Source organism: Mauremys mutica, chromosome 13 (assembly GCF_020497125.1).
Source record: "Mauremys mutica isolate MM-2020 ecotype Southern chromosome 13, ASM2049712v1, whole genome shotgun sequence".
Taxonomy (NCBI): domain Eukaryota; kingdom Metazoa; phylum Chordata; order Testudines; family Geoemydidae; genus Mauremys; species Mauremys mutica.
The window spans coordinates 37,734,872-37,805,597 of record NC_059084.1 but is presented as its reverse complement, the minus strand read 5'-3'; the positions used below and the strand labels follow the sequence as shown (position 1 = coordinate 37,805,597).

Below are 70,726 nucleotides of genomic sequence, written 5' to 3'. Positions count from 1 at the left end.
GTGGTACCCAGGTCCCTAGCGGGCTGGCACTGGGGCAGTTAGCCCATGGTGAAGTCTCTGCTGCCTGCTGTTTTCACCCACACTAACTAGGCTAAAGCTGGCACGGCTCTGCCCCCCTGCACTACAATCCCACCTTGACTTGCTGGGTAGACACACCCTGAGATGTTTCCGTGCAGCCCAGATCTGTGTTGTTTGTTCCCCAACCATGCCTGGGGGCCTGCTGGGACACTGCTTCTAATTGCCAGATATCAGGAAGCCCTGCTGACCCAATTGCATTCTAGATTTATCCCTCCCACTCCTCCACCTCCCTCTCTGGCTGGGCTCTATATAAACCTCTCCAAGACGGGCAGGAGGATCAGGGTGAGGTTCAGCTCAGCAGAAGCTGGGATCCATCGCTCCGACGACAGCAAAGGAACAAGGACTTGGGTAAGTTGCAGGAGATTCTAGCAGCCAGGAGAGAGGAGAGAACAGTGCCACATGGGGCTGTAACTGCAGGGTTTGTTTCTGGAAGGCAGTGTGAGCTAGTGGTTAGAACAGACTAAGCTTGATACGTTTATGGAGGGGATGGTATGATGGGATAGCCTAATTTTGGCAATTAATTTGGCAATTGATCTTTGATTATCAGCAGGTAAGTATGCCCAGTGGTCTGTGATGGGATGGGATCTGAGTTACTACAGAGAATTCTTTCCTGGGTGCTGGCTGGTGAGTCTTGCCCACATGCTCAGGGTTTAGCTGATCGCCATATTTGGGGTTGGGAAGGAATTTTCCTCCAGGGCAGATTGGCAGAGGCCCTGGAGGTTTTCCGCCTTCCTCTGCAGCATGGGGCACGGGTCACTTGCTGGAGGATTCTCTGCACCTTGAGGTCTTCAAACCACAATTTGAGGACTTCAATAACTCAGACATAGGTTAGGGGTTTGTTACAGGAGTGGGTGGGTGAGGTTCTGTGGCCTGCATTGTGCAGGAGGTCAGACTAGATGATCGTAATGGTCCCTTCTGACCTTAAAGTCTATGAGAAGGGGTCAGGACTCAGGGTTCTGTCTACACCTCTGGGAGGGGAGTGGGGAATAATGGCTTAGAGGTAGGAGGCCCTGATCTCAACTGGGGTCTATGCAGCACATGGCACAATGGGGACCTAGATCTTCAGCAGGGTATTTAGGAGCCGTGTGATAAAAATAAATAACTCCCCTATTTTTAGACCATTGGAGGCAGAGTGGGGTGGGAGGGGATAATGGGAAGCATTTGTATTCCAGGAGTTTCCAGGGAGGAGGCAGATCCCCACCCCACGCTGTCTCTATCCATCTCCCCCCTCTCTTCGCACTGCAGGTCGATCCAGTGACAGACGCGGCCATGGCCCTGAGGGGACCTTGCCCCTTGCTCTTCCTGACCCTCATCCTGCTGGCTGCTGGCCAGGACGACGTCATCATCAGACCAACTGACAGTTACCCAAAGTTTGTGAGCGAACACATTGATTTCCCCAAGACCAGACCCCCCACTGGCCTGACCTACTGCAACTACATGATGAGGCGCCTGAACCAGAAACTCGGTATGTGCAAACTCATCCACACCTTCATCCACGCCCCCACCAGACGGATCCAGACCATCTGCACCACTGGAGGGAGATGCAACCAAAACAATGAATGCGACAGCAACGCACCCTACCACCTCACCACCTGCCGCGTGCGCAGCCCCCCCCGCCCACCGAACTGTATCTACACGGGAAAATCCAAGACCCGCAGGATCCGCGTGGCCTGTAACCAGGGGCTGCCCGTGCGCTTCATCAGAGTCCTGTAGAGCCCAGGCGCTGGCCATGGGCTGGGAGCAGGGGGTCCCCTGTCCTCCCCGTTCGCTCCAGTGCAGACCCCTGTCGCTGGGGGCTCTCCTGCCTCATCCCTGCCTCCTGGGCAGCGCCCACCATGAGTCTCCACAGGGACTTTCAGCATTTCCCCTTATCCCACAGGCCGGCAGCTTGGGGCGGGCGGGGGAATTTCCCACACTAGGTGCCCAGTTCCCATCTCCACGAGTGAAAATCCGGGTGCCCAGCCCCTCTCCTCCAGCTGGCACCGAGACCCTCATCCTGAGCACCCGCCTCGCTGGGCAGGATCCAAACACAACTGGCCTGGACTTGGGCTGGGCTGCCCTGAACCCAGCAAGGGAAGGGGCCAAGCGACTCTGAAACCCCAGACTGATTTGGTTCGGGTGCCCAATTTTAGTCTCCCAGGATAGATCAAAATTCCCATGAACCCCTTGATGGCCGCCCCTTTGCCATCCCCCACCCCCTGCTCCCCTAATGCCCATTATACAGTATAGCCGCCCCTTCCCCACACCCACCCTCTGCTGCTCCTAGTGCCCATTATACAGTATAGCCACCCCTTCCCCACCCCCACCCTCTGCTGCCCCCTAGTGACCATTATACAGTATAGCCGCCCCTTCCCCACCCCCACCCTCTGCTGCTCCTAGTGCCCATTATACAGTATAGCCACCCCTTCCCCACCCCCACCCTCTGCTGCCCCCTAGTGACCACTATACAGTATAGCCGCCCCTTCCCCACCCCCACCCTCTGCTGCCCCTAGTGCCCGTTATACTGTACAGCCCTTCCCCATCCCTGATCCACTGGATGCTGTGTGGATGTTGTCTCAGGCTGAGCCCTGGGGAAGCTGTCACTAGTTCAATTTTCTCGCTGCTTCTTGCAATAAAATACTTTCCTGCAAACGCAGAATGAGGGGGAGAGTTTTTGTGGGGGTTGGGTGCAGAGTCACTGGTTTTCCAGCGTTATTTAACCCTAGCAGCATGTCAGAAATCCAGCTAGATTGCTCAGAGGGATCAGGGAATGGGATAAGGTGCAGAGGCTCCGATCCAGCCCTAGGGGACCAGCTGGCTCAGGGGGCTGGGGAGTGCAATCTGGGGCCTTTCCTCTTTAGGGGGCCCTGGCTCTGACCTGGCCCCAGAACTGGCTGGCTCAAGGGGGTGGGGACTGGATATGAGGCCTTTCCCTTTCAGAGGCCCTGCCCCCAGTCCCTGTGTGGCCAGAGGCTGGGCGACTCGGTGGCACATGGGGAACGGGGTACAGGAGGGCGCCACCTGCAATGCTGACCCAGCCCGGCAGGGTCTGACTGGCTCCAGGTGCGTGTCAGGGACGGGGATCCGGAAATAAAGAGGTTTCCTCTGAGGTTTGCCAGTGAATGGCTCATCTGCTTGCAGCCAAAGTCTCTATGGGGCTGGAAGGGTCCCCGTGCCCCACAGACACCTATGGGGCTGTGCCCCAGGCAGGTTTGCAGTAGGGAGGCAGAGCTGGCCTCTCCTGTCCCTGCTCTGCAGCTCCCAGGGCTGCCACCGCTACCTCAGGGGCTCCAGCAGTGGGGCACGGGTGGCTATTTAAAGGGCCCGGGGCAGTAGCGGTGGCTGGGCTCTGGCAGTGATTTAAAGGGCCGGGGGATTTTAATGGCCCCACCTCTTCCGGATGAGGCCCTGTCCCCTGCTCAGGACTGCAGCGTGCCAGTAAGTCCTTTAAATTACTTTCACCCCTGGCCTGGCGGCTCGGGCCAGCACCACCAACCGGGCCGTTAAAAGTCAGGCTAGACCCTACGTTTCCTGGCTCTGTGCTGCACCCTGGAAGTGGCCAGAAAGTCTGGCTCCTAGGCGGGGAGAAGGGGGGAGCACGGGACTCTGCGCACTACCCCTGCCCCAAGCACTGGCTCTGCACTCCCACTGCCTGGGAACCGTGGGCTATGGGAGCTGAGAGGGGTGGTGCCTGTGCATGAGAGCAACGCACGGAGCTACTGCCCTCACTCCATCACCTAGGAGCCAGACCAGGGTGCAGCGCGGAGGCAGGACAGGCAGGGAGCAGACCTCAGCCCTGCTGTGTCGCTGACTGGGAGCTGCCCGAGGTAAGCCCGTGCCCCAACCCTGAGCCCCAGCCCTGAGCCCCCCCCCCAACCTAGAGTCTCCTCCTGCACCACGAACCCCTCATCCCTGGGCCCACCCCAGAGCCTGCACCCCCAGCCAGAGCCCTCACACCCCCCTTCACCCCACCCCCCTGCCTCAACCCACAGCCCCCTCCCACACTCTGAATGCCTCAGCCCCACCCCCCAGCCTGGAGCCCCCTCCTGTACACCAAACCCTTCATCCCCAGCCCCACCCCAGAGCCCAAAACCCCAGGTGGAGCCCTCACCTCCTCCCACAACCCAGCACTCTGCCCCCGCCTGCAGGCCCCTCCGGCACCCTAAACCACCCTGAAGCCAGCACCCCCAGTTAGAGTCCTCTCCCCCTCCTGCACCCCAACCCCCAGCCCCAGCCCATTGAAAGTGAGTGAGGGTGGGGGAGAGCGAGCCACCAAGAGACGGGAAATTTAGTGAGTGGGGGCAGGGCCTCTGGGAAGAGGTGGGGTGGGTGGTGGGGCCTCGGGGAAGGAGTGGGGCTAGGGTGTTCGGTTTTGTACAATTAGAAAGTTGGCAACCCTGACACTCAGTGGTCCTGTGTTACGGGGTCGTGGGGAGCCCTGTCAGGGCCAGAGCTGGGCCTGCCGTGGGACTGCGGGGGTGTCAAAGCCCCAAGCCCATGATCACATGAGGACCCTGCAGGGTGAATAGGACAGCAGCCGGCCTGTCCCAGATCCCCCTGAACCCAGCCAGCCTGGCCTGGCCCAGATCCCCCTCCAACAGGATAAATCCAGGGATCAGAGGGTTACCAGTTGAGCTGGTGAGAAAGCCCCAGGTCAGACAGACACAGAGACAAATGCACCCTCGGGCACACAGAGTGACACAAACACAAGCAGTTTGACAAAGCACCCCACCCACCCCCAGAGCACTGTACACACACACACACATACACTCATAAACACGCACACACACGCATATTCTTACACACTCATTCACTGACACATCCCTACAAACATATCCAGATGCACCCTGCGCGTGCACGCACGCACGCACACACACACGCACTCCCAGCCATGTACTCTGTACACACATGTCCTTACACAAGCATTCAAGCAGTCCCCCCCCCCACTCTGAATACATATGCCCTCCACACAGACAGGGGCGGCTCTAGACATTTCGCCGCCCCAAGCAGAACGGCACGCTGCGGGGGGCGCTCTGCCGGTCGCCGGTCCCGCGGCTCTGGTGGACCCTCCGCAGGCGTGCTGCCTGCCACCCTCTCGGCGACCGGCAGAGTGCCCCCGCCGCATGCCGCCCCAAACACGCGCTTGGCCTGCTGGGGCCTGGAGCCGCCCCTGCACACAGATGCATACACACTACATGCACAGACCCCATACATGTACGTGCATTCAGTCTAGCCAGGCAGGGCTAGCTGACACTAGAAAGGCTGGGCCAGCAGAGCTGTACTGGCAGAGCCCCCTAGTGGAGCCGTGGTAAATAGCGACATTCTGGCAAACGGTCTCTTCTATTAGCATCTGCACAGGGGCTTTTGCCAGCACAGGTCTGTGAGTCAGGGGTGTGATTTTCCACACCCCTCTGAGCAACACAGTTATGCCGGCAAACCTTTGCAATGTAGACCTGGCCTCTCTGACACGCACACTTTATGCACACACACCATTTACATCCCAATGTACATTTCCTCATGCAGACGTGCACGCACCTTAGACACACACGCATGCATTCTACACAGACAGACTCACTGTGCAGACACATTGTCTCTCTGTCACACACACAGATAAACACAACTCTCTTTATCAGTACTTGACTGGCATGACAATCTACAGATACAAATGTAAAAGCAGCAAAGAGTCCTGTGGCACCTTATAGACTAACAGACGTATTGGAGCATGAGCTTTCGTGGGTGAATACCCACTTCGTCGGATGCATGCGACGAAGTGGGTATTCACCCACGAAAGCTCATGCTCCAATATGTCTGTTAATCTATAAGGTGCGACAGGACTCTTTGCTGCTTTTACAGATCCAGACTAACACGCCTACCCCTCTGATACAGATACAAATAGTTATTCAACAATGACACCAAGGGCAGGTTGCCTGATGACCACACACACTCATACAGGAACACATGCACAACCATACTCAGTGTGCTGGGGTGTTCATGCCACTCCTCACCTGAAAGGGATAAGGTCTAATTAACCTGCCAGGCTGCTCCTGGGGGAGAGCCAGGCTGGCTAAGCAAGCACAGCAGAGCAGGTGCAGGCCAGGCTGGTACAAAGCCAGTAAGCTGAAAACAGAAAGGGGCTGCAGGGGAAGTAGTCTGCAGTCACTCCCTGGGAGGAGGGAGTTTGGGCTGGAAAACCCAGGGAGGAGGGAGCCAGAAGATAGAGCACAGAGATGGGAAGGTGCCCAGGGAAACAGAAACAGAGTCTGAGCTGGAGCAGACCGTAGTTGGTGGACAGAGGGGTCCCTGGGCTGGAACCGGGAGCAGTGGGTGGATTCGGGTTCCCCTACCAGCCGCTGGGAAAGTGGCACCAGATCTGATCAGGGATTGGAAGCCTGTCTGGAGCAGCATTAGGACAGCTGATCCATTGGCACTGTGATACCCCTGGGAGGGGGTGGAGGACACAGATTGTGGCCAGGCTGGAGGGCTAAGTCCCGAAGAGGGAGCACACTGAGAGAGAGAGGGGCTGTGGGGACAGCACATGATGGAAGGGGGATCAGACTTGTATGAAGTTAATCCCGTGTGCAGCCAGGGGGAGGTACCCTTGCGGGGTGCATATATACACATACGGACACGTGGAGAACCAGACACAAACCCGTATGCTTACACATGCCAATTCACTGCCCTCCCAGCCACCTACACCTCAACAGGACTCATCCTCTCCCATTGGGGACAGCAGGGACATGTGGACACACACGCACACACACACATACACACATACACACACGGCTGGTACCATTTCTGCCCACACTCCCCAGAAGGAGCAGCCCCATTCTATCCTAACATCCCAGGGCACAGCATCTTGCTCTGACCTCGCAGTCCTTGAGATACGCTGCCGCACCCCCACAAGCTATTTGCACTTCCCAGGATTGGGGGCAGGGCTGGGGGCCGGGGGGTGGGGGGTGGGAGGAAGGATAGTGGAGCCGAGAGGCAGAATTCAAACTGGGCTCATGCAAAGAACATAACGAAAGAGACTGACTGTGGGTGGGGGCTGGGAATCCTGGGGGTAAATTCTCAGATGTTCCCTGGTACAAAACTCCCCCTGCCCATCTGAAAGAGCAGGCAACACCCTGGTGAGATGTAAGCATCACAACGGTTGGTTTCTAAGGTCAGGGAGTTACCTGCTGAGCGATGGAGCCAGCTGCCAGAGAGAGAGAGGCAGAGGGAGAGAGAGACACAGACTCGGTGATATGTTGCAGCGATTTCCCCTGGCAAAAGCCCCAGTCTGGGCTGGGCTGCAAGGCCGACTAATTTGCCCACAGGCTTATGGCTGGGTGACAAGGGGCAGGACCTGCTAGATACACACACACACACACACACACAGTCACTCTCACGCACTCTACAGAAGGCAGCCGCCCTCAGCCACACGGAGACTCACCATCGTCCTCCCCATGGGACGGCCTCCGGGAGCAAGGTGCTGCACTTTAGCTCTGTGTAGCTAGGTGAAGCGAACCCCAGGTGAAGGCATTGGGCTGACCTTGGACAGCTACATGGAGGCAGGGCCGGTGCAAGGATACTTTGCTCCCTAGGCGAAACTTCCACCTTGTGCCCTCCATCCCCACCTCTTCCCCTCAGAGCATCGATTATAAACTTTCAAAAATGAATACTGCATAATATGGCATTGTTCATTAGAATTAACACAAGTTCGGCTTGAAAATTTATGAATTTCATTATTAGTCTACATATTTAATGAAAATAAATGAATAACCTCACAGGGTGTGGGGCTGGCTGGCTTCGGGCAGGGGTGTGTGGCAGGGGTTGGCTGGAGACAAGGGGGTGCTGGGCTGGCTGGAGGCAGAGGAGGGGATGTGGCAGGGGTTGGCTGGAGACAGGGGGTGTGGGGCTGGCTGCGGGCAGGGCAGCGGGTGCAGCAGGGGCTGGCTGTGGGCAGGGCAGAGGGTGCAGCAGGGGCTGGCTGGGGGCAGGGCAGGGGGTGCAGCAGGGGCTGGCTGAGGGCAGGGCAGGAGAGGAGGAAGGGGCTGGCTGGAGGCAGGGCGGGGGTGCAGCAGGGGCTGGCTGGAGACAGGGGGTGCGGAGCTGGAGGCAGGGCAGGGGGTGCAGCAGGGGCTGGCTGGGGGCAGGGCAGGGGGTGCAGCAGGAGCTGGCTGGGGGCAGGGCAGGGGGTGCAGCAGGGCTGGCTGGAGGCAGGGCAGGGGTGCAGCAGGGGCTAGCTGGAGACAGGGGGTGCGGAGCTGGTGGCAGGGCAGGGGGTGCAGCAGGTGCTGGCTGGGGGCATGTTATATCCTTGGGGGCAGCCGGTTTAGGAAGAAATCACTTGAGGCCAGACAGCAGACAGCTAACAAAACTACCATTTTATTTACAGACACAGAGCTCACCCAACCGTCCGAAGCTGGCTGGGCTATCCCCTAATATCTAACTCAGTTGCCATAGGAACAAAAACCATGACAACCAAATACACAACAGGGCAGGGCAAGGGGTGCAGCAGGGGCTGGCTGGGGGCATGGGGTGCAGCAGGGGCTGGCTGCGGGCAAGGCAGGGGGTGCAGCAGGGGCTGGCTGGGGGCAGGGCAGGGGGTGCAGCAGGGGCTGGCTGGGGGCAGGGCTGGGGGTGCAGCAGGGGCTGGCTGCGGGAAGGGCAGGGGGTGCAGCAGGGGCTGGCTGGGGGCAGGGCAGGTGGTGCAGCAGGGGCTGGCTGGGGGCAGGGGGTGCAGCAGGGGCTGGCTGGGGGCAGGGCAGGGGGTGCAGCAGGGGCTGGCTGCGGGTGGGGCAGGGGGTGCAGCAGGGGCTGGCTGGGGGCAGGGCAGGGGGTGCAGCAGGGGCTGGCTGCAGGCACGGTGGTGGGTACCGGGGCCATCCCTAGATATTCTGGGGCCCTACACCCCTCTCCCCGGAGGCCTGGAGCACCACACCCCTCCCCCACGGGGAGAGGCTCCTCGGGGGGCGGGGGCACCCCAGGCTTCCATGGGGGGGCAGGACTCGGAGGGGCGGGTATGGCTTGGGGGGCAGGGGGTACCACCCCCCAGCACTCCCCTGCGGCGCGCCTCGGGCCGGGTCTCTGCACTTCCCCCCCCCCCCGGTGAGTGCAGGCCCGGCCCTGCTGCAGAGCTCAGGGAGTGGGGTAGGGTTGAGCAGGGGCGGGGGCCCTGGGGCAGAGCCAGAGCAGTAGGGAGCAGCGCAGCTCCCCCGGCAGACGGAGGAGGAATGACATCACTTCCCGGCCCGCCGGAGCTGATTAAAGCCACAGCACTGGGTGAGCATCCCAGGCATTTTGGGCAGCACTTTTTGGCACCCTCAAATCTTGGCGCCCTAGGCGGCCGCCTAGTTTGCCTAATGGTTGCACCGGCCCTGCATGGAGGTGAAATGTACCTGGGCTTCGTCGCCAGGAGGACACACCTGGTATGTTTTGTTTCCCCTGGTGAAGAGTCATAGGCTGTGTGTTGCTTGTCTCTGCCTAGGGATCACTCCGTTGTGCATGTGGTGACGTGTCCACCTGAACCCCAACTCCAGCTCCCACTATGGTGGGGTAGGGATGGAAGGATTGTGTGAAATGCAGCCCAGCAACTGCCTGGGGGGGGGCTGGGAGCAGCTTGGCAGAAGCTCCTTCATAGCCAGCTCGGAAGAAGCTGTGAGGACAGGATGGGAACAGAGGGTCAGGGACCAGGGGAAGACCCTGACGGGCAGGGACAGGAAAGTGGCAGGAGCTTGGAGGAAGGGTCTGGGTCCCCCTAGCTCTCCCCAGACTTGGGGGAGAAGAGAAGGCTGCCAGGGACACCAAAGACAAGCTCCAGATGGGGGCCTCCTTGGCATTGAGGCCACCAGACATGGGGTTTCCCTGTGGTTGGGCTGGACTCTTGATTACCCCGAATGGGGCAAGAGCTGTGAGTGACCTGGCTGGAGGAGCAGTGGCCTGGCCGCCCAGTCAACAGGGCTGGAGTGGGGAGAAGCACCTGGCTGTGAGGGGGTGCACCGATTGTGAGTGTCTTTACCCTGGGGATACCTGCCGGGGAAGCCCCCCAAGCCCCAGAGAAGCATTCCAGCTCCCAGCAGGTTCTGTGTGTGACATTGCACTCCATATGCTTTACAAAATATGCTTGGAAAGTGAATATAATGAAACTGGAATATGCTTCATGCAAAAGGTCTCTTGTAAGGTATCATTACAAAGCTTATAATCTACTGAGTGTGTTAATCCTATTTGTATAAATGTACCACTCTTGTATCTGAAACTAGAAATATGAAATATAACTCTGAGGTCCTATTGTACTTATGCAAAGTGTGGGCCATTAATGGTGGTTTAGAATCTTGATGGCTCCCATTGACCAGGACAATTTTACTCTGTTTACTTGTAAGCCTTCCTGTGTTCCTGTGAGTCAGGCCGGAAAGAATGAAGGCTTGGGGCTCTCACAGGACATGTGACCATGTCACCTGTTACTGGAATCCATCTTACACCTGGTGCTTTTCCATTTAGAAGGAGAGGTGGGAACCCAGAGAGACACAAAGGATTCCCACCTTGTGCCAAAGATATAAAAGGGGGTGGAGCAGAACAAAGGAGGCTGCTAGTCACGAGAAATCCCCTAGTTACCACTTGAGCTGGAACTAACAAGGACTGTACCAGGGGAAAGGATCGTGCCCAGACTAAGAAGGAGTCTAGTCTGTAAAAGAAGCTTATTGGAACATCTCTGAGATTTACCTGTATTCAGTTTCTTAGGCCTGGTCTACACTAGGACCTTAAATCGAATTTAGCAGCGTTAATTCGAACTAACCGCTCAACCGTCCACACCAGGAAGCCATTTAATTTGAACTAGGGGGCTCCTTAGTTCGAATTTGGTACTCCACCCCGACAGGTGGAGTAACGCTAAATTCGCACTTGCTAGCTCGAATTAGGCTAGGTGTGGATGCAAATCGAACTTAGTAGCTCCGGGAGCTATCCCACACTGCACCACTCTGTTGACGCTCTGGACAGCAGTCCGAGCTTGGATTCTCTGACCAGCCACACAGGAAATGACCCGGGAAAATTTGAATTCATTTTCCTGTCTGGGCACTTTGAATCTGACGTCCTGGCTGGACATTGGGGCGAGCTCCGCAGCACCTGCAACGATGCAGAGCTCTCCAGCAGAGGAGTCCGGGCAATCCAAGAATAGAAAGAGGTCCCCAGCATGGACAGACCGGGAAGTCCTGGATCTGATCGGTGTGTGGGGCGAGGAGTCTGTGCTGTCGGAGCTGCGCTCCAGCAAGCGGAATGCAAAGACCTTCGAGAAGGTCTCCCAAGCCATGACACAGAAAGGATACAGCCGGGATGCAATGCAGTGCCGCGTGAAAGTCAAGGACCTGAGGCAAGGCTATCAAAAAGTCAGAGCGGCAAACGGACACTCCGGAGCACAGCCCCAGACATGCCGCTTCTACGAGGCACTGCATGCCATTCTCGGTGGGTCTGCCACCACTGTCCCACCAGTGACCGTGGACTCAGTGGATGGCATAGTGAACCAGGACAGTTCCTACTCGATGTTTGCCGATGGGGAAGACGAGGAAGGGTCCGTGGAGGAAGGCGCAGGCGACAGCGAACACAATGCCGCTTTCCCTGACAGCCAGGATCTCTTCCTCACCCTCACAGAGATCCCCTACCAACCCTCCCCGGCCGTTAACCCGGACTCAGAGTCAGGGGAAGGATCAGGCGGTAAGTCGTATAAACAAGAAAACATTTATTTGTACGAAAACATGTATACAAAAAATAGAAATTCTATATATAAATACTATATCTAAAAGTTTTTAACGGGAAACTATACGAACAGTAGGTCCACACAGATTGGGATGGAACAATAGTCCTCCATGGACAATTCCACAAATGCATCAAAAAGTTCCTCAAATACCCTCCGCAGGAGGTTTCTAGGAAGAGGTGCCTTATTTGGTCCTCCGGTGAAGCACACTCTTCCACGCCACGACATCCGTAGATACAGGGGAACCATCGCCTCAACCAGCATGGCCGCGTAGGGTCCCGGTCGGTGAAGTGCTTCCCTTAACATCCTGTCTTTCTGTACTTGAGAGACCCGCCTCAGGGTAATCTCGTTCATGAAGTGCTGCATCTAATTAGGGCAATTAGCGAATAGTTACTGTTCTTAATGGTTTACTTATACTTTGCATAACAAAGCCCCTCGCTTAGCAGCCACGTGCTGTAGGCCACAGAGGAAAAGCATACATTGATCTTTCCCCTGCAGTGTCGGGAGTGGCTGGAAAAGGGTCATAGTATCTGATTTCCAGATTGCCTGTAGCAGGAGGGCACAGCTATCCGTTAACTGATAAGCATAATCTACTGTAAGGCTTACCAGGACTGTCTGCTAGACGGATTCAGCTATCTCTCCCGACTTCTCCACTCTCCTGTGCAATGCCGCAGCCAATCAGAGCGTAGCCCAAAATGTCGTGCTTCTCTTGAGACCACGTGAGACTTGTTGCCCGGTACGGTCTTGTTCATAGAAATTGACTAGACGGTGTTCACTGTCCACAAAAATGTATCTGTTCAAGGAAATCACTAACTTTCCCCATCACACAGCTTCGGCTCTTTCCCGGACTGCCCCGGCATCCCCCTCGCAGAGACTGGCAATGATTAGACGGCGAAAGAAGAAGACTAGGGACGAGATGTTCGCTGAACTGATGTCCTGCTCCCGAGCAGAGGCTGCAGAGCAGAAACACTGGAGGGAGACCTATGTGAGCGGCATCGCACACTCATGGAACATGAGGATAGGTGGCGGCAGGAAGACCAGCAGACCACCCAAACGCTGCTTGGTCTCATGAAGGAACAAACGGACACGCTTCGTCGCCTTGTTGATGTCCTGCAGGACTGCAGGCTGGAGGACAGGGCCCCCCTGCAGTGTCTCTGCAATCGCCCTCCCCCGCCAAGAAGTCCTGGCCCCCCCTCACCCAAAAGTACAAGACGGAGGGGCGGTAGGGGCCGTGAGAACTGTCACTGAACCAGAACAGAGCGACCGTGTACCCCGCACTTCTCACGTTAGAAATTTGTAGAAGTGCTTCCCTTATAGGCTCAGCCAGTCCCAAATCCAAGTTTCATCCCCCCACTGTTTATTAGATTAATAAAAGATGTTTGCTGTTAATCACTGTTTCGGTCATGTCTTTCCTGTCAGAGGATTTTTCGGTGTATGGGGTGGACAGGGGTTTCATACTTGCACGGTATAGCCTACAGTACCAGGGTACAGACTTGGGGAAAGGATCAACTGCAGGGCACACACACACTGCAGTCAGTAGGCACCAGGGTCATTCTGTGTTGTGTATGCTGCCCCTGGTCATTCCGTAATGTGTATGCTTGTCCAGGGTCCTAGCGCCTGCCACGCCATTACTGTAAAGGCAGGCTGGCCTTTCCATGCATTTCCAACGGATCAACGAGCCTATCCGCTGCCCTGAGCCCCAACAAGAGCCCTCATCCACGGACAGATACTCACCCTTCTCCCACACCCATCACCCCTTCCTACGCACAAACCCGCAGCCCACTGCCGTCATCCAAACCCCTATGCAAAGAAGGCACCACTTGCCCCTTCCTGCAAACCCTCCCCTTCATGCAGAACGACTTTCAGCCATCCCCCACCCCAGAGACCTATGTAGGAGCAGGAGGATGTCAGTCCTCTATGGAGGAAGCGGTCTGTACGTCAGTGCACACCGTGCCCAGCACAGTATGCGTCCATGTTTCAACACCAGAACAGAAATGCAAAGTAAAACAAAGATTTATTAATAATGAGTGTAACAATTACTTTGCTTTAAAACGTGCTTTGGAAGTGGGGGAAACTTGGAGAACGCGGCATGTAGCCGCAGATCGAAATCGACACAAACAGACACAGGCCCAGGGTCAGTTTCTCTTGAAAGCAAGTGGAGAGTCATAGGTTACCCTGATCTCCGAGGAAACTTGCTTTCAAAGCCTCCCGGATACACAGCGCTTCCCGCTGGGATATTCTCTCAGCACGGGTGTCTGGCTGAGCGTAAACTGCAGCCAGGCGATTTGCCTCAACCTCCCATCCGGACAAAAAGGCCTCGCCCTTGCTCTCACACAGATTGTGCAGCACACAGCAAGCAGCAATAACTACGGGGATATTCTTTTCGCTGATGTCCGAGCGAGTGAGTAAGCTCCGCCATCTCCCCTTGAGACGTCCGAAAGCACACTCCACCACCATTCTGCACTTGCTCAGCCGGTAGTTGAAGAGTTCCTTCTCTCTGTCCAGGGCGCCTGTATAGGGCTTCATGAGCCAGGGCATTAGCGGGTAGGCTGGGTCCCCGAGGATCACTGTAGGCATCTGCACATCCCCAACCGTTATTTTGTGGTCCGGGAAGAAAGTACCTGCCTGGAGGAGTCTAAAGAGACCAGAGCTCCTGAACACACGCGCGTCATGAACCTTGCCCGCCCACCCGACGTTGATGTTGGTAAAACGTCCCCTATGGTCCACCAGTCCTTGCAGCACCATGGAAAAGTAGCCCTTTCGGTTAATGTACTCGCTGGCCTGGTGGGCTGGTGCCAGGATAGGGATGTGAGTCCCATCTATAGCCCCACCGCAGTTTGGGAATCCCATCGCGGCGAAGCCGTCTATGATGACCTGAACGTTTCCCAGGTTCACTACCTTTGAGAGTAGTTGCTCAACGATTGCGTGGGCTACTTGGATCACAGCAACCCCCATGGTAGATTTGCCCACGCCAAAGTGGTTCGCTACTGACCGGTAGCTGTCTGGCGTGGCAAGTTTCCAGAGGGCTATGGCCACTCGCTTCTGCACAGTCAGGGCTGCTCGCATCCGGGTGTCCTGGCGCTTCAGGGCAGGGGCCAGCAAGTCACAGAGTTCAAGGAAAGTGCCCTTACGCATCCTGAAGTTTCGCAGCCACTGTGATTCGTCCCAGACCTGCAGCACTATGCGGTCCCACCAGTCCGTGCTTGTTTCCCGGGCCCAGAATCGCCGTTCCACACCATGAACTTGACCCATTGCCACCATGATCTCCACGGTGCGGCGTACCCTGCTTTGTGAGAGGCCTGCGCCACTCTCCTCACCGCGCTGCCGGAGCCTCCTCGCCTGATTTCTCAGCAGCTGGCTGTGGAAGAGGTGGACGATAAGGTGCGAGGAGTTGACAACGGCCATAAGTGCAGCGATGATCGCAGCGGGCTCCATGCTCGCAGTGCTGTGGCGTACGCGCTGTAACCGACCAGAGAAGGGCGCGATCAGATTTCCCGCCGGCGCTTTCAGGGAGGGAGGGCGGTTGTGAGTGACGGTTGAATGATGACAGTTACCCAAAACCACCCTCGACACATTTTTCCCCCAGCAGGCATTGCGAGCTCTACCCAGCATTCCAATGGGCAGCGGGGACTGCGGGAACTGTGGGATAGGTTCCCACAGTGCCCCGCTTCCAAAGTCGACGCTGGCCCCGTTACTGTGGACTCAGAAATTCGAATTAGTGTATTTAGTATGGATACACAAATTCGACTTCATAAGGTCGAATCCACAAATTCGAACTAAGTTGATTCGAAATAGTCTTGTAGTGTAGACAAGGCCTTAAATGTATTAGACTTAGACTTGCGTGTTTTGTTTTATTTTGCTTGGTAACTTACTTTGTTCTGTCTGTTATTACGTGAAACCACTTAAATCCTACTTTTTATATTTAATAAAATTACTTTTGTGTGTTAATTAACCCAGAGTAAGTGATTAATACCTGGGGGAGCAAACAGCTGTGCATATCTCTCTATTAGTGTTATAGAGGGCGGACAATTTATGAGTTAACCCTGTATAAGCTTTATACAGAGTAAAACAGATTTATTTGGGGTTCGGATCCCATTGGGAGCTGGGTGTCTCGGTGCTGGAGATAGGTGACATGCTGAGCAGTTTTTGGTTAAAGTCTGCAGCTTTGGGGGTGTGGACAAGACCTGGGTCTGTATTGCAGCAGACTAGTGTGTCTGGCTCAACAAGGCAGGGTTCTGGAGTCCCAAGCTGGCAGTGGAAAACAGACTCAGAGGTAATCTCAGCACGTCCCAAGAGGGTTTCTGTAACTGAACCCATCACGCTGTGGCCCAGGGGTTTTCTGTGGTCAGTGCTAGAGCTGGGAACAGAACCCAGCTCACAGGCCACTTCTCCTGATCAGCAGCAGGAAGTGGGCGTCAGCGGGGGGGGGGCACAGAAGCGCAGGCTGCAGGAGTGTGTGTGAAGGCATTGGGGAAGGGTTCTGGCAGCTGGTGTGGTGGGGAGCGGGGGGACCGCAGGCCAAGGGAGGTGGGAGATCAGGCAGAGTTCCCAGCAGTGGGACAGGTGGTTGGTGAGAATTGGAGTTGCCAGAAGGGACTAGACTGTGGGTCCATCTAGCTTGGGAACCCATAATGGCTGTTGGCCTGGTCCAGCATAGGCAGGTGCAAGATGTCTCCTTGTGGACAGTTCTCTGGATGGCCTCCCTCATCCTGACCCTGGGAGGGAAGCGGTTTCCACTGGGTTAGAAAAGGGCTCATGAAGACTCAGGACTCCTAGGTTTAATTCCAAGCACTTGATGAGAAGTGGGGTCTAGTGGGCCAGATGTGGGAGTCAGGACAACTGGGTTCAGTTCCCAAGACTGGGGTGAAAGGTTGAGACTGGGTTTGAAAACAGAGAATGTTACTGAAAACCACAACACTTTTCCAACACTCTCCTGGCTCATGTGGCTTATGTCCTTGCTATCCCCAATGTGACTGTGTTGGGGTGGACTAGGCCCAAAGGCCCCCTGCTGGAGGCCTCAGGGTCCTGCCACACCCATCCCAGGAAAGAAGCGGAGGTCCTCCAAGTGGGCTAGAGTGCCTGCAGGGAAGCAGCCAATGAGGGACCAGCAGGCTCATATAAAAGGAGCTACAGGGCCAATGTGAGTGCAGTTTGCTTACAGGGACTGGGGGACCAAGAGGAGCTCCTGGCTGGCTTTAGGAGCTGAAAAGGCCTGGATAGACCAGTCTGCTATCAGGGACCGGGGGAGCAAGATTTGCTATACTTTATAATGGGCACAAGGGGTGACAGAGGGTGGGGGCAGGGAAGGGGTGTTTATGCTGTATAATGGGAAGTAGGGGCAGCAGAGGGTAGAAACATCCATACAATCTGACCTGTGTTCAGAGGTAGGTGAGGAGCTGGAGCAGGCTTGGAGGAAGTAACAGGGTCCCCTGCCTGTCCTCCATGCCTAGTGCTGGGGCCTATATATGCTTCACATAGAAAAAAGAGAGATCATTCCAGCAGGAGATGACAATTCTTTGGACTGTGCTGATCCTGGTGTAACTCCACCAGAGCGGTCCTTTGGGGCCATCTGCCTGTCCCAAGTCAGGGTAAAGGAGGAGGGTTGGGCGTGGGGCTAGCAACCCCACCCCGTAAAAATCAATTTGTTACAGAAACGCCAACATTAGAGATAACAGAGGCTTTTATCCTGGAAAAAGAAGGGTCTTCAACTCGAAGATGCATGACGCTAGGTGGTGAAAGCCGCGAGGAAGCCACTAAGCCGATCACCCTTCTTGCAACCAGAAGGATTACCATCGGCACATGGAACGTGAGGACCATGTACGAGTCAGGAAAGACGACGCAGGTCGCAGTAGAGATGAGGAGCAACAATCTGACCCTACTAGGTATTAGTGAGACAAGATGGACACAAGCTGGACAGAGGCGACTGTTGACAGGAGAGCTGTTGCTGTATTCCGGACATGAAGAGAGCGACGCACCCCACACACAGGGAGTAGGCTTCATGTTGTTTAAGCAGGCACAGAGAGCACTGATTGGTTGGGAGGCACATGGCTCCAGGATCATCACAGCATCCTTCAGAACTAAAATGAAGAGGATTAAGATGAATGTTGTTCAGTGCTATGCCCCAACCAATGACAGCGAAGAGGAGGATAAAGACCACTTTTACAACAGACTTCAGAAAATATTAGAGATTCTCCCAGACAAAGATATCACCATTCTTATGGGAGTCTTTAATGCCAAAATTGTACCTGACAATACAGGACACGAACAAGTCATGGGGACCCACGCTCTGGGAGAGATGAGTGAGAATGGAGAGAGATTTGTGGATCTGTGTGCATTTAACAACCTGGTCATAGGAGGCAGCATCTTTCCTCACAAGCGGATCCACAAGAGTACCTGGGTATCGCCAGCAGGCACGACAGAAAACCAGATCGACCATGTCTGCATTAGCAAGAAGTTCAGAAGATCTTTACAGGACGTTAGAGTTAGAAGAGGAGCAGACGCAGCGTCCGACCATCACTTAGTGGCGGCCAGATTGAAGCTGAAGCTGAAGAAGAACTGGATAGACGCGTCAGATAGAAGAACGAAGTACAACATCAGCCTTCTGAAGGACCACAAGATCAAGGAAGATTTTGGACTGACACTAAAGAACAAGTTTTCAGTACTACAGGATCGGTCTGAGGAAGAGGAAGACAGTGTACTCAACAGATGGCAGAAAGTGAGAGAGACACTTAGGTTAGCATGCCAGGAAGTGCTTGGAATTGAGAAATACCAGCAGAAAGAGTGGATTACAGCAGAGACCTTGACTAAGATAGAAGACAGAAAGAAGAAGAAGGCAGCAGTTAACAACAGCAGGACTAGAGCAGCAAAGGCCAAAGCTCAAAAAGAGTATGCTGAAGTCCACAGAGTAGTGAAGAGGAGTATTAGGAAGGATAAGAGTGATTATGTGGATGGACTGGCAGCAGAAGCGGAGCAGGCAGCATACAGCGGCAACATGAAACAGCTGTATGACACCACCAAGCAACTGTCCGGAAAGTTCAGCAAGCCAGAACGTCCCGTTAAAGACAAGCAGGGAAAGTCTATAACAGGAATAGAACAACAGATGAATAGATGGGCGGAGCACTTTGAGGAACTCCTGAATAGACCAGCACCACCAAATCCACCAGACATTGACCCAGCCAACGAGGACCTTCCAATCAATTGCGACAAACCAACCAAAGACGAGATCAGAAAAGCCATCACCATGATGAAGAACAGGAAGGCGGCTGGACCTGACGATATTCCAGCAGAGGCCCTGAAAGTATACCTGGATGCTTCAGTGGAAATGCTGTATCCCCTTTTTGAGAAGATATGGGAAGAAGAAGCGATTCCGGCAGACTGGAAAGAGGGATACCTCATCAAAATCCCTAAGAAAGGAGACCTTAGCAACTGTGCCAACTACAGAGGAATCACACTTCTGTCGGTGCCTGGGAAGGTCTTCAACCGAGTCCTCTTAGAGAGAATGAAGGATGTAGTCGATCCACAGCTACGAGATGAGCAGGCAGGCTTCCGGCAGAAAAGATCATGCACGGACCAGATAGCAATGCTCCACATCATAGTCGAGCAGTCTATGGAGTGGAACTCCTCGTTGTATATCAACTTTGTTGACTATGAGAAAGCATTCGATAGCGTGGATCGAGAGACCCTCTGGAAGCTCCTTTGGCACTATGGCATCCCAGTAAAGGTGGTTAACTTGATTAAGAACTCATACGACGGCATACACTGTAGAGTGATCCATGGAGGGCAGCTCACAAACAGCTTCCAGGTGCGAACCGGAGTCAGACAAGGATGCTTGTTGTCACCATTTCTCTTTCTCCTCGTCATTGATTGGATTATGAAGACATCCACTTATGAGCGTAGGAACGGAATTCAGTGGATGTTGTGGACCCAGCTTGATGACCTGGACTTTGCTGATGACCTTGCACTCCTTTCACACAGTAAACAGCAGATGCAAGAGAAGATCAACGTAGTGGCAGCCACGTCATCACAGGTTGGCCTCAACATCCACAAGGACAAGACCAAGATCCTCAAGATCAACTCCATCAGCAACGACCCAGTCACACTGAATGGAACCCCCCTGGAAGAAGTGCAGTCCTTTACCTACCTAGGCAGCATTATCGACCAGCAGGGTGGCACAGATGCAGACATCAAAGCAAGGATTGGTAAGGCAAGAGCAGCATTCCTACAGCTCAAGAACATCTGGAGCTCTAGAGAGCTATCTTTGGCAATAAAGATTCGACTGTTCAATTCCAACATGAAACCAGTCCTACTGTATGGAGCTGAAACCTGGAGGACAACTAAAACAACCACTAAGAAAATCCAGACCTTCATTAATAGCTGTCTTAGAAGGATTCTTCAGATCCGCTGGCCAGACACCATCAGTAACATCCACCTCTTGGAGAGGACCCGTCAACCTCCAGCAGAGGAAGAAATTAGAAGAAGAAGGTGGGGCTGGATAGGACTCACACTACGCAAGCAGCTAACCAACATCACCAGACAGGCATTGTGGTGGAACCCCCAAGGCAAGCGGAAAAGAGGCCGTCCAAGAAACACCTGGCGACGCGACCTTCAGGCTGATTGCACAAAAATGGGCTATACCTGGAACCAGCTAGAGCAAATGGCCCAGGATAGAGGACTCTGGAGATCTGTGGTTGGCGGCCCATACCCCGATTGGGGTGAAGGGCATGAATGAATGAATGATCTTGGTGTAAGAGATGCTCCGGGGTGAAATGTGCAGATGGTGATGTTGAAGGAACTCATCTCTACGTACTGGTAGGGCCCATTGGATACCCCATCTGTCATGCAGACTTTGTTAATGTCCTCGTTCAATGCGTGGATGAAGGTGTTGCTGTATTTCTAGTACATCACCTGGATCCACATCATTCTGTTGCAGTAGGTGTGGTCATTGGTGCTGAGGATCTTGGGGAAGTTCATGCGCTGTTTCCAGAATATGTTGTTCAGCTGGTTCCACCCCTGCCTGAGTGTTAGAGCCAGGCAGGGGGCCAGCAGGGCGAGGGGCAGCAGGAATGTGGGGGTCTCGCAGAGCCATGGCTGTGTCTGTCACTGGATTGACCTGCAGCAGGACACAAGGGGGAGATGGATGGAGACAGCAGGGGGTGGGGATTGTCTCCTTCCATGGAACCTGCTGGGCCAAAAGCCCCTTCCCTCTCCCACCCCACTCTGCCCCCAAAGCCCAGCCCCCTCCTTGTAACAAGGAGGAGGGAGAAAAATTCTTCTCCTTAACCTCTGAGGATAGGACAGGAAGCAATGGGCTTAAACTGCAGCAAGGGAGATTTAGGTTTGACATTAGGAAAAACTTCCTAACTGTCAGGGTGGTTAAACACTGGAATAAATGTTGCTTGGAGGGGGTATAGTGAACTCTCGTGATGGTAGTTGCAGGTTCTGGCAAGCCATGGTAAAGGATTGTTTGGATAAATGGATAAGGAAGAACCAGGGCCCATACCAGGTGCAGGGGTCAACCTGGGATGAAATTAAAAAGGAAATGGAGGAAGTGTTAGGGGACCCAGAGGAATGGGGGGTGGCTGAGGAGCCCACCCTCCTTTGGTATATGGGTAGTGGAAGAAGGTCCCTGCCCATGGGGACTGGATGCCTTCCAGGGAAAGGAGGCACTTCAGTCCACTTGTGAGAGGTTTGAAGTAAGGGCAGCATTATGGGAAGCTGCCAGTAATCATTCAAGTTTGGTGCTGTTTCAGCAGGGGCTGCTGAAGTGTTGTAAATTAGTTAGGGTGGTTAAAGATGATTTGGCACAACAGAGTTTAGAGTCAGAAGCACAGTTAACAGATCACCTTTAGAGACAGGAGCTGGGACTTGGTCCTGGGTAAGTGAAGGAAAAAAGAAAAGGTTTCAATGTGGAAAATGGCAGGGTTTGCAGAAGCAGGGAACAACCCCCACTCTTCTCCCAGAGCCAGGATGAGAACCTGGGGGTGAGGGTTCCCAGCTGTTTCAACCCAGGGAGCCTACTCTTGGTTCAGAGCTAACTATATCCTTTTCTTCCTTTCCTCCTTCTTTTCCTCAGTTTACTTAATTTGCTGCTGGTAGCCTGTCCTTTAAACTGACCTAAAAGGCTTAATTGGTTTCTTTCCACCTCTTCCCCCCTCCTCTCCCTCTGCCTTTCCACACCTTTGTTTTTCTGAAGTTTTAATGGAGGGTACTTTGGATACTTATGTGAAATGTTTTTGGGGTTTGTTTGTTTTTGTTTTGTTTTGGACAAAGTATGACAGGTCTGCTGTATTCCACTGGAATTTTTGGAGGAAAAGATCCATGGGCAACCATAGAGACAAATGTTTTACTGCCTTTTTAAACAGTCTCAGGGTAAAGACAGCACAGGTTAAGGCAGCTGTGTGGCAATAATTGTACTTGGTGGCTAAGTTGTTAGAAACAAAGTGCACTACCTTAAATAACTAAATGTAGGAGCAAGTAATTTAAAGAAGTAAGTTAAAAGTTACAAATACCTTTTGCAAAAATTAATAATACAGGGTTTGGAGGAAAGTAAACATTTGGGAGGTGTGAAAATGGTACAGGTAACAGTTGTGAAGATGTTAAAGGTAACAGTTGTGGTGTTACAAGAAAAAAGTTTTTGGTTTCATAATAAAACCCAGTTATATAAATGTAACTGCATGTGCAACTCTGTGCAGTCACATTGCATGGAAGCTTGGTGATTAAATTATACCAGGGAGTCAGGTAGAGTGGCTACTACCACCACTATGTTTGTCCCCAGAAGCCTTTACAGCTATTTCGAGGGAAAATTGGCCCTTTTCCCCCCAAAATGGTCTATAGGAGACAGCTGCGGGCAGCAGGTGGAGGATTAATCTGATCAAAATTATTTAACTACTGGGTAATGTAATCAAAATCACTAAAGGAATGTCAGGGGTTTCTACTGGAATTTGACTGCCCCTGGCTGTACAAGATGGGAGTGTAATCGGGGTACAGTTATGTAAAAAGAATAATCACAGTGCAAGGGATGTTAGACAAAATAAAATGTTGTGTGTGGAAAGGAAAAGGAAATGGAAAAGGGGAGCAATGATGGGAACACTGAGCCTTGGGGGTGGCTCTGGAGAATCAGACTGTCACTTCGGGGGTGCATGAAAACTCTGTGGGCATGGGAGAGGCAGTCACACTTTGTGTAAAATTAATATGGCTAATATAATGGAGATTAAACTGTTTCCCAGGACATGTGCAGTGTATATTGGAGAAGGGGTAAAAGAAATGCAAACAAAACATGGTACTTAATTAAAATCCTGTTAGGGCTCCAAAAGGACCCATAGTAGATTGTGCTTTCTTTTTCAGATCTTTGGAGCAGTGTTTTGGAGCAAGAGATAAAAGTGAAAAGTAATCAGAACTCTGGTGGAAGTGAAATGTGTCCCTTTTAAAACAGTCTCTGAGCTGCTGATAGCTTTGGATCCAGAGGCAAGCCAAGAAAGCCTCTGTGTGGATGCAAATTACCTAGCTGATGGGGGAAGGAGGAAACTGCCCTTTGCAGCACAAGGAACCTGAGAATAATGAATACATATGTAACCCTTCTGCTCCTCTGAGCTGGCAGCAACAAGGGCCGGGTTCAGTATCCAGGGGTTCCTTTTCAATAACACAATGCAAAACCAGCTCGAACCGCCACCCAGTGACCTGGGACAATTACCTACCACCCCCCCAGGCGCCTCTAGGAGGCAATACTTCCCCTCTTGCAAGCACAGAGTCTGAGTGTAGCAAAATCCTTTTAATAAAGGAGGGAAACAATGCGGCATCACGTTGGAGAGACACCACAAACAGGACTATACACTAACCATAAGCAAAAAACCCACCTCCAAGTAAGTTTTGGCAATGTCCTTTCCCCCTTAGGGTCTTAAGTCCAATTACCCCAAAGTCCAACAACCCAGAAGTCTGTGTCTCTGGTCAGTGCCACCCCAGAGTTTAAAACTCTGCAGATAAACTCCCCCCCCCCAGCCTGGGTGGAAATGGGGGGGGCTCACACAGGGTGTTAACGGGCACCTTACGTGGGCCAGGGCCAACTGCCCTGCCTCTCCGTGGAGTTCTGCTGCAGCCTTCACCACAACTGGCTCCACTCCACCAGCTGTGCCGCTCCTCCAGCCGACCTGTGAACCGTGTCAGCCATCCCCCGCAAACCGCTCCACACTGCTCACTGTTCCATGGACTACTCCAACATGCTACAGTCTGCTCCACTCTGCCAGCTGCTTAGCAATAGAGCTTCAGGCTCCCCCACTAGTTAACACCACACTCAGTGATCCCAGCTCAGAAAGCTTAGCTCTTTTAGTGATTTCAGCTCTTAGTGGTTTCAGCTTGTAGTAGGGAAGCCCTGGTGCACCATTGGCCCAACATGAATTCAGGTCAGTAGTCTCTAGATGGACTCCTAAAGGATTCAAAATTAGCTCTGCTCTTCAACAGTGGAGAGAGGAGGACGTGCAATTGGTGTTCCGGGCCCTCAAAAGGGCCTCATACCATCAGATACACACACACCAATCCCCAACCTCTCTCAATTCACTGGGTTTTGGAACCCATGTCCCTTGTCTAGCAAGTACTATTTAATGTACGTTGAGTCATTTCTGTCATAAAGCAGTCTCATAGTTCCTCATTCACATAATTAAGGTAACAGCCCCTTTTTTTCCTTCCTGCCCCAATAACAAAGAAATTGGGGATCCCACAGCTGTGAAAATAACCATCCCAGGCTGCTGTGTGTTATGCTAAGTGGAGTGGGTTTACCAATGCAAATGCACATTCCTGAAATTCCTTTGCCCACTCCTCATAATTAACCACCAGATGTCAGGGTAGAGCTCATCCTGACTCTGCTTACACATATGGTCAGCAAACAAGCTACTAGAAGACTCAGATTATGGCCCTCCAGAAAAAGGGAGAGGGGGGAAGTCAAGCCTGAAAATAAGGGGACAGGTTAACCCTAGAGGGGAGGGGCGGGGGAGTGTGTGTGTGTGTACAAAGCAGAAATCTGAAGCTGTCTCTCAGCTATTATCTGAGAATAAACATAAAGCTTGGTACAGCAAAGAAACTATTGCAAATCTGATCTGTTGTACAAGAGGGGAAACTGGGGCACACCACCTCATAAATGACCAGTGAGTGGGGTAATTCACTAGCCTGACTATAGAACAAAATAAGGACAGCCTGGAGGTAATTCTGTTTTTCCTGCAATTAGCAAGGAAATTTGTAAAAGCAATTGGTATTATTATTAAGCAATAATCTGTCCCCACCAGGGGGGGTGGAAATTGTTTCTTTTGTTTTTCAGACACTCTACAAGCATGCTGGCGCCAGTGGAAGAATAACCCAGGATACCATGGATCTATGTTTTGTGGTGTTTGTCTGTGGTGTTTGTCTTGTTGCTAGCATGACATGGGTGGGGGATGGCTTCAAAAGGCTGACCTGGGGGGAGAGGGAGATGTGTATGGGAATGCAAAATGCTCAACTAGGAGGCCAACACCTGTGTAATGGCTACTATGGTGCCTGGAAATAGAACAGCAACTAAGGTGGGCCCCACAAGCCCTATGGGAATAATGAGAAGGGGAGGAGCTCACTGGAAATCAATGGAGGGGTGTGTAAAACGGTGTAAATCAAAAGATGTTTGGCTGTGCCCCTCTCCTATGACTATGGAGGAGCAGGATCAATGGCCTATGGCAAGGGGTGGACAATTGGGTGTACTGTGTATGAGGTGTTTTGCTAAAAATGTACATATTCCTGGGGGCACAATTACACCAGCCCCCAACCAAACTACACACATCTACACGCTGCTATCTGGACTTTGGTGCACAAATGGATCTGTAAATCTTATTGCTGTGAATAATTGAACCAGGGCATACTGCCTGATTCCATACCAAGTGGTTAAGTTGGTTTGGACAATAACCCATTTCTCTGTGGACATTCAATGGACTTATAATGTGGACAAAAGCACGTAAAACCTGCAGGGGCAGCTTGTTGCAACTGGACACATTAAGATCTTAACCCTGTCGAAGGAGGAGAGGCAGTGTTTGGTCATGGCTCGGACGTTGGACCATACTGCAGTGGTCAGGACTCGGTGTTACTGTGCATTGTATATGGTTAACTGTACTTGTGTTATGCTGCATATAAAAATAACCTATAAGTAATGTAGTAAGCCCTCCCCACCCCACAGTGTGCAAGACAACCCGGACTCAACCTTCTCGGGCCCAATATAATGGGAAGACTGGAACACTAATGGGAATAAGTGTGATATGCCTGTACGAGAGAAGGTGCAGGGCACTGTACTACACAAGGGACAGTGGGACAAATGGAATATCATCACCTTCCACCTTGATGTCTGGCCCTATCAGGAAATGTGTCGCCATATGTCCTATGCTTTTCCAGGGATATCTGGGCAGGAGGATGCCAAAAGAAAAAAAGGGGTGGAGTGTTAGGATATAGATATTCAGGCCTGTCTGCAAGGCCTATACTTTAAGAATGTAGGTATAGTCTTGTCACTTAGCTAGTTATAGAGGTATAAAAGAGAGAATCAAAAATCACAGTCTGTGGAATGGCCTTCTCTTATTGTGACAGGCTAAGGCCTTCAGCTAAGATGTAGTTAGGCAGCCATAAGCTGGGAAGTGTATGGTCACATCCTCACATTCCAAACTAGTCACATTGAAATAAGGTGCTATTGGGCTGTTAGGAATATCAGGACAGGATTGTATTCCTATCACCTCCAGAGAAAGGGAAGAGCCTAGAAGATGTAAAAGGAAACTTCGTTTGATAGCATCCCTGTCTGGCAAGAACTCACTTATCAAGAGAGACAGCTGGAAAACCCTTATGTCTGTATAGATGTAGTTGTGAAATCCTCCCTTCTGTATTGTTTTGTATGTTTATTTGCATGGTCTCTGTCTGGTTCTGTGATTGTTTGTCTACTGTATAATTAATTTTGTTGGGTGTAAACCAATGAAGGTGGTGGGGTATAATTGGTTAAATAACCGTGTTACAATATGTTAGGATTGGTTAGTTAAATTTCAGTAAAGTGATTGGTTAAGGTATAGCTAAGCAAAACTTAGGTTTTACTATATAGTCTGCAGTCAATCAGGAAGTGGGCGGGGGGAATGGGAACAGGGACTGGAGATGAGGGAATTGGGATCATGTTTTACTAAGGGGGGGAAATGGGAACAGGGGATGGGAACAGAAACAGGGACACAGGCAAGGCTCTGTGGTGTCAGAGCTGGGAAGGGGGGACACTGAGGAAGGAAACTGGAATCATGCTTGCTGGAAGTTCACCCCAATAAACATCGAATTGTTTGCGCCTTTGGACTTTGGGTATTGTTGCTCTCTTTTCATTCAAGAAGGACCAGGGAAGTGAGAGGGTGAAGGAATAAGCCCCCTAACACTTAGTCCTGCCTTGAGTGCAGGGGACTGGACTAGATGAACTCTCGAGGTCCCTCCCAGACTTATGATTCTATGATTATTCCCACCCCACTGTGTGATGTGTTGCACTGAGCCCCACTGACACCAGCCCCTACACCCTGTCCTCTGTGCCACTGCTCCCCATGCCAAGGTGGAGATAGAACCCAGGAGTCCTGGCTTTGAGCCTCTCTGCGATAGCAGCTGGATCATGCTGCCTCCCAGAAACAAACTCTGCAGTTGCAGCCCCATGTGACCCTGTTCTCTGCTCTCTCCCAGCTGGTGGAATCTCCTGCGACTCACCCAACTCCTTGTTCCTTTGCTGCCATCAGAGTGATGGATCCCAGCCTCAGCGGAGTTGAACTTCGGTCAGATCCTCCAGCCAGGTATGGAGGGGGAGGAGTGGGCGGGGAAATCCAATGAACTATTGGGTAAGGACAATTTCCCGATATCTTGCAATTAAAAGTAGTGGCCCAGCGGGCAGGTCAAGGGTGCGGAATAAAAAAAGGACGTGTCCTGCCAGATATGTGGGATCCTCCAAAACATCTCAGGGTGTGTCTACCCACCTTTGCTGCCCCTAGTGCCCATTATACAGTATATCATCCCCTTCCGATCACTTAACCATGTGGTGGTGGGACTGGTTTTGGGAAAAGATTGTCAGGCTGAGCTCTGGGAGATGTGACTGAGCTAGATTCTCTTACTGCTCCCTGTTATAAGACATTTACTGCAAAAATAGAATGTCGGGGGTGTGTTTGTAAGGGCCTCAGTGTATCAAAAAATGGAAAATCTCTTAAAAAATAGATGACCTGCTGCAGAACTCGTGTGTCTCTCCCCCTACAACAGAGTCACTCTGGATTCACAGATTCTAAAGACACAAGGGGCAATTGTGATTATCTTGTCTGACCTCCAGTGTAGCAGGACCTGTGTAGGTCAGAGAACTTCCCCAAAATACTTCCTAGAGCAGAGCTTTTAGAAAAACATCCAGTCTTGATTTAACAACTTGTCAGCGGTGGAGAATCCACCACAACTCTTGGTAAATTGTTCTAATGATTAATTTCCCTCACCATTAAAATTTTTCACCTTATTTCCTGCCTACATTTTTCTAGTTCCAAAATCCATCCATTGGATCGAGTTAGACCTCTCTGCTAGATTGAAGAGCCCATTATCAAATATTTGTTCCCCATGTAGTTTGTGATCAGGTCACCCCTGAACCTTCTCTTTGTTGATCTAAACACATTGAGGGATGTCTCCCACTGTAAGGGGGTGTTTTCTAATCCTGTAGTCATTCTTGTGGCTCTTCTCTGAACCCTCTGCAACTTATCAACAAACTTCTTCAATTGTGGGCACCAGAACTGGAAACAGTATTCCAGCGCCAGTCACACCAATGACAAATACAGAGGTCAAATAAGTTCTCTGCTCCTACTGAAGATTCCCCGTTTCTTTCATCCCAGGATCCCATTAGCCCTTTTGCCTGTAGCATTGCACCGGAGGCTCATGTAGGGCCCAAAATCAAACCCTGTGGGATGTCACCAGAAACAAACCCACTCCATGATGATTCCCCATTTATAGTTACATTTTGAGACCTATCAGTTTTTAATCCTTTTAAGGTGGGCCACATGAATTGTGTATTGTTCTAGCTCTGTAATCAAAATATTATGCTTTAGCAAGCCAACCATGTCACAAAAGTCTAAGTATACTATGTCAACACTATCACCTTTATCAACCAAATTGTAATCTCATAAAAAAAGATATCAAGTTAGTCTGACAGGGTCGATTTTCCGTAAACCCATGTCGATTGGCATCAATGACATTGCCCTCCTTATTTCTTTAATAATCAAATCCCAGATCAGCTACTTCATTATCTTGCCCAGGATCGATGTCAGGCTGGCAGGTCTATAATTACCTGGGTCGTCCTGTTCACCCTTTTTAAATATTGGCACAAAATCAGCATTCTTCCAGTCTTCTGGAACTTCCCCAGTGCTCCAAGACTTATTGAAAATCCACATTGAAGGTCCAGTGAGCTCCGACCCAGCTCCTGCACTGTTTCAATACATAAGACAACCTCTAACTGTCAGAAATGTTCCCCTCCAGGAAGGTGATTCCATAATTACCCAGGTGTTAGCTTGTGGAATCCATTTATGTAGCCCTTAGAGAGACAAGGTGGGTGAGGTAATCTCTTTTGTTGGATCAACTTCTGTGGGTGAAAATGACTAGCTTTCGAGATTAAGCAGATCTCTGTTTATGCTCGAAAGCTTGTCTCTTCCGCCAACAGAAGTTGGGCCAGTAAAAGTTATCCCTTCCCCCACCTTGTCTCTCTAACTCTTGAGACCAACGCAGCTACAACAACATTGCAAACATCCTATGTAAACCTTAAGGATTCTGATTGATTGTATGAGCTCTCCGTATGCTATACCCCAGTGTGTATTGAAGCCACTGTTTGCTAACAAGGACAGGTCAGGGATCTCCCAAACCCTGATTGAAAGCTGCTACTGGTCAATCAAAGGTCATTAACACTGAATGACTCTGCCCTGGTAGAACAACGAGGGTGCCAAGGAGTGTGGGTCTTGGTTGATAGTCAGCTGAACAAGAGCTCCTAGTGTGATGCTGTGGCCAAAAAAGGTAAATAGGGGAATCTCCAGGAAGGAGTAGAGAGGTCATTTTACCTTGGTGTTGGGCACTGGTGCAACCACTGCTGGAGAACAGTGTCCAGTTCTGATTTCGGACCTACTACACACCACTCCTCTCATGGATGGGGAGATAGAACCCAGGAGTCAGGGCTCCCAGCCTCTCCTGTCCTAACCTACTTGATCCTATAAAGAATAAAATCAAGATTGCTGGCCTCAACTCCCACCCTGCTCAGGTCCCGAATCCCACCAGATGCAAGGAACTGAGAGGACCTCTTTAAAGCTGATGAGACTCTAGAAATGAAGGAGTGTAACAGTGACCAACATGACCTCTTAAGCAAAACCAGGACAAGAGCTTGATCAGAAGCTTCTATGAGAACAAAGAAACACAGGCCCTGGACTCACAGGTTGCATGATGATAACACCTGACTTCCTTCCCAGCTTGGCGGGTCCATCAGTCCTACCTGCCAGGTATGCTCATGGCAATAACAACCTCCCACGTTCCTGTAGCATCTGCCAGTCCTGCTCCCACACAGGGATGGGCACAAATGTAATTATAGAGGGAGAGAGAGGGGTGTGTCTGGGGATGGGTGGGTAGACAGAGAGCAGTTTTTGTACTGATGTAGCTATTAGTCCAGTGCTATCCTAGTGTGCATGCAGGTAGAGCAGTATAACCATGCTTTATACCTGTCAGCGACCAGTTGTGCATTGTGGTTGGAGCAGGAGTCAGACCTAGAGGTTAGAAAAGGAGTTAGTAACCAGGAATTGGAGTTGAGGGTCAGGACCAGGGAGTTACCCAGAGTGGGGTAAGGCTGAGGTCAAGGCAGGAGCTGGGTTGGGTCCCAGGCAGGAGCAGAGCTGGAACAAGCCAGTTATTGTGACCATGGACGAATGCTTTGAGCAGTCACTGAATTGCTGCTGCTGTGGGGCTTAAGAGCCAGTCTGCTGAATCTTCCAGCCAATCAGGTGGCGTAGCCAGTCAGGTAGCCTATTACAGGCTAGCTGCGCTGATTAGGTTGCCCTGCTTCCAGGCTGGCTTTGCTGCAGCCATTGATTTCGGACCTTATTCCTCCTTCCCAAGGGTGCCTCCTGGGGCCCCAGGGCCTGGTTTCTCTGGGTACTACTGTTGGAACTCTTGCCAAAAATCCAGCCCGTGGATGTTGTCTACCAGCTCCCAAGACCTCTCATCTGCACCATAGATTTCACAGCCCACCAGGTGCTGGAGCCTTCTGCTAACTTCTCACAAAACTGGGCGACTGGACAACAAATAGCAGATGTAATTTAATGCTGACAAATGCAAAGTAATGCACATTGGAGAAGAGAATCTCAACGATAGATATAAAATGATGGGATCTAGATAAGCTGTTACCACTCAAGAAAGATCTTGGAGTCACTGTGGAAAGTTCTCTGAAAACATCCACTCCAAGTGCAGCGGCAGTCAAAAATGTCAGGAACGATTAGGAAAGGGACAGATAATAAGATAGTAAATATCATGTTGCCACTATATAAATCCAGGATATGCCCACATGTTGAATACTGCATGAAGGTGTGGTCACCCCATCTCAAAGAAATATATATTGGAATTGGAAAAGGTTCAGAAAAGGGCAACAAAAATGATTAGGGGTATGGAACAGCTTCCACGTGAGGAGAGATTAATAAGACTGGGAGTTTTCATCTTAGAAAAGAGATGACTAAGGGGGGAATATGAATGAGGTCTATAAAATCTTGACTGGTGTGGAGAAAGTGAATAAGGAAGTGTTATTTACTCCTTCTCATAACACAAGAACTAGGTGTGATGGGCTGGAGTACAGAAACCCCCTTGGGAACTGCCAACTGATGTGCCAAGACTACTTCTGCCCATGCTTTCCCTGGCAGCTTGGGACTCCAGCACCCTGTCTTGCTAAGCCGCACATGCCCATCTGTTCCAACACAGACCCAGAGCCTGAACCATGTGCCCCAAAGCTGCAGACTTAACCGAAAGCAACTTACAGGAGTGTTCCTGTCTTTAACACTCAGATGCCCAACTCCCAGTGGGGTCCAAACCCTAAATAAATCCGTTTTACCCTGTATAAAGCTTAGGAATCCACTAAATTTATCATGATTGCTATTGAATGCATCAGCTAGGAAGAACTTGGGTTTGTCGGGATCAGAGCTGAAGGCAGCTTGGCTTGAACTTGCACCTCCAGGGTGGCAACTTGGGCTTTGAAGATCTGTAATGGACTCAAGAACAGGTCCACTGACACTTCCAGCAAATAAGGCAATGTAGCCAATCAGGCAGGGTGCTATTGATGCTAATCAGCTCTATTTGTACAAGCATCTTTCCACTGGTATTCACTGCCCCAAAAGGAAAATCCAAAATTCTCGCTTTTAAGAGTCACATCTGTCCCTGTGTCATGTTTGGGCTTATAATAATAATAATAGGAGATATACCAATCTCCTAGAACTGGAAGGGACCTTGAAAAGTCATCAAGTCCAGCCCAAATTGCCTTCACTAGCAGGACCAAGTACTGATTTTTGCCCCAGATCCCTAAGTAGCCCCCTCAAGGATTGAACTCACAACCCTGAGCTTAGCAGCCCAATGCTCAAACCACTGAGCTAGGGCTTGTGTCTGTGTTTGTGTGGGTCAGTCGTGTGTGTTTCATTTTTTTGTCTGGTGTGTTTTTGTGTTCTGTGTGTTTGAATCCCTGGCTTGTGCGAGCGTTGTGTGTCTCATGTTAGGTTTCTTCTGTGTGTGTTTGTGCTTTGTACATGTGTGACTCTTGCTTGAATGCATCTTTCATGGCTTCTCCTCCAACTTGTGTGCATGTTTTTATCTTATGTTGGGGCGTCGCAGGGCGAGTACACCCCATCCCCCCTTTGGGTAGGGCAAGAGTGTTACATCCCTGTGACTAAGTCCACTTGGCCGTCCTTAAACTCAGGAAAGCCTGGCCTAGTGTCCAGTCAATGTAGCTGTCCTCTCCCCCAGGGCAGTGTGGTCTAAAGGACAGAGTCCATATTGGGGCCTCTCCCTCAGGACTGAATGGCCCAATAGCCAGAGTCAGTATAGAGGGCCCTCCCTCGCAGGGCTATGTGGCCTAGTGGACAGAGTCAATATAGGGTAGGTTTACACTTACCGGCCGGGTCGATGCGGTGAGTTCGACTTCTCGGAGTTCGAACTATCGCGTCTGATTTAGACGCGATAGTTCGAACTCCGGAAGCGCTGCGGTCGACTCCGGTACTCCACCACTGCAAACAGCAGTGGCGGAGTCGACGGGGGAGCCGCGGAGTTCGACCCCGCCGCGTCTGGACAGGAGAGTGGTTCAAACTAGGGTACTTCGAATTCAGCTACGCTATTCACGTAGCTGAATTTGCGTACCCTAATTCGAACCCCCTTTTTAGTGTAGACCAGGCCATATATGCCCTCTCCTTTGGAACTGTGCGGTCCAATGGCCGGAGTCACTATAGAAGTGGTTTAATGACTGTAAGAGGGGCTGGACCACCATCAAGGGGGGGTTTGCTGGCTGGGGTAAGGGGATCTGGGCCCTCCCTACTCCACCAGGCCGCAGCCAAGGGCCCTGTCAGCGGCAAGTGTACTCGTCACTGAGTCAGTGGGGATCCTAGTGAAATATGCTGACTTATCACCCAGTTCCACCACTGGATCAATGTATTGTCTGCTTGGGGTACCTTTTACCCTTTGTCCTGATCCAGTGGTCCAGGTGTCTCCAGGGTCTCTGGGTTCCTCAGCCTGTGCAGCTCTCCGCAGCTCCACTCTCCCTCAGGCGTCCTCAGGTAGCCAGGTATCAACCTGGGCCTCTGAGGGTCCCACTTCTACAATCTGGGGCTTCAGTGGCTTCAAGGCTCAAGCTGGCAACCTGTGTCTTCTCTCCTCGGCGGTCAGCCCTGACTGAGCTGAGCTGCTCCCTTTTATACTGGTGCTCCAGTTGGAGCAGGCCCAGCAGGGGCAAAGGGTGTGTGGCTTCCTTGGCCTACAGTGCGGGGTTAAGTGCGAGGCAAGTACACCTGGCTTGGATCAGTCAGAGCCTTGTCTGTCTCCAATGTTGTGCCCTGTGTGCTTGTGTCTTGTGTGTTTTCTGCATGCATTCCTCCAAGTATCTCTTTCCACATACCACCTTCCTTCACTGGCCCAGAGCCTATGGGTGAGCAAGCCAAAACTCCAACCCTGCCCAACCCAACGTGTTCCCTTTGAAAACTCCGGACCTGGCTTTGGTCCCAAGAGAAAAAAATTACAACACTCCTATGTCAATCTCTCTCTCTCACATCGTGTCCTTCCTCATCTCTCTCTCTCTCCTTCTTTCATTATTAAAATTCCAAGCGCACATTTCTTCCCCTCACAAATAGGGCAGACACTCAATGACATCCAATAGAGGGTGGTTCTTCCTTCAGAGAATGGTTCTTATCCTGAAGGGAAAGAATCACTTAGCTGCAGGTTGGCCATACATCTGGTTTTGAACCAGACACACCTCTTTTTAGGTGGTTTGTCCCCAGACACAGTGGGATGTGCTTTTGTCCATTGTTGGATAGGGGACACCTTTTTGAAGAATGTGCCATTCTGCCATGGCCATCATGACCTTGCACTCACGGGGGTGGAGTGGCGTGCTCTTTGAAATTGCATCCTCCGTATGGAATGACCTCGTGCACACCCTGTCTGCTAGGTCACGCCGGTGGGAGTGGGGTCACCCCGTTCCCAGAAGTACCACTGTTTCTGGGATTCTGGGAATACGTGAGTGGCTACCGTACGTGGATGTGCGTGTTGCGTCGTCACACCTGGCCCTTAAGTCTGAGTTTGATCTACTGGGAGCCTGCTAATCTCCTCTCTTCATGTTCTGAAAGCCCGACAGCCCCAGGGATATGTGTCCTGTGACCACCACCTTCAAATCGCCAAAGGGATTTAGATGCCCAGTTTCCCACTAGCTCACATGGCCTCCAAATTCCTTATGTGCCTGAGAAAATCTCAGCCCTCTGGATGTTTAGGTGCAGACCTCTGCCTCCCGCTCGCTTTCCGCTGTGTTTCGAAGACATGATGGCCTGCTAATCAGATGAGAAGAAGCCATTTTTATAGTTCCTCATTAAGGTCCAGAGCTACCTGCAGAGGGGAGGGTGGTGGGGCTGCTGGTCAGAATTGAAGGGCACCAGCATGAATGGGTCCATGGGGAGCCAAGGGCAGAGAGACAGTAGGGGGCTGCAAGTTGAGATTGAGGGGCATTAGCAGAGCTCTGTGTGGGTAGGTGGGGAGAGGCCAGGGCTGGGAGAGCAGGGGCTGCAGGTCAGGAGTGAGGGGAACCGGCAGAGCTGCGAGTTTCTAGGCTAGGGCTGGATTCGGAAGGTGCCAGTGGGTCAGGACTCAGGCTCTGTCTGCAGCAAATGAAGAGTATTTGTAGCACACGTCAGCATTGCTACGCTAGCTTTAATCTAGCTAATACAGGTTAAAAGGGAAGTAGAGACATAGTGGCCTGGATTTCAGCATGGGCTCCAACCAGAGTTGGTACCCAATGTCCTGGCAGTCTGGCACTGGCTAGATTAAAGCTGGCACGGCTTTGCCCACCCACGCTACAATCACACCTTCGCTTGCTGGGAAGACACACCCTGAGATGTTTCTGTGGAGCACAGGTATCTAGCAGGACATGAGCTATTTATTCCCCAGCCATGCCCTTCCTGCCATCTCACTCATTTTAATTGCCAGGTATCAGGAAGTCCTGCTGACACAATTGTTTACTGGATTTGCCCTCCCCCTCCATGCCCGGCTGGGCGCTATATAACCTGCACCAAGATGGGCAGGAGGATCAGGGTGAGGTTCAGCTCAGCAGAGGCTGGGATCCATCGCTTTGATTACAGCGAAGGAACAAGGACTTGGGTAAGTTGCAGGAGATTTCACCAGCCTGGAGAGAGCAGAGAACAGTGTCACATGGGGCTGCAGCTGCAGGGTTTGTTTCTGGGATGCAGCATGATCTAGTAGTTAGAGCAGGTGGACTGGGACTCAGGACTCCTGGGTTCTCGCTCCATCTCTGGGAGGGGAGTGGGGAATAATGGGTTAGAGGGAGAAGGCCCTGATTTCAGCTGGAGTCTGTGCAGCACATGGCATGATCGGGGGCCAGGTCTTTGGCAGGGTATGTAGGTGCCATGTGATAAAAATAATAACTCTCCTATATTTGGGGAAGAGTTGGGTGGGAGATGAGGGGATAGAGTGGGATGGGATCATGGGTTGTGGTGGTTTTTGGGTGGCAGAGTGGGGTGGGAGGGTATAATGGCAGGTTTGGGGTTCAGGTCCTGGAGGTTCCATGGAGGAGGCAGATTCCCAGCCAGCGCTGTCTTCATCCATCTCCCCCCTATCCCCACTGCAGGTTGAACTGAGGTGACAGAGATGGTCATGGCCCCAAGGGGACCCCGCCTCACGCTCCTGCTGCCCCTCATCCTGCTGGCTGCCACCCTCGCCCAGCTCAGCGAAGGTGCCAGCTACCGGCAGTTTGTGAGACAACACGTTAACCACCCCAAGACCGGAGCGCCCAATGACAGGATCTACTGCAACCTCCTGATGCAGCGACGGGGCCTGACCCGCCCCCGATGCAAACCCACCAACACCTTCATCCACGCCCCCACCAGCCAGCTCCGAAACATCTGTGGCAGGGGAGGGAGACCCGTTAGTGGCAACCTCCGCGACAGCATCAGATCATTCAGCGTCACCACGTGCCGGGTGCTGCCTGGCTCCCAACCAGGGCGTTGTAGATACAGAGCTGCAACTGGAGTCACCAGAGTCCGCGTGGCCTGTGTCCGGCAGCTGCCCGTGCACTTGGAGCCAACATATCTGCCATGAGCAGGGAGCAGGGGATCCCCCTGCTGTCCCCCACCCCTCCTTCACTCATAGGCAGCCCTCTTTCATTGGGGGCTCTCCTGCCCTGTCCCTGCCCCTCTTCGGCAGTGCCTGCCCCGAGTCTCCACTGGGACATTCAGCCTCTCCCCCCTATTCCATGGGTCAGCAGCTTGGGACCTGCAGGGTGATTTCCAATTCTGGGTGCCCAGTTCCCATTCACACAAGTGAAAATCTGGTTGCCCAGCCCCCCTGGCTGGCACTGAGACCCTCAGACTGAGCCCCAGCGCCTGCCTCGCTGGGCAGGATTCAAACACAGCTGGTCTGGACTTGGGCTGGGCTGCCCGAGCCACCAGGAGGGGAAGATGCCAAGCGGCTCTGAAACCTCAGACTGATTTGGTTCGGGTGCCCTATTTTAGTCTCCCAGGATAGATCAAAATTCCCATGAACCCCTTGATGGCCTCCCCTTCGCCATCCGCCACTCCCTGCTGCCCCTAGTGCCCATTATACAGTATAGCCGCCCCTTCCCCACCCCCACCCTCTGCTGCCCCCTAGTGACCATTATACAGTATAGCCACCCCTTCGCCATCCCCCACTCTGCTGCCCCCTAGTGCCTGTTATACTGTACAGTTCTTCCCCATCCCAGATCCACTGGATGCTGTGTGGATGTTGTCTCAGGCTGAGCCCTGGGGAAACTGTCAGTGAGTTCAGTTTTCTCCCTACTTCTTGCAATAAAATACTTTCCTGCAAACGTAGAATGAGGGGGAGAGTGTTTGTGGAGGCTGGGTGCAGAGTCACTGGTTATCCAGCGATATTTAACCCTAGCAGCATGTCAGAAATCCAACTAGATTGCTCAGAGGGATCAGGGAACGGGATAAAGTGCAGAGGCTCCAATCCAGTCCTAGGTTTGAGGGACCAGCTGGCTCAGGGGGCTGGGGAGTGCAATCCTTTTCCCCTTTAGGGGGCACTGGCTCTGATCTGGCCCCAGAACTGGCTGGCTCAAGGGGGTGGGGATTGGATACGAGGCCTTTCCCTTTCAGAGGCCCTGCCCCTAGTCCCTGAATGGCCACTGGCTTGGCGGCTTGGTGGCAGTTGGGGAATGGGGTACAGGACCTCTTTTTTTTGCAGGGTGCCAGCTGCAATGACCCAGCTCAGCAGGGTCTGACTGGCTCTGGGTGCTTATCTGGGAGGGGAATCCAGGAACAAATATGTTTCCTCCGAGGTTTGCCAGTGAATGGCTCAGCTGCTTGCAGCCAAAGTCTCCATGGGGCTGGAAGAGTCCCCAGACCCCACGGCCACCTATGGGGCTCTGTCCCAGACAGGTTTGCAATACGGAGGTATTGCTGGACTCTCCTGCCCCTGCCCCTGCTCTGCAGCTCCCAAGAACAGTAGGGCATGTAGGGCAGCCATCACCACCGCAGCGCCCCTTTGCCGTGATACAGCACTCGGCCCCCAAGCCCGTTACACAGACTGGGCCAGAATCTTCCCCCATATCCCACAGGTGTGGAAAACCAAGGCAGAGATGGGGACGTGGCTCAGTCTTGCTCACACAGAAGTCAGTGGCAGTGCAGGGAGATGGGAATATTCATAGGGGAAGCGCTTGGGTCCTGGAGGATCCCCAGCTCAGCAGTCAGTGCTGTGATCACCTAAGCCAAGCGTTGTTAGTGTATATCTCTCTGGGGCAGCCTAGTCCCCTGCTGTTGTGCACGACCCTGTCCTAAACTGAGGGTGGTTTGTGAAGGCCCTATGGTCCCCTCAATGGCGTCGCACGGGTGATAGCTCCTGGAGATCAGTCCCACCCACTCAGGGAATGTTCTGGGGGGAAAATCAGAAAACTGAAGGGGAGACAGGGAGGATAGGGCCGCACTGCGTTGTGACCCCGGGCTGGGGGACTTGCCCAGTTCGAGCCCCTGCTGCATTGTGAACCTGGCCTTACCCTTGGCAGCATGGTGACGGGTATAAGAGAGCAGGGGATGCTAAAACTCCACAAACAGCCTGCCGCTACTGGGGTGTGGGGGCTATGGGGCTCCAGGCACTACCCCGCGCCTCAAACACCGGCTCTGCACTCCCATTGGATGTAAACCATGGCCTATGGGAGCTGGGGGGGCAGTGCCTGCACATCAGAGCAATTCACAGAGCCTCCTGCCCCCCTCCGCGCCTAGGAGCCAGACCTGCTGGCCGTTTCTGGGGCGCAGTGTGGAGGCAGGACAGGCAGGCAACCGACCTTAGCCCTGTTATGCCGCTGACTGGGAGCCACCCGAGGTAAGCCCGTGCCCCAACCCCGAGCCGCAACCCCCTGCCTCAGCCCCAAGCCCCCACCAAACCCAGAATCCCCTCCTGCACCCCAAACCCCTCATCCCTGGGCCCACTCCAGAGCCTGTACACCCAGCTGGAGCCCTCACACCCCCCTGCAGCCCAACCTCCTGCCCCAGCCCAGAGCCCATCCCACACCCTAAGCCCTTTATACCCGGCCCCACCCCAGAACCCAAAGCCCCAGCCCAGAGCCCATACCTCCTCCTTCACCCCAACCCCCTGCCTCAACACACGGCCCTCTCCCACACTCTGAATACCTTGTATGACAGGTTGGATCACAGAAAGCCCCTAGGGTTGGCACCTGATGTGCCCAAACTACTTCTGCTCCTGCTTTCCTGCCCTGGCAGCTTAGGACTTCAGTGCCCTGCCTGGTTTGAGACAGACCCATTAGCCTGCTGCAAACCCAGACCTGGGTCAGATCCACATGCCCCCAAGCTGCAGACTTAACTGAAAGGAACTCACAGAAGTGTTCTTGTCTTTAACACTCAGATGCCCAACTCCCAATGGGGTTCAAACCCCAAATAAATCCACTCATAAATTGTTCACCCTCTATAACACTGATAGAGAGATATGCACAGCTATTCCCTCCCCTCAAGTATTAATACATACACTGGGTTAATTAATAAGTAAAAGTGATTTTATTAAATACAGAAAGTAGGATTTATGTGGTTCCAAGAGGTAACAGGCAGAACAAAGTGAATTGCCAAGCCAAATAAAATAAATTATGCAAGTCTAAGTCTAGTACAGTAATAAAAATTGAATATAGATAAAATCCTCACCCATTAAGTTTCCTTTTACAGATTAATTTCCTTCTAGTCTGGGTCCAGCAATCACTCACACCCCTTGCAGTCACTGTCCTTTGTTCCAGTTTCTTTCAGGTATCCTTGGGGTGGAGAGGCTCTCCTTAGCCAGGTGAAGACAAAATGGAGGGGTCTCCCAGGGGTTTAAATAGACTTTCTCTTGTGGGTAGAGACCCCCTCCTCTCTCCTATGAAAAGTCCAGCTCCAAGATGGAGTTTTGGAGTCACATGGGCAAGTCACATGTCCATGCATGACTGAGTTTCTTACCAGCCAAGCCACATTCCTGGGAAAACTCCGATGTGAATTGGCATCTTCGAATTCATTGTTGGCCTAAGTGGTTCTTGATTGGGCACATTAATTTGCACATTCCTTTCTCAAAAGGAATCAAGCAACTATACAGCCAATATTCCTAACTTCAAGTACAAAAATGATACATGCATACAAATAGGATGAATGTAGATCATGACCTTCACAGAGAGATGTTACATGGCATATGTAGCATAAAACATATTCCAGTTATATCATATATATATTCATAAGCATATTCCCATGAAGACTTAAGGGGGTACACCATCACACCTTGGTCACCCCCCTAGCTGCACCCCAAATCCTTCATCCCCAGCCCCACCCCAGAGCCCGCACTCCTAGCTGGAGCCCTCACCCCCTCTCACAACCCGACCCTGTGCCCCAGCCCAGTGAAAGTGAGTGAGAGTGGGGGAGTGCGAGCCACTGAGGGATGGGGAACGCGGTGAGCTGGGGTGGGCCTCAGGGAAGGGGCGGGCCTCGGGGAAGGGGTAGGGGTAGGGTGTTCAGTTTTGTGAGATTAGAAAGTTGGCAACTCTACCCACCAGTGAGTCTGGGCAGCATGGGACAGGCCCTTGGACCTCACTCCCGGCCCAGGATCGGCTTGGGCTGGTCCAGGCTGATGGGGCTGGGGGCGTCCCTGTTAGGGCCAGATCTGGGTTTGCCCCAGGACTGTGGGGGTGTCAAAGCCCCGAGTTAGTGAGCACTGGGGGACACTGCAGGGTAAATGGGACAGGAGCTGGTGCAGAGGGGGCCAGCAAGGCCCCATAGCCGGTACCAGTGGGCCCTGGAGCCAGCTCCTCCCCAGTCATTATCTGCGGAGTCGGGGCTGGTCAGGGGGAAAAGACAGAGAAGAAAAAGAGTGTCAGATTTGACATTGTATCCAGCTGGTGCAGCGTGTCCCGGATCCCCCTGGGCCCTGCCAGCCCGGCCTGCCCCGGATCAGCTGGACGCAACCAGCCAAGCCTGCCCCGGGTCCCCCTGGGCCCAGCCAGCCTGGGCTGCCCAGTATCTCCCCCTCAGGCCAGCCAGCCCAGCCTGCCACGGATCCCCCTGGGACTGGCCAGCCCTGGATCCCCATGGGCTCAGCCAGCCTGGCCGGCCCCGGATCCCCCTGGGCCCAGCCAGCCCAGGCTGTCCCAGATCCCCCTGGGCCCACCCAGCCCAGGCTGTCCCAGATCCCACTCCAACAGGATAACTCCAAGGATCAGATGGCAACAAGGTGAGCTGGAGAGAAAGCCCCAGATCAGGCAGACACAGACACAAATGCACCCCAGGCCCAGAATGACACAAACAGAAGCAGTTTGACAAAGCACCCCACCCCCCAGGAGCGCTGTACATACACGCATACACTCACAAACACACACATGCACACTCTGACACAGACATTCACTGACACATCCATACACACATATCCAGATCCACCCTGAGCGCGCGCACACACACACACACACACACACACACTCTCCCAGCCATGTACTCTATACACACATGCCCTCACACGTGCATGCAAGTGCTCCCCCCCAAACTCTGAATACATATGTCCCTACCCACAGATGCAAATACACTACATGCACTCCCCTCCCCATACATATACGTACATTCAGAGCTGTACTGGCAGAGCCCCCAAGTGGAGTGACCTAAGGAGCTTTTGCTGGCAGAGTTAACCAACCTCCACAAATGATCCAAGCCAGGGGTCTCAAACTCAAATGACCACAAGGGCCACATGAGGACTAGTACATTGGCCCAAGGGCCACATTGCTGACACCTCCCCCCCGCCGCCCTCGGCCCTGCCCCCACTCCACCCCTTCCATGAGGCCCTGCCTTTTCCCACCCGTTCCCTGCCCCCATTCCAACCCCTTCCCCGAAATCTCCACCCCAACTCTGCCCCCTCCCTGCCCCCAGGGGGTGCAGGAGGGGGGTGGGGTGTGGCACGGGCTCAGGGCAGGGAGTTGGGGTGTGGGGTGCAGGAGGGATGAGGGGTGCGGCAGGGGGTCAGGGTGCAGGAGGGATGCAGGATGCAGCAGGGGGTTCAGGGCAGGGGATCAGGTGCAGGGTGCAGCAGGGGGTTCAGGGCAGGGGATCAGGTGCAGGGTGCAGCAGGTGGCTCAGGGAAGGGGGTTGGGGTGCAGGAGGGGTGCGGGGTGCAGCAGGGGGTTCAGGGCAGGGGATCAGGTGCAGGGTGAAGCAGGGGGCTCAGGGTAGGGGCTCAGGGTGCAGGGTACGACAGGGGGTTGGGATACAGCAAGGGGCTCAGGGCAGTGGGTTGACGTGCAGGAGGGGTGTGGCAGGGGGTCGGGGTGCAGGGTGCACCAAGGGGCTCAGGGAAGGGGTTTGACTGCAGGAGAAGTTCAGGGGGTGGTCTCTGGCCCGGCGCACACCGGGGGCAGGGCAGGCTCCCTGCCCGCCTGCCCTGCCCCCGTGCTGCTCCAGGAAGCAGCTGGAACGTGAGGGAGCAGGGGCACAGGTGTGTGTGTGTGTTGCTGTTGCTTCAGGCACCGCCCCCAGCAGCTCCCATTGGCTGGGAACGGGGAACCACGGCCAATGGGAGCTGCTGGAGGCGGTGCCTGAAGCCACATCAACACACACCCCTGCACCTCTCCTCCCCCAGGTTCTGTCCGCTTCCTGGAGAGGCACGGGGGTAGGGCAGGCAGGCAGGGAGCCTGCCCTGCCCCTGGTCCGTGCTGGGCCAGAGCCGCTCTAGGTAAACGCTGGGGGAGGGCCCCTGATCTAAGCTATTCCGGGAAAAGGGCTCTTCTATCAGCATCTGCACAGGGGCTTTTGCCAGCACAGGTCTGTGAGTCAGGGGTGTGATTTTCCACACCCCTCTGAGCAACACAGTTATGCTGGCAAACCTTTGCAATGTAGACCTGGCCTCTCTGACACACACACTTTATGCACACACACCTTTTACATCCCAATGTGCATTTCCTCACGCAGACGTGCATGCACCTTAGACGCTTTCATGCACTCTAGACAGACACACACACACTTGTATATAATCTCTCTTTCTCTCTCTCACACACACAGATACACACAACTCTGTTTATCAATAGTTTATTGGCACAACAATCTACACATACAAATAGTTATTAAACAGTGAGCCCAAGGACATGTTGGCTGGTGACCACAAACACACACAGCAACATGCACAACCATACTCAGTGTGCTGGGGTGTTCATGCCACTCCTCACCTGAAAGGGATAAGGTCTAATTAACCTGCCAGGCTGCTCCTGGGGGAGAGCCAGGCTGGCTAAGCAAGCGCCGCAGAGCAGGTGCAGGCCAGGCTGGTACAAAGCCAGTAAACTGAGAACATAAAGGGGTTGCAGGGGAAGTAGTCTGCAGTCACTCCCTGGGAGGAGGGAGTTTGGGCTGGAAAACCCAGGGAGGAGGGAGCCAGAAGATAGAGCACAGAGATGGGAAGGTGCCCAGGGAAACAGAAACAGAGTCTGAGCTGGAGCAGACCGTAGTTGCTGGACAGAGGGGTCCCTGGGCTGGAACCGGGAGCAGTGAGTGGGTTCGGGTTCCCCTACCAGCCACTGGGAAAGTGGCACCGGACCTGACCAGGGATTGGAAGCCTGTCCGGAGTGGCATGAGGACAGCTGATCCATTGGCACTGTGATACCCCCGGGAGGGGAAACAGAGTGCTCGGGATGGAGGGTCAGATCCCGAAGCAGGAGCATGCTGAGAGTGAGAGGGGCCGTGGGGACAGCACATGACAGAAGAAGGGCCAGACTTGGATGGAGCTAATCCTGTGTGAAGCCAGGGGGAGGCGCCCTCATGATGTGTAGACATACACATCTATCTACAGACACACGGAGAGCCAGACACAAACCCGTACCCATATACATGCCAATTCATACCCCCCAGCCGCACACAGGACTCATCCCCTCCCACTGGGGACAGCAGGGACATGCGGACACACAGACACACACTCTCTCTCTCTCTCTCTCTCACACACACACACACACATGCATGCACACACACCGAGAAGGGCTCATTCTCTCCCGCAGGGGTGGCAGAGAAACACACACACACACACACACACAGCTGGTATCATTTTTGGTCACGTCCCCAGAAGAAGCAGACACATGCTATCGTAACGTCCTATCAGTGATCCCAGGGTACTGGATCTTGCTGTGATGTCATGATCCTTGGGATACCCTCCTCCACCCACAAGAGGTCTTTGCATTTCCCAGGATTCGGGCAGGGCTGTGGGGCAGGCAGGACAGTGAAATCGAGATGCAGAAGTCAAATTGGGCTCATGCAAAGAATGTAACTAAAGTGACTGACTGTAGGTGGAGGGTGGTAATCCTGAGGGTTAATTCTCAGATGTTCCCTGGTACGAAACTCTCCCTGCCCATCTGAAAGAGCAGGGAACATCCTGGTGAGATGCAAACCTCACAACCCTTGGTTCCCAAGGTCGGGCGTTACCTGCTGAGCGATGGAGCCAGCTGTTATAGAGAGGCAGAGGGAAAGAGAGACGCAGACTGGGTGATATTTTGCAGCAATTTTGCCTGGGATCCCAGCCAGGGCTCTCCCTGGCAAACACCCCAGTCTGGGCTGGGCTGCAAGGCTGATTGGTTTGCCCATGGGCTTGTGGCTGGGTGACAAGGGGCAGGACCTGCTAGATACACACACACACACACTCTACAGAAGGCAGCCACCCTCAGCCACACGGAGACTCACCATTGTCCTGCCCATGGGACGGCCTCCGGGAGCAAGGTGCTGCACTTTAGCTCTGTGTAGCTAGGTGAAGCAAACCCCAGGTGGGGGCATCGGGCTGACCTTGGCCAGCTGCATGGAGGTGAAATGTACCTGGGCTTCATCGCCAGGAGGATCACACACCTGGTTTGGCTTGTTTCCCCTGGTGAAGAGTCACTGGCTGTGTGTTGCTCATCTCCACCCAGGGATCAACAGTCGTGCGTGTGGCGGCGTGTCCACCTGAACCCCAACCCCAGCTCCCTCTGAGGGGGCCGGGAGGACTGTGTGAAATGCAGCCCAGTGACTGCCGGAGGGGCTGGGAGCAATTTGCCCTGGGCCTTACAGGGAATGTTGGAGGCTCTCCCCAGCCCTGCCTCCACCTTCCCCTATCCTCTGGTGCCTCAGCACGCCGTGTCTGGGAGCGGCTCTGGACAGCACTGCAGCGGTGGCTCGGGAGGGCCTGAGCTTCTCCTGCTCAGAGCCGCATAGTAAGGGGGAGGGGCTGCGGAGCCACACTGCTGCAGCGCTGTCCAGGGCCGCTCCTGGGCACAGCGCGCTGAGGGTCCGGAAGAGGGGGGAGGCGGGGGTAGGCAGCATGGTAAGAGGGCCGGTTGGGTTGGACAAGGGGCAGGGAGTCCTGGGGACAGTCAGGGGACAGGGGGAGCGGTTGGATCGTGGGCATTCCGGGGTCTGTCAGGACTCAGCTGGGGTGTGGATAGGAGTCGGGGCAGTGAGGGGACAAGGAGCAGGATGGGTCGGGGATTCTGAGGGGGCCAGTCGGGGGTAGGAAGTGGGTGGGGGTCGGATGGGGACAGGGCCAGGCTGCTAGGGGAGGCACAGCCTTCCCTACCCTAAAGCTCATTCAGCAGTCTGAGGCCTGCAGACAGCTATTTAACACAAAGAGCCAAGCTGTTATCTTTTCCCTTAGGGCTACCATCCCTTTCACTTTTCAACTGCCAAATTATAGTCTACATGTAATTTCAGTGCCATAGGGAGATTCATGACAGGGGAGGGGAGCTTCATTTCAAATTAGCCACTTTAGATTAACCATGATAGAGCCAAGGGAGGGGGAGGGATCACATGAGAAGAGCAATAGCCTACATGACCTACCTCCTTCCCTTCCCAACCCAACCAAGGGAGACCCCTCCTCCCCCGCATTCCCTGAGGCTCCAGAGGGGTTAATTCAGTGGTTCTCAAACTTTTGTACTGGTGACCCCTTTCACACAGCAAACCTCTGAGTGGGACACCCCCTTATAAATTAAAAAACACTTTTTTATATATTTAACACTATTATAAATGCTGGAGGCAAAGCGGGATTTGAGGTGGAGGCTGACAGCTCGTGACCCCCAGTAATAACCTCGTGACCCCCAGTTTGAGACCCTCTGGGTTAATTTAATTTTAGCACCCTGTGTCCATTAACATGCATGTGCTATTTTGAGCATTTCAGTTTTCACGAACATAGGCTCATCCCAGATTCTGGAACAAGCTCAAATGCTCAGTTCGTGGAGTATGTACATAAGCTATACTAAAGACAAACCCACAGTAACCATCTCCAGTTTGTGAGGAAACAGATACATTCATGGAGGTTAAGTCCATAAATGGCTATTAGCCAGGATGGGTAAGGAATGGTGTCCCTAGCCTCTGTTTGTCAGAGTGTGGAGATGGATGGCAGGAGAGAGATCACTTGATCATTGCCTGTTAGGTTCACTCCCTCTGGGGTACCTGGCATTGGTCACTGTCGGAAGACAGGATACCGGGCTGGATGGACCTTTGATCTGACCCAGTATGGCTGTTCTTATGTTCTAACCTAAATGAACCCAAAGTTATGGAGACAGATATGAGTCAAGGAAGCCAGCAGAGTATCAGAAATTTGAAAAAATCTCTGACTGGATGGGCTCAGGCGTTTGGTCACAAGCTGAGGTGGTTCAAAAGTTTTGGATTTTTTTTTAAGCAGAATTTTTTTATTGCTTCTTTAAACAATCAAACACAGCAAGCAGCAAATATTTGGCCACACACTTCTGAAACCCCAAACCATATTCAGGTTTTAGCAGACTAATTTCAGCTTTTCAATTAAAAAAAACACAACAAATTTTGAAGGGAAGCAGATATTGTCCGTGATTTTTTTCTGCTTTTTAAAAACTCCTAGTTTTTGATCCAAAAAATGTTTTGATGGAAAATATTTGTCCAACCCTTTTAATGAGCTTTAGTGCCTTTTAGCACTAGCTGATGCTGAGGGCCAGTGATACCTTGTAAAGGTGACTTGAAAAGAAGTTTTCTCAAAACTGGATTTGTGCCAAGATGCAGAAGGTTTTTAAATGTTTATTTTTTCCAGGGCTGCCGGGGGGGAGGGGGGGGAGGAAGTGGGGCAATATGACCTGGGCCCCACAGGGGCCCCCATGAGAATATAGTATTCTATTGTATTGCATCTTTTTTTATGGAAGGGGACCCCAAAATTGCTTTACCCCAGGACCCCTGAATCCTCTGGGCAGCCCTGCTTGGCAGAAGCTCCTCCAGCTGGGAAGAAGCTGTGAGGACATGATGGGAACAGAGGGTCAGGGACCCGGGGAAGACCCTGAGGGGCAGGGTCAGGAAAGTGGCAGGAGCCCGGAGGAAGGGTCAAGGTCTCCCCAGACCTGGGGGAGAAGAGGCGGCTGCCAGGGACACCAAAGACAAGCCCCGATGGGGGCCTCCTTGTCACTGAGGCCACTAGATATGGGGTTTCCCTGTGGTTGGGCTGGACTCTGGATTACCCCGAAAGGGGCAAGAGCCGAGAGCAACCTGGCTGGAGGAGCAGGTCACAGGTGCCAAGGGGCCCCCGCGTTGCCGGCCCGTCAGCAGGGCTGGAGTGGGGAGAAGTGCCCGGCCACAAGGGGGCATCCAGATGGTGAGTCTCTTTTCCCTGGGGGTACCTCCTGGGGAAGCCCCCTACGTCCTGGAGAAGCGTTCCAGCTCCCAGCAGGCTCTGGAGCCTGGGGAGTTTCTCTGGTCAATTGCAGAGGTGGGAACAGAACCCGGCTCCCAGCCCCATTGGCCCAATCAGCAGCTGGAGATGGGCATAATGGGGGAAGCACAGGCTGGAAGAGGGGGGGCATTGGGGAAGGGTCCTGGCAGAGGGGGAGGTGGGAAGCTGGGGGACCGCAGGCTGAGGAAGGGGGGAGATCAGGCAGGATTCGCAGTAATGGGAGAGGTGGTTGATGGGGGAAGTTTACTCCCTTCCCCTGGGAGCCCTGTGAATCAGGAGACCTCACATGACACCCCCAGGAAAGAATCACACCCCAGCCAAGCGCTGTGCTGGGAGCCGGGCCAGGTGACTAGCCCAATTAGTGGTTCTGTGGCTTCGCTCTTGGAGCCTAGTCCTTAGCCACCCAGCATTGTGAGTTCAGATTTCGCTCAGGACTTGTCTTTAAGTGAGTTAACTAAAAATCCCTCTAAGCCTAGGACACTTTCCAGGGTGGTACCTAGGGTTGTGTGGTGCCTCCCGCCCCTCCTTTACGTGAGGCTGGCTTGTCGGGAAAGCACCAGCCCCTGGGAACACTGTGGTATCTTGCAGGCCTTGTTCTCTGCACATGTGAGCTGTAGGCACTCGCCCAGCCTCCAGCCCTCTGGAGCACTCAGCACGGTTCCACCAGGTGCTCGCGGAGCGTGTGGGTTTGCGGTTCCCAAAGGATCATCACTGAGATCTGTAGTGCAAACAAGAATGAATGCATGAGCACAGAACAGAGGTTCAAGTGACGAGAGCCAGAATATTGGACACAAAGGGTGATGTATGAAGCTACATCATAAGGTGATTTCTAGAGACTACACCCAACAAACAAAGCATTCCCCTGCTGCCTACAAGCTCTTATCCCCAAGTTCTTTCCCCAGCAGTTTCAACCAGGGTGGTCATGACCCCACCTCAGAAAATCAAGCCCTCCAGCAGCTTGTCCTGCAGGAATAACTGTGGAGTCTGCTGCCCTTCCTCAGCATAGTTCCAAAAGTTCATTGTCTTACCCCTAACGAGGAGTGCTGTTAACACTTCCTGGTAGGGTGACCAGACAGCAACTGTGAAAAATCGGGACTGGGGGTGGGGGGTAATAGGAGCCTATACAAGAAAAAGACCCAAAAATCAGGACTGTCCCTATAAAATCGGGACATCTGGTCACCCTACTTCCTGGTAATTTCCTCTCTTTGAAGATTTCACAATCCTTTGTCAGCATTTGGCTCGGACATGTGGGTGGATCCCCACTATGGAACGTATAGGACTCAGGGTTCATGTGACCAGCAAGAGAGAGAGAGGGACGCATCTATTCCTCGTTGCCTCTCAGGAGAATGTGGATCGCTCTTTGGGAGCCTGTATTAACTCACAGACCTAGAGAACATAATTTTTAGCAGAGATACCTAACTCCTTAAATCTCCCCCAGGCATACAGCTTGCAATGATTCACAGGGCCAGTCTGATGCAGGCTGTTATTACAGACCCCTACATGACATTCTCAGGTGAACTAGAATGTAAATCTCAGACCCAGGGATTCCTGTAACCCATATGCCCTCTGCCAGTTGGCATCGCAAGGTCCCTGGGTCACCCTGTAGGTAATTTTATATTCACATTTGGCCAAGCTACAAGCAAAGATTCTGGCCCTAAATGTGTTTTTAATCTAATCTACTGATAACACTAATAACTACCAAAGGCTGCAGCAGTGTCCTGTCTGACAGAGTGTGAAACAGAAGACTTAGAGGAAGATGTCATTAATCTGGCCAATTAATTGCCCCTCTGGGGACAGAGTAGGCAACGAGGTTTGTTACAGGGATTGGTTCCTGGGTTAGTGTTTCTGTGGTGTGGTGTGTAGTTGCTGGTGAGTATTTGCTTCAGGTTGGGGGATTATCTGTAAGCGAGAACTGGCCTGTCTCCCAAGATCTGTGAGAGTGAAGGATCTTTTTCCAGGATAGGTTGTAGATTGTTGATGATGTGCTGGAGAGGTTCTGTCCCCATATCTACTCTAGCGACACCATCAGAGGACCCAACCACATCAGCCACACCATCAGGGACTCATTCACCTGCACATCTACTAATGTGACATAAGCCATCATGTACCAGCAATGCCCCTCTGCCATGTACACTGGCCAAACCGGACAGTCTCTATGTAAAAGAATAAATGGACACAAATCGGACATCAGGAATGGTAACTTACAAAAGCCAGTAGGAGAACACTTCAATCTCCCTGGACTTTCTATAACAGATTTAAAAGTAGCCATACTTGTGACCAAAAACCCCTTCAAAAACAGACTTCAAAGAGAAACTGCAGAGCTACAATTCATTTGGATATTTAACACCATTAATTTGGACTTGAATAGGGACTGGGAGTGGCTGGCTCACTACAAAAGCAATTTTCCCTCTCCTGGTATTGACACCTCCTCATCAGTTATTGGGAGTGGACTACATCCACCCTGGTTGAATTAACTCTGTCAACATTGGTTCTCCACTTGTAAGGTAACTCCCTTCTCTTCATGTGTCAGTATAATAATGCCTGCACCTGTAATTTTCACTCCATGCCTCTGAAGAAGTGGTTTTTTTACCCATGAAAGCTTATGCCCAAATAAATCTGTTAGTCTTTAAGGTGTCACCAGACTCCTCATTTTTTGTGTGGATACAGACTAACATGGCTACCCCCGATACTAAGTTTGTAAGGACACTGAAAGTGTTAAGATCAGTTTAGAATGCATTTTGCTTTTATTTCATTTGACCAAATCTGACTTCTTGTGCTTTGACTTATAATCACTTAAAATCTATCTTTATAGTTAATAAATCTGTTTGTTTATTCTATCTGAAGCAGTGTGTTTGGTTTGAAGTGTGTCAGAGGCTCCCCTTGGGATAACAAGCCTGGTACATATCAATTTCTTTGTTAAACTGATGAACTCATATAAGGTTGCAGCGTCCAGCGGGCATAACTAGACACTGCAAGACAGAGATTCCTAGGGTTGTTGTGTCTGGGACTGGAGATATTGGCTAGTGTCATTCGGTTACAAGCAGCTGGGAGCAGCTTACACGCCAGAGGCTGTGTGTGACCAGCCCAGGAGTGGGGGTTCTCACAGTAGAGCAGGGTAAGGCTGGCTGCCAGAGTCAAGGATTGGAGTGACCTAGCAGATCACCAGTCCAGACAACACCAGAGGGGAACATCACAGCCACTCAACCACATACATCATTTGGAACTGGAAGTACACAATCAGGAAGTAGCAAAGACAAAAAAAATGACAAATACAGTAGAGTACTGTGTTATATGTAAACTACTAAAAAAAATAAAGGGAAAGCAACATTTTTCTTCTGCATAGTAAATTTTCAAAGCTGTATTAAATCAATGTTCAGTTGTAAACTTTTGAAAGAACAACTATAACATTTTGTTCAGAGATCCAAACATTTAGAGTTATGAACAACCTCCTTTCCCGTAACTCTGAGGTCATACTGTAAAACAAATTGTAAAAATCTATCTGTCCAAACAACCTGTTTTCAATATGGCTAAATGTGAAGTCATACACCCAGGAAGAGACCCTGAGGGCTATACTGATAGGATGTGGGACTCTACCCTGGGAAGCAGTGCCTTTGAAAAAGATCTGGGGGTCATGGTAGATAATTAGCTGAACAGGAGCTTGCAGAGTGACGCTGTAGCTGAATGGGCTAATGTAACCATGGGATGCATAAATAGTGGAATCTCAAGTAACAGAAGTGGGATTAAATGGCCTTTGTATTGGACACTGGCGCTACTGCTGCTGGAATGCCATGTCCAGTTCTGCAAATTGAAGAAGGATGTTGATAATTTGGAGAGGGTTCAGAGAAGAGCCATGAGAAAGATTAAAGACCAGATAAATGCTGTATAGTGAGAGACTCAAAGGAGCTCAATCTATTTAGCTGAACAAAGAGAAGGGGTGACTTGAGCACAGTCTATAAGTACCTACACGGGGAATAAATATTTGATACCGAACTCTTCAGTCTAGCAGATAACATGATTCAATAGCTGGAAGAGGAAGCTAAACAAACTGAGAAGGAAATAAGGGGTACATTTTTGCCAGTGAGGTTGATTTAGTACTGGAACAACTTACCAAGGGTCATGGTGGATTCTCCATCACTGGCTGTCTTCACATCAAGATTGGATGTTTTTCTAGATGATCTACTCAAGTTCAAACAGGAATTAATCCAGGGCAGTTCTCTGGCCTGTTTTATACAGGAGGTCAGTCTAGATCAGTGGTTTTCAAATATTTTTTCTGGCGACCCAGTTGAAGAAAATTGTTGATGTCCATGACCTAGGGTGACCACACAGCAAATGTGAAAAATTGGGATGGGAAGTGGGGGGTAATAGGAACCTATATAAGAAAAAGACCGAAAAATCAGGACTGTCCCTATAAAATCAGGACATCTGGTCACCCTACCATGACCCAATGGAGCTGGAGATGAGGGATTTGGGGTGTGGGAGGGGCTCAGGGCTGGAGCAGAGGGTTGGGGTGTGGGGGTGAGGGCTATGGGGTGGGGCGTGGAATGAGGGGTTAAAGGTGTGGGAGGGGCTCTGGGCTGGAGTTGGGGGGTTGGGGTGCAGGAGGAGGTCAGGGCTCTGACCTGGGGCCAGGGATGAGGGGTCTGGGGTACAGGAAGGGGATACAGTTTGGGGGGGCTCAAGGCTGGGGCAGGGAATTGGGATGCGATGTTGGGGTGCAAGCTTACCTTGGGTGGCCCACCACACAAAGAGGTACCTGAGTCTGTGTTGTATCTCTCCATCTTTTGGAGTAGCTGTATATCGCTCACATATACTGCGGTTGGTTAATGGCCAATGGAGATGAGCACAAGAGAATTGGAGTTGCCACAAGAGAATAGACCCTGGGTCCATCTAGCTTGGGAACCCATCATGGCTGTTGGCCTGGTCCAGTATAGGCAGGTGCAAGATCTCCCCTTGTGGGCAGTTCTCTGGATGGCCTCCCTTATACTGACCCTGGGAGGACAGTGGTTTCCACGGGGTTAAAAAAGGGTGGATGAAGATTCAGGACTCCTAGGTTTAATTCCAAGCTCTTGATGGGACTGGGGTCTAGTGGATTAGAGCAGTCATGACACCGGAGTTCTGTTCCCAAGCCTGGGGTGACAGGTTGAGATGGGACTTGAAAACACATTGGAAAACCACTACACATTTCAGTACTTTTGAAGTGTTCAGCGGCTTACATCCTTGCTATCCCCAGTGTGACTGTGCTGGGGTGGACTAGACCCAAAGGCCCCTTGCTGGAGGCCTCAGGGTCCTGCCACACCCACCCCAGGAAAGAAGCAGTGGAGAGGTATTCCAGATGGGCTAGAGTGGCTGCAGAGTTACCAGCCAATCAGCGAGGCTTCAGGGAGCAGCCAATGAGGGCCCAGCAGGCTGAAATAAAAGGAACTGCAGAGCCAGAGTGAATGCAGTTTGCTTTCAGGGCCTGGGGTAGGGGGGTCTCAAACTCAGTTTACCTTAGGGCCAGTGTCAGTCCTCAAATCCTGCCAGCGGGATAATGATGTCACTGAAGATGGTGTTCAGAAAACAAAAAGTGTATATTGTAGTTTTTATTTTGAATTTTTTAGAAATAATAAAACTGTCATACAACTTTATAGAATTCTTTGCCTGCCAGAGAGTTTTTAGTGTTTGCCAGTGTGACATATTAACAGACTATGACCATTTAGATCATTGTTGCAACTACTGTTATATATTTGCACCAAATATTGTACAAAGGTTGTTGTGTCATGTAAGGTGTCTATGAAAAGGTTATGGTTTGCTGGTTATGATTATGCGATCTGTATGCATGCATCATTTTTGTAGTTGAAGTTATGAAGTTATGAAGAATGACTATGTAGGGGGGAGGGATAGCTCAGTGGTTTGAGCATTGGCCTGCTAAACCCATAACTGTGAGTTCAATCCTTGAGAGGGCCACTTAGAGATCTGAGGCAAAAATCAGTACTAGGTTCTGCTAGTGAAGACAGGGGGATGGACTCAATGACCTTTGAAGGTCCTTTCCATCTCTAGGAGATAGGTATATCTTCTATTATTATTATTTTTTTACTTGTATATCAATGCATTTTGATTCTGAAGTAACCTTTGTAAAGCATTTGGTCAGCTTCCTGAGAAAGGATTTTGCAAATTAAATGCCCAGTCAAGAAACACTTAACTGACAATAGACCTTGGGAGACTCCAATCCACATAAAAAGTCTTCCTGGGGACATTCAAGATGCCATGTGGGCAATGGCTGCCACCTGTAAAGAACTGAGTCATGCACGGACATGTGACTTGCCCATGTGACTCCCAACTTCATTTTGCTGTAGTTTTCCACAGTAAGAACAAAGGTGTTCTTACACCTGGAAGAGACTATAAAAAGCTGCTGCAGCTTCTCCATCTTGTCTTCAATCCTGCTTCTGATCTCTGAAGACACTTTGCTACAAACTGAAGCTTTGAACAAAGGACTGAATGATCCATCTCAGCTGTTGAATATTGACCTGGGTCTGAGGCTTGGTCCTTTGGGATCAAGAGAACCTTTTTTCTTTTATTGGAGCATTGGTTTTCATAACCATTCGTCCCCATAATGAATGGCACTGGTGGTGGTATGGGGAAACTGGAGTGTCTAAGGGAATTGCTTGTATAACTTGTGGTTAGCCAGTGGCGAAAAACCAAAGCCCTCTCTGTTTGGCTGGTTTGGTTTGCCTTAATAGTAAAGAAACTCCAGCCTTGGGCTGTAACTGCCCTGCTTTAAGCAGTTTGTCCTGAATTGACTCTCTCAACGCCAGCCTCATTACGCCAGACAACTGGCAATACTTCAGTTCTATGTTTGTTGATGTTTGGCCTCAGTGACTGAGCAGTTGAAACCTTCAGGACTGCAGCAAGGTGTGCATCAGATAGTTGTATTTGGTATTTTGACTTGTTTATATTCATTGTGGAAAACAGTGATGCTGCCTCCATGGCTGACTCTGCCTGGCAACTAATGATGCTGCCTCCATGGCTGACTCTGCCCGGCGACTAGCGATGGTATCTCTGTCCCTCTCTCCGAACCAATGGGAACTGTGAGGGGCGGTGCCTGCAACAGACAGAGCTGGTAGCGGGGTTGCATCGGTCTCTCCTCCGTGGGCCACAGTGGGGAAGTTCTTAGGCTGCAGATGGACTGGGGGAACAAGGAGAGTTCCTGGCTGGCTGCAGGAGCTGAAAGGGCCTGGATAGATCAGTCTTCTAGCAGGGACCGCGGAAGCGAGTGGTGCTCCTGGGTGGCTGCAAGGGCTAAGGCAGATAGTTGCTGGCAGGGATCGGGGACGTGAGGGAATAACTTCTGGCTGGCTGCCAGGACTGACTTAAGACAGGGAAGTGCCCCAGGGAAATACAGTTAGTTAAAAGCAGGAGCGGCTCTAGGATTTCTGCTGCCCGAAGCAGGGCGGCACGCTGTGGGGGGCGCTCTGGCGGTCGCCGGTCCCGCGGCTCTGGTGGACCTCCCGCAGGCATGTCTGCGGGAGGTCCACTGGAGCCGCCTGCCGCCCTCCCGCGGGACGCTGCCCCAAGCGCGCGCTTGGCGCGCTGGGGTCTAGAGCTGGCCCTGGTTAAAAGGATGTGTCACATGGCTGCTACTGAGAGGGTCCCTGGGCTGGGACCTGGAGTACTGGGTGACCCTGGGTCTCCACCCCCACCTCCCCCCCAGCATGGGGGTGCAGACAGGCCCATGGAAGGGACTGTTCGTGGAACTGTTACCTCCAGAACTGAGACTGACCCAGCTGGAGAGCTGGCATCAGAGGCCTACAGGGCAGGCGAAGAGCCCTCAGAGAGGAAGGCCTGGGGGTGCTATTCCACCCTGTTGCCGGCTCAAAGGGCCCGAGGCGGAGCAACAGCAGGGGTTCGTTGCCCGGTGTGCGTTGCACTAATTAACACACCAGGGTGGAGAAGCAAAACCACGTTTATTTGAGCCCAAATAAGGTGCCAGGGAGAAAAAGCATTCTCAAATCCTGCACACCCGCACGCAGGCGGGGTCCCAGCATTTATACCCCCCTTGTTTGTGTAAGCCTTTTGTTCGGTTTTCCCCCTCACCCCTCCCTTCCCAACATCAGTTACTTTAAACATTACATCTCAGCGTGTTAGAAAAGTTCCCATTCGCATGCTTATCTATGGCCTTCACAGCACAAACGCATACAGATTTTCCTCCCCCCTCTCCCCCTCCTCCCCGCCGCTTTTGCTGTTTCAAACTCCTGCATCTGCAAGCTGAGACAGCTGACAGTTACACATTTTGCTTGCTGTCTGTTAGCATCTTAGGCTGGTTAAAGTTCACAGCATGGAAGACCTCTGGTTCACTCAGGCCTGCAGTCACAACTCTGGTTTACTTAGGCCTAGTGACACCAACAACCCTAGGGCAGAAATAGTCACACGTAAGCTGGCCAGCTAGGGTACTGAGGCCCTGTTGGTCAGACTGAGGACCAGAGCCTGGGGGAGACTACAGAGACGTTGGAGCCTGGGGAGGGCTACAGGACATTACTGAAGGTTTTGAGATAGGCCTGGTTGGACAGTGTACCCCAGAACGGAGGGGCAGTGTAGGCGGTTTGGCCAGAGGACTGAGTCACTAAAGACCGCCAAGAGATACATCGGCTGGAGGGGGCGTTCGCGAGAGGTGGGTGCTGGCCTGCTGAAAAGAACCGAGTGATTGCAGACAGCAGTGGCCAGAGACAGGGGACACTAGCGAGAGGCAGGTGCTGACTCCTTTACAGTGACACAGTAATTGCTTTGCAGGTTTCAGATTTTATTGAGTTTATTCTTAGACTGAATACGCAACACCAGCAGGGAGAAACTGACAGATAGTTCTTATTGAAAGGACACAGTTTGAGATGGCCGCTATTTGTCACAGCAAGGAGATGACATAAAGGCAGCAGAAGGTGGGGGTTGTGGAAAGGGGTGGCTATACTGTATAATGGGCACTAGGGGCAGCAGAGGGTGGGGGTGGGGGAGCGGTGGCTATACTGTATAATGGGCACTAGGGGCAGCAGAGGGTGGGGGCTGGGAAGGGGCGGCTATACTGTATAATGGGCACTAGGGGCAGCAGAGGGTGGGGTGGGGAAGGGGCGGCTATACTGTATAATGGGCAGTGGGGCAGCAGTGGGTGAGCAGTGGGAAGGGGCGGCTATACTGTATAATGGGCACTAGGGGGCAGCAGAGGGTGGGGGCTGGGAAGGGGTGGCTATACTGTATAATGGGCACTAGGGGCAGCAGAGGGTGGGGGCAGGGAAGGGGCGGCTGTACTGTATAATGGGCACTAGGGGGCAGCAGAGGGTGGGGTGGGGAAGGGGTGGCTATACTGTATAATGGGCACTAGGGGCAGCAGAGGGTGGGGGCAGGGAAGGGGCGGCTGTACTGTATAATGGGCACTAGGGGGCAGCAGAGGTGGGGGCGGGGAAGGGGCGGCTATACTGTATAATGGGCACTAGGGGGCAGCAGCATGTGATCAGGGCATTTCAGCCCAAGATCCCTGCACCAGAAGAGGCAGCAGCAGATTCTGAGGGAATCGGGAGTTGCCTCCTCATCACCTCGTCAGATCTGGCTCTCGTCAAAATGCACCGGGTGCTCATGCTCGTCGCAGGCAATGACGATCATCCTTGAGTCCCGGGTCGCCCGGTACTCGCATTTGTCGAGGGGTTTCCCTCCATGCCAGGTGCAGGTGGTGATCTGGAATGGTCTGAGGCTCTGGCGCATGGCCTGGCCAGTTTTGGTTACATAGTTCCTGCCTCCATGGCTGGTGCAGATGGCTTTGATATCATTGCTGTTTTCATGGATGAAGGTGTTTGGGTCCTTGCAGACTTTTTGCTCACGATTTCTGTCCCTCTTCTTGTCCTTCCCCATCATGTAGCGCATGCGACTGTCGCAGTAGTGGTCATTACGACCCTTGGGGTTTGCATCAAAATGCTGAAGGAGGAACCGCTCATACTGATCCTGGTTGGCTGATGCTCCCAGCAGCACCAGTGCAGAAGCCAGTAGCAGCAGTAGCACGGGGGTCATTTTCAGAGCCATGGCTCCAGCCAGATGGTCCTGAGGACACATTGAGAGATAAGAACTTCAGAGCAGGCATATAGAGTCAGACCATGGTCTATCTAGCCCAGGGGTCTCAAACATGCGGCCCGCGGAGCTCCCCCAGTTACTTCCTGTCGCTGCCAAACTCCCCTCACCCCCGCCCCCCTCCCCGAGTTATTTTCTGTGCCTAAGCTCCCCGCGCGCTGCTCCCCAATGTTTGGGGCCGGGTCTCTCCCCTGGCCCCACCTGCCGCCCCCATGCGCCTCCCCCCAGTGTCTCCCGGCCCCCACTTGCTGCCCCCTCACCGCCGGGGAGCCTGCCCGGGAGCTCACGCTGACTCCACTCCTCGGCTATGCTGGCTTCCGGCATCACCTGCTGCCGCAGGGTCCTAGCGCCCCCCCGCACTAGGGCCAGAGCAGGCTGCCCTTCCCCTGCACCTTCTGCCCTAGTCCTGAGCCTCTCCAATGCCTCAAACCCCTCACCCTCAGCCCCACAGCCCTCACCCCTGCACCCCCTCCTATCCCCAAACTCCGTCCCAAAGCCTGTACCCCCACCCCCTGCCGCAGCCTGGAGCCTGCACCGAGCACAGAGCCTGCACTCCAGACCCCCTCCCCCACCCAAACTCCAGCCCAGGGCCTGTACTCCAGACCCCCTCCCCCACCCAAACTCCCTCCCAGAGCCTTAGGCAGTAAATCTAAGTGCGTGTTTTGTCCTTTGAGTGAGGTGCATTACTGAGTGTATATATTTATTAAAACTGCTTGGAAATGACTTCGTCCAAAAAAAGAACACTCATGGAAGAAAAGAGAGTTTTCCAAGACAAATGGGAGAATTTATATTTTTTCACAGAGGTAAAAGATAAAATTCAATGCCTTATTTGTCAGCAAACGATTGCTGTTCCCAAGGAGTATAACGTGCGTCGGCACTATGACACGATGCACCGTGAAAAATATGATGCATTCACTGGAAAAATCCGAGAGGAAAAAGTTCAGCAACTTAAAGCAGCATTTGCCAAGCAAAGAAATTTATTTTCAGGGATTAACAAGTCTAGCGAAGATTAAGTAAGAGCAAGTTTTGTGATAAGCGAAATGATAGCTAAATCATCGCGACCTTTTACGGAAGGCTTATTCATAAAAGAATGTCTTATGAAGGCCAGTGAAATTTTATGTCCTGATAGGAAGAAAGTTTTTGAAGGCATAAGCTTGTCTGCAAATACAGTTGCCTGCAGGATAACGGATTTAGCTGATAATGTGCAAAAACAATTGATTCAAATGGCAAAAGACTTTGAAGTATTTTCAATTGCTCTTGATGAGAGCACAGATGTATCAGATACCGCACAGTGTGCAGTGTTCATTAGAGGTGTGGACTGCAATTTGAATATAACTGAAGAATTGCTAGACTTAATAACACTGAAGGGTACCACAATGGGACGTGACATATTTCAAGGATTGGAAGAGTGCATTGAAAAAGCTGCGCTGCCATGGAACAAACTCGTATCTTTGGCTACGGACGGTGCGCCATCAATGTGCTCTGAAAACATTGGTGTGGTTGGATTATTGAAGACCAAACTGAACAGCCTCAATATACCAGGAATTAGCTTCACCAGTATACATTGTATTTTGCACCAAGAAGCCCTGTGTAGTAAAAGTCTACAAATGAAAGAAGTTATGGATGTAGTTGTTAAAACTGTTAATTTTATACGTGCATGAGGGCTGAATCACAGACAGTTCACTTCTTTTCTAGCAAGTATGGACAGTGAATATGGGGAACTTCTGTATCACACTCAAGTTAGATGGCTGAGTTGTGGAAATGTTTTGAAGCGTTTTTTTGCACTTAAAGAGGAGATTGATTCCTTCATGAAAATGAAAAACAAGGAGGTTCCACAGCTTGCTGATTCCACTTTTATCTGCAACCTTGCTTTTCTAACAGATGTAACTGATCACCTGAATGCACTGAACTTGAAACTTCAAGGTAGAAAACAGGTGATAACACAGATGTATGACAGTATTAAGTCATTCAAAGTCAAGCTTACTTTATGGGGGAAACAGCTGACTGCTGGCAATTTGGTCCATTTCTCAACTCTGAATTCCTTAGGAAAAGTTGAACCCAAATCCTTGAAAGAATATGCAGAGATCATTTCTAACTTACACAAACAGTTTGATGTGCAGTTTAAAGATTTCAAGGCACTTGAACTACATTTTCAACTTTTTTCCACACCATTTGCTGTTGAAATTGACAATGTTGCAGAGGAAATGCAGATGGAGTTAGTGGCGCTTCAGTGTGACACGATTTTGAAGCAGAAGTATACAGATGTTGGAATTCCAGAATTCTACAGGTTTCTTTCACAAGAAAGATTTCCCATGTTATTCTCTGCTTCTGCAAGGATAATGGCAATGTTTGGAAGTACATATATATGTGAACAGTTTTTCTCTTCCATGAAGATTAACAAATCTGTGTTAAGGTCAAGGCTCACTGATGAACATTTGCAAGCAACACTGAGATTGGTTTCGTCTCAGGATATCAAACCTAATATTGATGCTCTGGTTGATGCAAAACGCTGCCAGCTAAGTGGCCAAAAATGAAATGACTGTCAAAATTAGCACTGACGTTTCACATTACAGTTAAAGAAGTTAATAAAAAAGTTAATAAATTAACTTTTAATAGCATACTATATTTTAATACTATACTACTATATTACTCTTCATTTTTTTTTCTGCCTACCTCCAGGCGCTTCCCGCCGCCAAACAGCTGTTGGTGGCGCTTAGCACTTTCTAGGAGGCAGGGGGGAGGAGCGGGGAGCCGCGCGCTTAGGGGAGGAGGTGGAGAAGAGACAGGGCAGGGGCGGGGCCTCATGGAAGGAGTGGATTGGGGGTGTGGCCAGGGGCAGCAAGGGGGCGTGTCAGTGATGCGGCCCTCGGGCCAATGCACTAGTCCTCATGCGGCCCTCGGGGTCATTTGAGTTTGAGACCCCTGATCTAGCCCAATATTCTGCCTCTGACAATGGCCTGTACCAGAGCTTCAGGTGGAGGTACAAAACAGGGCAATTATGCAGTGATCTACCTGTGTTTTCCACTCCCGGCTTCTCACAGAGATTCAGGGACACCCAGAGCATGGGGTGCATCCCTGACCATCCTGGTTAATAGCCATTGATGGGCCTATCCCCTCAAGTGCGAACAGGGGCTGCTAACAGGGAGTTTCGCAAGGGAGTTCTCCAGGTGAAGGAGGAGCAAATACAGCATCTGTGGGGTAAGTGACTGTCTGTAGTGTGTGTTTGTTTGTGTTTGGGGGTTACTTGCTGTGTGCCAAGCTTGTGTTTGTCAGTCTGTTTGTTTGTTTGGTTGTTTGAAGGACCGTGTGCTCTGGCTGGCAGTTGGAGGCAGGTTTGAAAGCTCGAAGCCTCTGGTAATTGGCTGAGCCTTAATCAGTGGGCGGGGCATTCACTCAGGCCAGGGCTTTATAAAGCCGTGCACAAGCGACCAGGGGCTGCTAACAGGGAGTTTTGCAAGGGAGTTTGGAAGGGGAGCGGGAGTCCCTCGCCAGCCCTAACCCCTTCCCTCTAGTCCCCCTAAAACCTATAAACTGAACCACATTTCAAAACCCCTTTCTGTAAACGACCCTTCCATTAACTAGGAGACAATGCAGGCAGAAGCCCAGCAGCAGAGTGGGGGCTATCCAGTTTATTGCACTGAGTGTTGCATGTATGATTACCTGCCCTGTGGGGTGGCGTATGTGTGCAGTCGGTGCAAGGAGCTCCTGGCCCTCAGAGACCATGTACGGACTTTGGAGGCCAGGGTGGCGGAACTGGAGGAGCTAAGAGAGGCAGAGAGGTATTTTGATGAGGCTTTCCGGGACACTGTAGAATTGTCCCACCTCCGCTCAGACAGCCCTTGTGCTGTTAAGGAGGAAGAACGGCCCAGGGAAGCAGAGCAGTCAATGGGAGCAGAGGGAAACCTTCCCATAGTTGGGACCCTCCTTCCAGATGGTGCTGGGGTTGCCTCTCGCACTGAGGTTGCCTCTCTGGGGGAGGGAACTCCAGTTGCTAGGAAAAGACAGGTGTTAGTAATGGGAGATTCGATTATTAGAAACGTAGATAGCTGGGTCTGTGATGACCGGGAGAACCGTATGGTGACTTGCCTGCCTGGTGCGAAGGTTGCGGATCTCTTGAGGCATCTAGACAGACTTATGTGTAGTGCTGGGGAGGAGCCGGTGGTCGTGGTACATGTAGGTACCAATGACATAGGGAAGGGTAGGAGAGTTGTCCTGGAAGCCAAATTTAGGCTGCTAGGGAAGAGACTGAAATCCAGGATCTCTATGGTGGCATTTTCAGAAATGCTCCCAGTTCCACGCGCAGGGCCAGGTAGGCAGGCAGAGCTTCAGAGTCTCAATGCGTGGATGAGATGTTGGTGTAGAGAGGAGGGGTTCACGTTCATTAGGAACTGGGGAAACTTCTGGGATGGGAGGAGCCTATACAGGAGAGATGGGCTCCACCTAAACCAAAGTGGAACCAGACTGCTGGCACTAAACATTAAAAAGGTTGTAGAGCAGTTTTTAAACTAGGAGATGGGGGAAAGCCGACTGCCGCAGAGGAGCGTGTGGATCGGACACAGACTTTTCTTAGGGGAGAGTCTGATAGAGAATCTCCAGGTTATAGTCAGGAGCAGAGGACTGAAGAGTATAATGTAAGGGCCGGATCAGATGATAAACAGTCACATAAAAAAGAATCTGGCACATCAGAAAAAGGCAGGTTAATAAACAGGGACAAGTTTTTAAACTGCTTGTACACAAATGCCAGAAGTCTAAATAATAAGATGGGTGAACTAGAATGCCTTGTGATAAAGGAGGATATAGATATAATAGGCATCACAGAAACCTGGTGGACTGAGAGCAATCAATGGGACACAATCATTCCAGGGTACAAAATATATCGGAAGGACAGAACAGGTCGTGCAGGGGGAGGAGTGGCACTATATGTGAAAGAAAGCGTAGATTCAAATGAAGTAAAAATCTTAAGCGAATCCACATGTTCCATAGAATCTCTATGGATAGAAATTTCATGCTCTAGTAAAAATATAACATTAGGGATCTATTATCGACCACCTGACCAGGACAGTAATAGTGATGATGAAATGCTAAGGGAAATTAGAGAGGCTATCAAAATTAAGAACCCAATAATAGTGGGGGATTTCAATTATCCCCATATTGACTGGGAACATTTCACTTCAGGACGAAATGCAGAGATAAAATTTCTTGATACTTTAAATGACTGCTTCATGGAGCAGCTGGTACAGGAACCCACAAGGGGAGAGGCAACTCTAGATTTAATCCTGAGTGGAGCGCATGAGCTGGTTCAAGAGATAACTATAGCAGGACCGCTTGGAAATAGTGACCATAATACAATAGCATTCAACATCCTGTGGTGGGAAGAACATCTCAACTGCCCAACACTGTGGCATTTAATTTCAAAAGGGGGAACTATACAAAAATGAGGGGGTTAGTTAGACAAAAGTTAAAAGTTACAGTGACTAAAGTGAAATCCCTGCAAGTTGCATGGGCCCTTTTTAAAGACACAATAATAGAGGCCCAACTTCAATGTATACCCCAAATTAAGAAAAACAGTAAAAGAACTAGAAAAGAGCCACCATGGCTTAACAACCATGTAAAAGAAGCAGTGAGAGATAAAAAGACTTCCTTTAAAAAGTGGAAGTCAAATCCTAGTGAGGCAAATAGAAAGGAACACAAACACTGCCAACTTAAGTGCAAGAGCGTAATAAGAAAAGCCAAAGAGGAGTTTGAAGAACGGCTAGCCAAAAACTCCAAAGGTAATAACAAAATGTTTTTTAAGTATATCAGAAGCAGGAAGCCTGCTGAACAACCAGTGGGCCCCTTGACGATCAAAATACGAAAGGAGCGCTTAAAGACGATAAAGTCATTGTGGAGAAACTAAATGGATTCTTTGCTTCAGTCTTCATGGCTGAGGATGTTAGGGAGATTCCCAAACCTGAGCTGGCTTTTGTAGGTGACAAATCTGAGGAACTGTCACAGATTGAAGTGTCACTAGAGGAGGTTTTGGAATTAATTGATAAACTCAACATTAACAAGTCACCGGGACCAGATGGCATTCACCCAAGAGTTCTGAAAGAACTCAAATGTGAAGTTGCGGAACTATTAAGTAAGGTTTGTAACCTGTCCTTTAAATTGGCTTCGGTACCCAATGACTGGAAGTTAGCTAATGTAACGCCAATATTTAAAAAGGGCTCTAGAGGTGATCCCGGCAATTACAGACCAGTAAGTCTAACGTCGGTACCGAGCAAATTAGTCAAAACAATAGTTAAGAATAAAATTGTCAGACACATGGAAAAACATAAACTGTTGGTTTCTGTAAAGGGAAATCGTGTCTTACTAATCTGTTAGAGTTCTTTGAAGGGGTCAACAAACATGTGGACAAGGGGGATCCGGTGGACATAGTGTACTTAGATTTCCAGAAAGCCTTTGACAAGGTCCCTCACCAAAGGCTCTTATGTAAATTAAGCTGTCATGGGATAAAAGGGAAGTCCTTTCATGGATTGAGAACTGGTTAAAGGACAGGGAACAAAGAGTAGGAATTAATGGTAAATTCTCAGAATGGAGAGGAGTAACTAGTGGTGTTCCCCAAGGGTCAGTCCTAGGACCAATCCTATTCAATTTATTCATAAATGATCTGGAGAAAGGGGTAAACAGTGAGGTGGCAAAGTTTGCAGATGATACTAAACTGCTCAAGATAGTTAAGACCAAAGCAGATTGTGAAGAACTTCAAAAAGATCTCACAAAACTAAGTGATTGGGCAACAAAATGGCAAATTAAATTTAATGTGGATCAATGTAAAGTAATGCACATTGGAAAAAATAACCCCAACTATACATACAACATGATGGGGGCTAATTTAGCTACAACGAGTCAGGAAAAAGATCTTGGAGTCATCGTGGATAGTTCTCTGAAGATGTCCACGCAGTGTGCAGAGGCGGTCAAAAAAGCAAACAGGATGTTAGGAATCATTAAAAAGGGGATAGAGAATAAGACTGAGAATATATTATTGCCCTTATACAAATCCATGGTACGCCCACATCTCGAATACTGTGTACAGATGTGGTCTCCTCACCTCAAAAAAGATATTCTAGCACTAGAAAAGGTTCAGAAAAGGGCAACTAAAATGATTAGGGGTTTGGAGAGGGTCCCATACAAGGAAAGATTAAAGAGGCTAGGACTCTTCAGCTTGGAAAAGAGAAGACTAAGAGGGGATATGATAGAGGTATATAAAATCATGAGTGATGTTGAGAAAGTGGATAAGGAAAAGTTATTTACTTATTCCCATAATACAAGAACTAGGGGTCACCAAATGAAATTAATAGGCAGCAGGTTTAAAACAAATAAAAGGAAGTTCTTCTTCACGCAGCGCACAGTCAACTTGTGGAACTCCTTACCTGAGGAGGTTGTGAAGGCTAGGACTATAACAATGTTTAAAAGGGGACTGGATAAATTCATGGTAGCTAAGTCCATAAATGGCTATTAGCTAGGATGGGTAAGAATGATGTCCCTAGCCTCTGTTCGTCAGAGGATGGAGATGGATGGCAGGAGAGAGATCACTTGATCATTGCCTGTTAGGTTCACTCCCTCTGGGGCACCTGGCATTGGCCACTGTCAGTAGACAGATACTGGGCTAGATGGACCTTTGGTCTGACCCGGTACAGCCATTCTTATGTTCTATGTTCTTATAAAATTATCCAGGTTTTTTTTTAACCCATTTATATTCTTGGCAACCAGTTCCACTGATTAATTATGCATTGTGTGAAAAAGTACTTTTTCTCGTTGGTACTAAACCTGTTTCCTATTAATTTCATCGGGTAGCTCCTAGTTTTGTACTGTGTTCCAGGGTAAATAACATTGCTCTGTTCACTTCTTCCACACCAGCCATTATTTTAATAGACCTCTATCATATCCCACCAAGTTGTCTCTTAAGCTGAATGGCCCTAATCTTTTTAGTCTCTCCTCACATAGAAGCTGTTCCATACCCTTGGTCATCTTTGTTGCCATTCTCTAAACTTTCTCCCATCGCACTATGTCCTTTTTGAGATGGGGTGACCAGAACTGGACACAGTATTCAAGGCATGGGTGCATCCTGGATTTATATAGCAGCTTTTTGATATTTTCTGTGTTATTTTCTATCCTCCTCCTAATCGTTCCTACCATACAGTTTGCCTTTTTGCTCACTGCAGTGTATTGAGCAGAAATGTTCAGAGAATTACCAATAGACACTCCAAGATCTCTTTGGCGGTAACAGCGAATATAGATTCCATCCTAGTTTATGTGTAACTGGGATTACTTTTTTCCAGTGTGTATTACTTTGCATTTATCAACATTGAATTTCATTTGCCATTTTATTGCCCATTCACCCAGTTTTGTGAGATCTCTTTGTAACGCCTTGCAGTCACCTTTGGACTTAACTATCTTGAGTAATTTTGTATCATCTGCAGACTTTCTCACCTCCCTGTTCATCCCCTTTTCCAGATCATTAATGAATATATTCAACAGCCCAGGTCCCCATACAGATCCTTGGGAGACCCTGCTGTTCATCTCTCTCCATTGTGAGAAATGACTTTATTTTCATCCTTGGTTTCCTATATTTCAACCACTTACTGATCCATGAGAGTACCATCCCTTTTATCTTATGGGTACTTAGTTTGCTTAAGAGCCTCTGGTGAGGGATCTTGTCAGCAGCTTTCTGAAAATACAAGTACATCATATCAGTTGGATCACCCTTGTCCACATGCTTGATCTCCTCACAGAATTCTAGTAGATTGGTGAGACATGATTTCCCTTTAAAAAACCCACGTTGACTCTTCCCCAACAAATTGTGTTTATCTATGTGTCCAATAATTCTGTTCTGTATTATAATTTCAGCCAGCTTGCCTGGTACTGAAGTTAGGTTTACTAGCATGAAATTGCCAGGATCACCTCTGGAGCCTTTTTTAACAATCAGTATTACATTCACAACCTTCCAGTCATCTGCTCCAGAGGCTGATTAAAATGATAGGTTACATACGGCAGTTAGCAGTTCAGCCATTTCATATCTGAGCTCCTTCAGAACTCTTCAGTGAATCCCATTTGCTCCTGGGGACTGATCACTGTTTAATTTGTTGGTTTGATCTAAAACCTCCTCTACTGACACCTCAATGGGGGATGGTACTTCAGATTTGTCACCCCAAACGAATAGCTCAGGTGTGGGGAAACTCCCTCACATGCTCTGCAGTGCAGATGGAGGCAAATAATTCATTTAGCTTCTCCGCAATGGCCTTGTCTTCCTTGAGTGTTCCTTTAGCACCTTGGTTGTCCAGAGGCCCCACTGCCTGTCTGGAAGGCTTCCTGTTTCTGATGGCCCTAAAAAATGTTGCTGGTACTTATTGTGTCACTTAACCTCGCTGTGCTTCTGCTTTCCCCTTCTGTGAAATGGGGCTGATGCTCTTAGTTCCAGCCTCACCTTAGCCCTTGAATGCCTCGCCCATCCGCACGGTAAGGACATTTTGCAATCTCCTAATCTAATACACCTGCAGTCTAGACTTTGTATTGAAAAGGAGACATGGCTTGTTTGTTTTATTTTATACTAAACAGGAGTCCTTGACTCTGTTAGCCAAGCAGAGATCAGAAAGCTCTGCTGTTGACACAATTATTTATGTTCTCAGCTCTTTCTAGCGAAACAATGACTCTTGAGCTCTTCACTTGGCAGGTAAATAGAGGAAAGATTGATCTGAAGCCCTGTCTTTCGCTTTCCTTTCCTTCTGTGGTTGTTTCACCCTAGTCACATTTTAGACTAGGAGCAGAGAGGCGATTTGTATACCGCGTTGGTGGGAGCGATACTGGCTACTGCGAATACGGCATCCAGTTCTGGGGTCCACCTTCTGGAAAGGATGTTGAAAAATGGGAGGAGGAGCAGAAAAGAGACACAACAATGATTTAAGGGCTGAAGAAAATGCCTGAGAGTGAGAGAATTAAAGAGCAGGATCTGCTAATGTATCTAACAGCAGACTGAGAGGTGATGACAGCGTATAAAGACCTTCCTGGGTAAAAAACACCAGGCTCTCAGGGTCTGTTCAATCTAGCAGAGAAAGAACCAAGGGCTGAAAGCTGGACAAATTGAACTTGGAAATAAGATCCCAGATTTTAATGGTGAGGATGAGGTATCATTGGAACAAACAACCAAGGGGAACAAACTCCACCTTCTCCAGCTCTGGCTGGCTCCAATCCAGACTAGACAGCTTTGTGGAAGGTGCTTTAGCCAAACACAAGTGACTAGGCTCAGTGCTGGGGTAACTGGGTGAAATTCTCTGGCCTGTGATATACAGGAGGTCAGGTTAGATAATTGAATGGCCCCTTCTGGCTTTAAAATCTAGGAATGGTTCTGGTGGGAGGCAATTCGCTGAGGGTGGTTCAGAGTGTGAACACCCCAGCCCTACAGGGCTTCTTGTGAAAATGGGTGAGGAAGGGATACAAGGCAAGGACTGGACTCAAATCTCCCCCCGGGTTGGACAATGGATCCCACCCGAAAACTAATCCCCAGAGAGATCCCCCCACTCAGAACTGCTTTGTAACCCACCTCCCAGCATGTGCTCCCCTCTTTCTCATAGCTGATTCCCCAAAGGTTTTTGAGTCTGTCAGACGGGGGACCTGAGCTGGGATTTTGAAAGGAGCCTTCCAGAGTTAGGTGACCAAATCCCGCAAGAGTATCCCTAACTCCCTTAGGCCCCTTTGCAGACCCCAGTCACCGTCGTCCAGAAGCAGCAGCTCATGCGCTTGGCATCAGTGGATTCGAAGTATCCCACAGGGGACCCAGCTAGCACTGGTCGGACAGTCAGCCCAGCTTTGCACACCATGGGAGACTGAATGTTGCCCTGTGGCGATTATGTCCTCTCAACCCAGTCTCTTTATTCCCCCTTTAAAGAGATACTTTAAAATGAACAGACAGCCTGAGCTCTGAGCCTCCCTCTCTGCATGAGCTGACCCAACCCCTCTGATCTGCTTTGTGTTCTGAAATTCTGCAGCTCACAGGTTAGATCTAAACTGGTGGAAACTCCTGCTCCAGTGCTCAGAGGAACCACGGTGGGGTCTGCTGAGCCCTCTGCTCCAATCTCTAGGTGACATGTTCTTTCCTACAGACAGGAGTCCTGAGTCTCAACCCACCCCTCTCTAACCCACTAGACCCTACTCCCATCCCAGACCTGGGGATAGAATCCAGGAATCCTGATTAAAATGGATTCCACTCCAAAAACTAATCCCCTGGAGTGTGTGTGTGTGTGGGGCTGCTCTAACCACTAGACCCCACTCCTTTTCCAGAGCTGGGGATAGAACCCAGGTGTCTTGACTCCCCACTCCTTGCCTCTGATTACTTGATTGTTTTCTCCTCCCACAGCTGGGGCTAGATCCCAGGAACCCTGAGTTGCAGCCTCACTGTTCTAATTCACTGGAGTCCCTTCTCATCCCAGAGCTAAGGAGAAAACCCACAAATCCCAACTCCCAGCCCCCCACTATTCTAACCCCTAGACCTCCCCTCCTCCCACAGCTGGGCAGAGGACCCAAGTTCTCTGACATCCAATTGCACCTGCCCTCACCACCAGACATTCTGCCCTCCCACAGCCAATTAACTGAGCCATCTCCTCTGTCTACACCTGTGGGCTCTCCGGCCTGAAGATTCAGCTCAGCTCAGGAAATAACCGTGACGTGGTCTCCTCCTGGCCAAAGTCCTGCTTCCTCAGCTCCTGTCCCCTTGGGGAATAGGCGAGCTGTCTGCAGAGTGTCGCTGACGATGTACCCCCAGTAGCTGCCTGTTATATAGACCCTGTGGGTGGTTGCGGGGGGAGGGACTCCCGGGCTCAGCTAACACTGTGCAACGGGCAGCATTGTGCAACCAGTGCCGGGAATGTCAATGCACGGGGCCTGTGGCCCTGTGAAACAAACAGACCTTGGAACGGACGCTGACCCTGTTTGTGTCCATTCAGGCCCATAGCGTGTGGAGTTGTTCCCAGCACAAAGGGCTTAGCCCAAGCCAACCATGCGCCTAAGACAGGACCAAGGGGGCTCTGCCAGCTTGTGATATCAACACCCCATCCCCGGTCAGGAGAGAGGAATAGCTGTGTCCTGTTCTGCTATGCGGAGGGGCTGAGCTATTCCATGAGACCTAAGGGAATGAGGTGCCCAACTCCCATGGACCAGCCCCAGGGGCTAGGTTCACAAAGGGGCTTAGGCACCTAAAGGCCCCTAGAGCTAAAGGCTGGCAAGGAGTTTGTCTCCCATGGAGGCTGCTGACATCCACTGATTTCACTGGGAGTCAGCAGCCTCACTCCTTGGAGCGCTGCACCCCCAAGTGCCAGGAGCAGACCCCACGGGCATTCCCAAACCCCGTCCAGCTGTGGCCAAACCCTGTAGGTGCCTAAATCCCCTGGCACCAGAGTGCGAGATGTGAAATTTGCCTGGGTGTCTACATCTACACATGCGCACGGTTGCCAGGCGTCCGGACACCTCAGCCCCAGAGCGATGTCAGAACTGTGGTTGGGGACGTGTCCTCCACTGTGCTCTTCTGGGGGGCCCGATCCTGTGGGACTCCTCTGGAGCCACCTAGCACCCCAGCTGGGACAGGAACCGCTGTGAGCCCTGGGGCTGCCTGGCTGCTCCCAGCCTCTCTCACACCCCCAGCTGGGTCAGAAACCATCTCCCTAGAGGGATCCTCCTCTTCCAACTGAGCAATCAGCTGTGCTTTAGTGAGCTTTCCAATGCACAGCCCTCTCTCTCTGCACAGCTGTACAATTTCCTTCTTAAGGAGATGGTTATAGGCCATTTCCATGCTGTTCCCAAGTGGTCATGGACTCACAGGCCTGTGATCTCTCAGCTTCCCATGATCCCTGTGAGAAACCCCTTGAGTGTGACAGCCCTTCTCAGGAGTCCACCTTTCGTGGGGTTAAGCTGTAGGCT

General features: G+C 51.3%; 3 protein-coding genes across 4 annotated transcripts; 2 read left to right on the top strand and 1 right to left on the bottom strand.

The window, feature by feature from the left end:
• Positions 1-263: 263 nt before the first annotated feature.
• LOC123348833 (ribonuclease-like) lies at positions 264-2,173 on the top strand. Its single transcript, XM_044986495.1, has 2 exons — positions 264-426; positions 1,324-2,173. The coding sequence occupies exon 2, from the start codon at positions 1,348-1,350 to the stop codon at positions 1,789-1,791; it is 444 nt and encodes a 147-aa protein (XP_044842430.1). The 5' UTR covers positions 264-426; positions 1,324-1,347; the 3' UTR covers positions 1,792-2,173.
• A 25,314-nt stretch (positions 2,174-27,487) lies between these two features.
• LOC123348968 (ribonuclease-like) lies at positions 27,488-37,161 on the top strand. Its single transcript, XM_044986676.1, has 2 exons — positions 27,488-27,576; positions 36,153-37,161. The coding sequence occupies exon 2, from the start codon at positions 36,173-36,175 to the stop codon at positions 36,620-36,622; it is 450 nt and encodes a 149-aa protein (XP_044842611.1). The 5' UTR covers positions 27,488-27,576; positions 36,153-36,172; the 3' UTR covers positions 36,623-37,161.
• A 19,880-nt stretch (positions 37,162-57,041) lies between these two features.
• Positions 57,042-69,582, bottom strand: LOC123348193 (angiogenin-like). Of its 2 annotated transcripts, none has more exons than XM_044985646.1 (2): positions 69,427-69,582; positions 57,042-57,754 (listed from the first exon to the last, which is right to left on the bottom strand). In XM_044985646.1, the coding sequence occupies exon 2, from the start codon at positions 57,734-57,736 to the stop codon at positions 57,260-57,262; it is 477 nt and encodes a 158-aa protein (XP_044841581.1). In that variant the 5' UTR covers positions 57,737-57,754; positions 69,427-69,582; the 3' UTR covers positions 57,042-57,259. The 2 variants fall into 2 exon arrangements, with proteins under 2 accessions (XP_044841581.1, XP_044841583.1); XM_044985648.1 differs by having other exon boundaries at positions 69,473-69,565.
• Between the last annotated feature and the right edge of the window lie 1,144 nt (positions 69,583-70,726).

What these genes read in the sequence shown, in the direction of transcription:
- LOC123348968 (XM_044986676.1), top strand. Translation starts at nt 36,173, where the DNA reads ATGGTCATGGCCCCAAGGGGACCCCGCCTCACGCTCCTGCTGCCCCTC.
- LOC123348193 (XM_044985646.1), bottom strand. Translation starts at nt 57,736, where the DNA reads ATGGCTCTGAAAATGACCCCCGTGCTACTGCTGCTACTGGCTTCTGCA.
- LOC123348833 (XM_044986495.1), top strand. Translation starts at nt 1,348, where the DNA reads ATGGCCCTGAGGGGACCTTGCCCCTTGCTCTTCCTGACCCTCATCCTG.